The sequence below is a fragment of the Schistocerca nitens genome, chromosome 6 (assembly GCF_023898315.1).
Source record: "Schistocerca nitens isolate TAMUIC-IGC-003100 chromosome 6, iqSchNite1.1, whole genome shotgun sequence".
NCBI lineage: Eukaryota > Metazoa > Arthropoda > Insecta > Orthoptera > Acrididae > Schistocerca > Schistocerca nitens.
Window position 1 is genome coordinate 151,511,113 of NC_064619.1, and position 60,948 is coordinate 151,572,060.

Here is a 60,948-nt window from a genome sequence, read left to right on the forward strand (position 1 = left end):
AAGATAGGTTGGCTGAGCTTCTTGGAGATAATATACGGGGGACCACTGTCAAACATAGCAAGATCACTGTGGTTACTGGTTTCAGGGAGCTTGTATTTTAGGTTAGAATCAGGATTCAGGTACCCTGTTTTGAAAGAACTGAAAATAACACAAGAGCCTCACAAAATTCTTAATAATGCACAGAAAAGTATGGTTAGCTTATTTCATCAAAGTATTAGAGGATTGACTTGTAAGGTAGAAGTGCTTCTTGTCTGTTTGCAAAATTTCGAGAGCTCTGAAAAGATAGCCATATCGTGCCTGCCTGAGCACCACATAACTACAGGGTTAGATAAACTGCATTACACTGTTTCAGCTTACTTACACAGAAATAACATAGGAAAAGGAGGAGTTGTTACATACATTAAGACAGAACACAAGTTCAATAACAATGGGACAAGTGATCAGCACATAGAAGTGTGTGCATGCTGAAAAATAGTTCACTTTTAATGGTTACTGTATATTCATCCCCACTGGGAAATTTTGAGCTATTTATGAGTAATCTGAATGCCTTACTGTGCTATCTGTCAGACAGCACCAAGCATTTCATAGTCTGTGATGACTTCAGTGTGGATTTTCTAAAGAATTCTGATAGCAAATATGATCTGGAAACCTTATTTGGATCCTCCAATTTGGTCTCAGTAAATAACTTTCCAAAACGGGTGGATAAAGACAGTTGGACCGTAATTGATAATGTTTTCTTTGATGAAACTCAAAGTAAGAAAATAACTGTTTATCCAGTAACAAATGGTCTCTCTGATAATGAGGCACAGTTAGTTAGGATAAATAACGTAGCATCCTTACAGTATGAATACTTCTCAGTGGAAATCAGTTAGAATAATTAATGACTCCAGGACAAATGTTTTTAGGAATACTTTACAAGCGATGACATGGGATGTACGAGGGCCGTTCAGAAAGTAACCTCCGGTTGATTTAAAAAAATACACCAAGTTAAATAAAAATATTTTAATATATACATCTTACAACTACATCTTTGCACTATTTTTCTACATAGTCTCCATAGCGATTGAGGCACTTATCGTATCTCTTCACAAGCTTTGAAATTCCTTCTGCATAAAAATCACCCGCTTGTGCCTGGAGCCAGCCTGTGACCGCATCTTTGAGCTCTTCGTCGTCATCAAACCGCTGTGACCCGAGCCATTTCTTCAAATGCATGAAGAGGTGATAATCACTTGGCGCCAGGTCTGGGCTGTAAGGTGGATGGTTGATAACGTCCCACTTGAAGGACTCAAGAAGGGCCGTTGTTCTGCGAGCAGAGTGAGGACGGGCGTTATCGTGCAAAGAACGATACCGGAAGTCAGCATACCACGGCGTTTGTTCTGTATAGCCCGTCGTAACTTTTTTATTGTTTCACAGTACACGTCTTGATTAATGGTCGTACCACGTTCCATGAATTCAACCAACAACACCCCTTTGGCATCCCAAAACACCGTTGCCATCAGTTTTCTGGCAGAAAAATCTTGCGAGGCTTTTCTTGGTTTGGTAGACGAATTTGAATGTGCCCACATCTTTGATTGTTCTTTTGTCTCAGGGTTCACGTACTTAATCCAGGTTTCGTCACCGGTCACGATTCTGTTTAACAATGGTTCTCCTTCGTCCTCATAACGTGACAGAAAGTCTAATGCAGAGGCCATTCTTTGAGTTTTGTGGTGGTCGGTAAGAATTTTGGGCACCCATCGTGCACAGAACTTACGGTAACCCAATCTTGCTGTCACTATCTCGTACAAGAGAGTCTTAGAAATCTGTGGAAAACCAGTAGACAACTCCGACATTGAGAAACGTCGATTTTCACGAACTTTTGCATCAACTGTCTGAACGAGTTCGTCAGTCACCAATGATGGTCTACCACTCCTCTCTTCATCATGAACGTTTTCTCGTCCACTTTTAAATAAACGTACCCACTCACGGACAACTCCTTCACTCATAACTCTTGGTCCGTACACGGCACAAAGCTCACGATGAATAGCTGCTGCAGAATATCCTTTGGCTGTAAAAAACCTTATGACAGCACGCACTTCACATTTGGCGGGGTTTTCTATTGCAGCACACATTTCAAACTGCCACAAAAACTAAACTAGCGCAGGTACGACGTTCACTCGACCACGGCTTGATGCCGACTGACCTGTCGAGTGCGTGAACGCACAGATGGCGTCGCTACTCCCCCCACAACCCGCACTGTGACCAATCGGAGGTTACTTTCTGAACCGCCCTCGTAGTTTATAATGAACCAAATGCTAACAAAAAATTTAATCTACTCCGTGATAAAATCATTTCATTATTTGAAAAAAAAAATTCCGCATAAGCTAGTCAGAAAGGACACTAAACTAACAGGTACAAAACCATGGCTCACTGGAGGGTTTAAAGTGTCTTGTGAAAGGAAAAGGGAAATTTATCTTTTGGCAAGAACAAGCAGGGATCCTGCAGTACTTGCACACTACAAAAGATACTTAAAATTACTAAGAAAGATTATTAAAAAATCATAGAACTTACACATAATGTCAGAAATCAGTACTTCCGACAACAGATTGAAGGCGATATGGATTGTAGTGAAGCGAGAACCGGGAGAACCAGCCACAGAACAAGACAACAACACTATTGAACTGAATGGAAGGGCTATAAATGGTGAGTCACAGGTAGCAAATATATTTAGTAATCATTTCTTAAATATAGTAGAAAGTATAGGGACAATCAGCTCAAGAGCAAAATCACGGCACTATGTTGAAATGTAACAGTCATGAAATTCAATCATATGAGTGTATCACCAAGTTCTGCTTCAGAAATTAAGAAAATTATGCATTCTCTCAAAAATAGCTCATCTGGCTTTGAAGGTGTTTTCAAGAGAGTACTAAAAATTTTGTGCCATGTAATAAGCCTAGTCTTATCTGAAATACGTAATGCATCACTAGCTCAAGGCATTTTTGCACAGTGACTGAAATATGCCGTTGTTAAGCCCCTCTTTAAGAAAGGTGATAAGATGGATGTCAATAATTACTGACCTCTTTCACAGCTGACATCATTCTCCAAAATTTTTGAGAAGGTGATGTGTTATAGAATAGTATCTCACCTTAACAACAATAGTACCCTTAGAATCACAGTTAGGGTTTCAGAAGTGTTACTCGACTGAGAATGCCATTTACATGTTCACTAACCAGATTTTAAAAGCATTAAGTAATAAAATAGCACCGATTGGTATTTTCTGCGACCTCTCTGAGGCATTTGAATATGTGAATCACAGTATGCTCTCAGATAAATTTCACTTTATGGTATTGATGGTATGGCCAACCAGTGGATAATGTCATATTTGACAAAAAGATTACATAAAGTTGTACTTAGTGATTCAAGCAATATACTCCAGGCACATAATTCTGACTGGGGAGAAATCACATATGGGGTACCCCAAGGTTCAATTTTAGGTACACTACTGTTCTTCACATGTGTAATCGATCTTCCATCTAGTATACAACTAGCAGAATTAGTTCTTTTTGCAGATGACACTAGTATTCTAATCAGTTCAAGCATACAAACAGAAACAGAAGAAATTAAACAGAGTTCTTAAAAGTATCATTGACTGCTTCTCTGCATGTGGTCTCACCCCCAATTTTAAAAATAAGGCCTAGCAGTAATCCTTGGATACGACATGAGATAGTAAATTTAATTGATCAAAGAAGAAAATATAAAATTGCAGCAAATGAAGTCGGCGAAAGGGAATGCAAACTTTTAAAAAATGAGAAGTGCAGAATGGCTAAGCAGGGAGAATATAGGACAAATATAAGAATTTAGGAGCATATTTCATAGGGGAAAGATATATGTCGCCTACAGGACAATTAAAGAGGCCCTTGGGGGAAAGAGAAGCAGTTGTGGGATACCAAGAGCTCAGATATAAAACCACCCTTAAGCAAAGAATTTCCAAGCTAAAAGGTGGAAGGAATATGTAGAGGGTTTATAAAAGGGAAATAACATGAGAGCAGTTATTATAGAAAGAGAAGAGGGCGTAGATGAAGATGAGATGAGGGAGATATGACACTGCGAGAACGATTCGACAGAGCATTGAAAGACGTTAAGTCGAAACAAAGGCCCCTGGAGTAGACGACATGCAGCCGAACCACTGATAGATCTGGCGTGTAATATGTGTGAGACAGACGATATACTCTTACGGTTCAAGAAGAAAGTAATAATTCCAATTCTAAAGAAAGCATGTGCTGACCAGTGTGAATATTACCGAGCTATCTACTTTAACAGGTGATGGTTGCAGAATACTAACACGAATTCTTTGCAGGAGAATGGTAAGCCGGCCGTGTGGCCGAGCGGTTCTAGGCGCTACAGTCTGGAACCACGCGACTCGAATCCTGCCTCGGGCATGGATGTGTGTGATGTCCTTAGGGTAGTTAGGTTTAAGTAGTTCTAAGTTCTAGGGGACTGATGACCTTAGAAGTTAAGTCCCATAGTGCTCAGAGTCATTTGAACCAGGAGAATGGTAAGACTAGTAGAAGCCGACATATGGGGAGATCAGTGTGGATTCCGGAGAAATGTGTGAACACGCAAGGTAATACTGACCCTACGATTTCTCTTAGAGTAAAGGAAAGGAAACCACAGTTTATGGGTTTTGTAGATTTGGAGCAAGATCTTGACATTGTTGACTGGAGTACTCTCTTTGAAATTCTAAAGGTAGCGGGGATAAAATACAGCTTGTAAGGAAACCAGACGGCATTTATAAGAGTCGAAGGGCATGAAAGGGAAGCAGTGGTTGAGAGAGTGAGACAGGATCGCAGCCTATTCCCGATGTTATTCAATCTGCACATTGAGCAGACAGTAAAAGAAACTAAAGAAAAATTTCTAGTAGGAATTAAAATTCAAGTACAAAGAATAAAAACTTTGATGTTTGCCGTTGACATTGTAATTCTGCCATAGACAGCGAAGGACTTGGAACAGAACTGACAGCCTCTTGAAAGGAGGATATAAGACGAACATAGGTAAAGCCAAACAAGGATCATGGAACTTGGTCGAATTAAATCAAGTGATGACGAGGAAATTAAATTAAGAAATGAGACACTAAAAGTAGTACATGAGTTTTTTCTGTTTGAGCAACAAAATAACTGATGTTTATCGAAGTAAAGAGGATATAAAATGTATAACGGCAATGGCAAAAAGAGCGTTACTGAAGAAGAGATATTTGTTTAAATGGAATATAGATATAAGTGTTAGGAAGTCTTTTTCTGAAGGTATTTTTTTGGAGTGTAGCCATCTATGGAAGTGAAACATAAACAGGTTAGACAAGAAGAGAATAGAAGCTTTTGAAATGCTGTGCTACAGAAAAATGCTGAAGATTAGATAGGTAGATGGCTTAACCATGAGTAATGAGGATGTAGTGAATAGCATGACTAAAAGAAGGGATTGGTTAGTCGGGCACATTCTGAGACATCAAAGAGTCATCCATCTGGTATTGGAGGTAAATAGGGGTTGGAAGTGGTGGAGGGGGGGGGGGGAGGGAGGGCTAGAAATCGTAGAGGGAGACCAAGAGGCGGCTACAGTAAGCAGGTTCAGAAGGATGTAGATTGCAGCAGTTCAAATGGCTCTGAGCACTATGGGACTTAACATCTGTGGTCATCAGCCCCCTAGAACTTAGAATTACTTAAACCTAACTAACCTAAAGACATCACACACATCCATGCCCGAGGCAGGATTCGAACCTGCGACCGTAGCAGTCTCGCGGTTCCGGACTGAGCGCCTAGAACCGCTAGACCACCGCGGCCGGCTGCAGCAGTTATTCGGAGGCTTGTACGAGATGAGTAGCACGGAGAGCTCCATCAAACCAGTCTTCGGACTGACGACCACAACAGAAACAGCAACAGTAGGCCTACACGGAGAGTCCTGGATTCATACCAGTAATGAAATGGCCTTCCTTGCGTACGTTTTCTGTGCGGCCGTAACTCACAGGGAAGCAAGGTATCTTGGTCTAGAGGTATTCTAAAAGGCGCGTCCCACAGGGTGACAAGCAAGCACGCACTCCACAGAGAGAAGTGGCGCAGGCACACGAAATAAATTTTGACGTATTATCTGACAAACTCACTGCCGATTATTATCCTCGTCCGCATCTGATATCTTGTTGTACCAACTCTGATCGTGCCAATGCGTTAAGCTAAAGAATAATAATGAGAGATGTGAGTAGCACGGATGGCATGAACTGCTCTTTACGGCAAGCAGTGACAGTGGACTGTGCCGGTGGCGAGTCAAGGCCGGTGGCCCAGCTGGGCGCGCCCCTTATTTAGCACAGGCGGCGGGCACCGAAATACCGCCTCAGAAAATACAGGCGGCGCTGGCCGGGCCTAGTATGGCTGCGAGCCAAGTGTGACGAATTTAGTCCCGTCGCCTGCCGCCGGCTGACTAGGGCGCGCAGCATCACGTTACCCTGCGCTCCTGTCGGCCCTTCGCCGCTTCCGGGGTACACTGAGATGTTTCCCCACACATTGTAGACTGTATATCCGCAGTTACAAAGTCTTTCAATAAAAAAAGAAAAAAAAGTACTGCGTTTTCTCTGATTTCACACAAGTGGAAGTTTCCCTTAAATCGCTACGGTCAAAATAAAAATTTGGACAAAGACCTACCCGCACGAAAAAGAGAAACATCACAGTCGCAAGAAACCGAACATTACGTTACTTGTAAATTCATGACAGAACTGACACGTATTACGAAGAACATTACAGAAGCATGTATGTTGGACCACACGCGACGAACAGTCGCAGGAAAAACCATCGAGGGCGCCGACAGCGTTGAGCGCCCATAAAGCGGGAAACGCACGCGCGCGCGCACACACACACACACACACACACACACACACACACACACACACACACACACACACGCCCGCGCGCGCGCGAAAAGTCACTGCCAATAAGATTGATATTATTAAATTCCAGCTCTGCTGTTTGAATCAGTGACATACAGGTAACAGTTCTAATAATTTGCATTACAATTTAGCCGAGATTTAATGTAGGACATTTAGAGATCTATAATTCTGTATGGCACTTGACAATTCACTCTTAATTGAAAATGACAACTCTCTAGTCTTACGAAACTAAAAGCATCTTTCTTTACGTCGGTAGAATTTTTATTTATTTGTTATTATAATTCCACGAGAACCATCGTTGTCTACAATTTTTTTTTAAATAAATGAAATGTTATCAATCCCACGAGAAACTTTGCTTTTAAGGGAGTTACTCTTTCTTCTTTCAAGGTAATCATAAAAAAGATTAACATAAAATTACATGATTGAATACTTGCGCTACTGATTCTCATGTTTACGTTAAGGCTTTTTATTTTGAGATGACTGTACCAAGTTCCTTTGCTGCATTTAGGAAAGAGGTTTATGTTTGTTGTCACCGACCATTTGGTTATAACCAATTACCAGATCGGCTTGATCCATTTTCGATATCACCAACTATCTCTCAGTCCAAAGTGTTGAACGGAAGTTCACATGTATCCTTAATTCTTTGACCACTGCTTTCTCTTGGTTCAAAATGATTTATGGAGCTTCTCTCAAATTCAAACTTAGAATTTATTCATTTACCTTCTCTTATAACAATTCCTGTTTTCCCATTAAAACGAATAAATTTCTTAAAACAAGTGTATTTTAGTTTTTTTTGCTACCATAGTTTAACATTTTGAATAATGTATATATTTATGATGCATAATTTTGATTACAGTATGACGTGTCAAAACTGGTGTCATAAAATTCTGGATAACAGCTATTATGTTAATTAAAAATGCTAAAAAGGCTGTTGTCTCCATAAATATGTATCATGACTGAAGTAAATGAATGATAAAAGAGAAGCTGACCTAACTTTTTTCTAACAGAAAAAGGGCAAGGGCATTCTTATACGTTTTATTAAGATAAATAATTATTATTAAAAACAGTGTTTACCATTTCATTACTCAATTTCTTTTCTTTTGTAACAGTGCAATGCGCATCTTGTTAATGAAACTTCCGAGACCGTGGATAGTGGATGAAAAGAAAGATGATGGATACACAGCACTACATCTCGCAGCTCTCAACAACCATGTGGAAGTTGCAGAACTGTTGGTCCACCAAGGACGTGCTAATATGGACTTACAAAATGTAAATCTCCAGACAGCACTGCATCTTGCTGTCGAACGTCAACATACCCAAATAGTCCGGGTAAGAACATTTCATTTAAGGTGTTGCAGTACTACTAGGAACATGACAGACCGCAATTTTTTAAAGAATCAAACTCCCACATTGGGGAGTGAACAAGAAAAAGTTTTGAAATTATTTGAAATGATGTGTAGAGTTTATTGGAAATTATTATCAGCTCTCATTCTTAAATACTGGATGAACATATTCTGGGTAATTTACATGCTGTGAGTTATGCTGCCTCAAGACGTATACACAGTTTCTAACTTTAAAATATGACCTATGTATAACATAATATTGTACCTCTTAATAAGTAGATTCTGACAGCATTTTAAATTTTGAAATTCAGTCATTAATTACATGAAGTACCGAAAATAAAATTTTCGTTGCCCCTGGAAGCCGTCAGATAGGCAGCCTGAAACTGGGACGGGGTGACTATTTCAGTCATTTAATAAAATAGATGTTTAAATAACATCCATGTTTAATTATCTTATTCATGCTGTAATGGTCGTGAGCATTAGTTTACCTTTGAGATTTTAGTCGGCTTTCTTAAATCAAAGTAATAAATCACTTCCTCCACTGACACTCAACAGTTTGCCTCTCTTTGGCAAACCACTCTGCTTGTCTTTGTTGATGACAGCTTCCTCTGCCTCGACACCCCACTGACCATGACATTGCCATCACTGAACACATTTCTTTCAATAACCAGCTTACTCAAAATTCACTGCTGCCTTTCTTGTACTGATAACTGACTATACCCTTACTCATAACTACTTCTTATTCAAAAAACAGAACTAAAAAAAAAAAATCCACGATAGAGCTACAGTCAGTCTTACTATACCAACAATGTTATGAGTCGTCTAGGGGATACTCTCCGACCACCCAGAAAGAGAGTGAGAACCTTGCAGTTTTCCCTTTGATCTCCAAACCAACCAACCACCCGCCCACACAGGACCTATATTACTAAGTGACTATGACAGTTCATGGTTCCAGCTGCAGGTAGCCTATCTAATGGCTTCCAGGGGCATCAAAAAATTTGATTTTCAATCTTACATACATTTACTGACCAAATTTAAAAGGCTCTCATAATCTTGTGTTAAAAGTTTAATAAAGTAAGACAAGTATTACAGTTAGAAACTGTATGTATATCTTTAGGCAGGATAACTCGAGATGTGTCAGTTAGATTACAGTCATCCAATATTTGAGAATGAGAGCACTTAGTGACTTCCAGCAAACCTTATGCGTAATGTCAAACAGCAAAACTTTACAAAACTTTTGTTCATTCGTGGATATTGAATGTTCATTCTTGCATCGTGCAATACATGCTAAAGATAGTTATTTTAGACCTCTTACTTAGTTGTTTATTTCCTTCTACCCTGTTTTAGGGATGAGGAATATTTTGAACAGTTTGATAGCTATCATAAGTATATCACATTTAATGGGCATATAGAATTCGGTTGAGTAGTTTAAAACATGATTTCTTTCGTATATGCAGTAATCATTACTTAAGCAATGAATATGTTTAAAAATTGGTCTGTTGTTCCTTATTAATATACATTTTGACCAACAGCGAAGCAATGCTACAGTACTTCAGAGCCTTACCTTTCAGTGCTATTAAGAAAGCGAACGTAAATCTTTTAATGAAAGTTGCACGTTAGTGATTCTTAATCTGAGATATTCCCTCTCACTTCATATATTTCTAATATTTATGTAGTAATAAGTTTTTGGCACTTCTGAAAAGACATTGTTAAATTATTCAAGTTGTTTTATGAGACCATGTAACAGGTACTATGGTGGAGAATACTTTTGTGTTGTGATCTGTATTATATTTAGTTTGTGTTATGTACAATATGAACTGAGTCTAAAGATATTTCTCCATTCTGGATCGTGTAACCATATACATAAACCAAAATAGTGTATGGTTTCTGTTTAACTACCCTAATTTAGGTTTTCTTTAAATCACTATAAAGCAAATAGTGGAATAGTTCCTTCAGTAGGCCACATCTGCCACATTCATGTCCAATAGAAGTGATACAGTATTTATAATGGCACTAATCAATTAGATATCATGCTCTAATACTCTAAATTCCTTTCATACACAGTTTTTATGAATTTATTATTATTGTTATTATTACTGTTTTCTTTTGTGACTTGTACCTTAGTGGCCATAAATCTTATGCTGAATTATGGATATAACCAACTTGGTTCTCATCTTCCTGAGAAGCACACATTTATTTATTTATTTATTCATCCATGGAACAATATATATTTTATGGATGTCGTCAGTTTCATTTATTTGGTCCTGTTGATTACATATTATGCAACCAGTGTACAAGCAATATAGGACAAGTCTTATGCAACCAGTGTACAAGCAATATAGGACAAGTAAATTGATACAATACAGTAGTACATAAATATTTATACATCACATTGCACAGACATTTGTTTATTTACCAAGAACAATTACTTGTATGCAGTATTAAAGCCTGCATTATGCCAAAAAAAGTTTAAATGACTGTTTACAATAGTAGAATAAGTGATAGTGCATATTTTTATGCTATTACATGTATAAGCAGGTAAATTTGCTTTATGGTCATGGTTTGGATGGAATACAAATTTTAACTGCATTCCTTAAGAAGAGGTTAAGTGAATGCTCAAGAGTATGGGATACATCGGAGTTCACATTTTCTCTAAATTTACATTTTATCACCACAATTTCAGTTAAACTACAAGTAACAGCATCACACTTCATCTTTAAGGGAGTGCTTTTCTTAGGTAGTATCCCCCACTCTTATACCTTATAACTCTAAGTATTCATTCATTTTATAGAAAGTTTGTTCAATGAGGAATAATTTTAGTTTCCTTTTGAAAACCTGAACATTATTTATTTCCTTTTTTATATTGACAGGGAGCTTATTGAAGACCTTTATACCTGACTTAGTAATTCCCTTATGTTGTTGCAGAGCCTCGGTGAAAATTTTTCACCTGTCTTGTGTTGTGGTTGTCACAATTTTTCTGAAACAATTCATCTACATCTACATCTACATTCATACTCCGCAAGCCACCCAACGGTGTGTGGCGGAGGGCACTTTACGTGCCACTGTCATTACCTCCCTTTCCTGTTCCAGTCGCGTATGGTTCGCGGGAAGAACGACTGTCTGAAAGCCTCCGTGCGCGCTCTAATCTCTCTAATTTTACATTCGTGATCTCCTCGGGAGGTATAAGTAGGGGGAAGCAATATACTCGATACCTCATCCAGAAACGCACCCTCTCGAAACCTGGCGAGCAAGCTACACCGCGATGCAGAGCGCCTCTCTTGCAGAGTCTGCCACTTGAGTTTATTAAACATCTCCGTAACGCTATCACGGTTACCAAATAACCCTGTGACGAAACGCGCCGCTCTTCTTTGGATCTTCTCTATCTCCTCCGTCAACCCGATCTGGTACGGATCCCACACTGATGAGCAATACTCAAGTATAGGTCGAACGAGTGTTTTGTAAGCCACCTCCTTTGTTGCTGGACTACATTTTCTAAGCACTCTCCCAATGAATCTCAACCTGGTACCCGCCTTACCAACAATTAATTTTATATGATCATTCCACTTCAAATCGTTCCGCACGCATACTCCCAGATATTTTACAGAAGTAACTGCTACCAGTGTTTGTTCCGCTATCATATAATCATACAATAAAGGATCCTTCTTTCTATGTATTCGCAATACATTACATTTGTCTATGTTAAGGGACAGTTGCCACTCCCTGCACCAAGTGCCTATCCGCTGCAGATCTTCCTGCATTTCGCTACAATTTTCTAATGCTGCAACTTCTCTGTATACTACAGCATCATCCGCGAAAAGCCGCATGGAACTTCCGACACTATCTACCAGGTCATTTATATATATTGTGAAAAGCAATGGTCCCATAACACTCCCCTGTGGCACGCCAGAGGTTACCTTAACGTCTGTAGACGTCTCTCCATTGATAACAACATGCTGTGTTCCGTTTGCTAAAAAATCTTCAATCCAGCCACACAGCTGGTCTGATATTCCGTAGGCTCTTACTTTGTTTATCAGGCGACAGTGCGGAACTGTATCGAACGCCTTCCGGAAGTCAAGAAAAATAGCATCTACCTGGGAGCCTGTATCTAATATTTTCTGGGTCTCATGAACAAATAACGCGAGTTGGGTCTCACACGATCGCTGTTTCCGGAATCCATGTTGATTCCTACATAGTAGATTCTGGATTTCCAAAAACGACATGATACTCGAGCAAAAAACATGTTCTAAAATTCTACAACAGATCGACGTCAGAGATATAGGTCTATAGTTTTGCGCATCTGCTCGACGACCCTTCTTGAAGACTGGGACTACCTGTGCTCTTTTCCAATCATTTGGAACCCTCTGTTCCTCTAGAGACTTGCGGTACACGGCTGTTAGAAGGGGGGCAAGTTCTTTCGCGTACTCTGTGTAGAATCGAATTGGTATCCCGTCAGGTCCAGTGGACTTTCCTCTGGTGAGTGATTCCAGTTGCTTTTCTATTCCTTGGACACTTATTTCGATGTCAGCCATTTTTTCGTTTGTGCGAGGATTTAGAGAAGGAACTGCAGTGCGGTCTTCCTCTGTGAAACAGCTTTGGAAAAAGGTGTTTAGTATTTCAGCTTTACGCGTGTCATCCTCTGTTTCAATGCCATCGTCATCCCGGAGTGTCTGGATATGCTGTTTCGAGCCACTTACTGATTTAACGTAAGACCAGAACTTCCTAGGATTTTCTGTCAAGTCTGTACATAGAATTTTACTTTCGAATTCACTGAACGCTTCTCGCATAGCCCTCCTTACGCTAACTTTGACATCGCTTAGCTTCTGTTTGTCTGAGAGGTTTTGGCTGCATTTAAACTTGGAGTGAAGCTCTCTTTGCTTTCGCAGTAGTTTCCTAACTTTGTTTTTGTACCACGGTGGGTTTTTCCCGTCCCTCACAGTTTTACTCGGCACGTACCTGTCTAAAACGCATTTTACGATTGCCTTGAACTTTTTCCATAAACACTCAACATTGTCAGTGTCGGAACAGAAATTTTCGTTTTGATCTGTTAGGTGGTCTGAAATCTGCCTTCTATTACTCTTGCTAAACAGATAAACCTTCCTCCCTTTTTTTATATTCCTATTAACTTCCATATTCAGGGATGCTACAACGGCCTTATGATCACTGATTCCCTGTTCTGCACTTACAGAGTCGAAAAGTTCGGGTCTGTTTGTTATCAGTAGGTCCAAGATGTTATCTCCACGAGTCGGTTCTCTGTTTAATTGCTCGAGGTAATTTTCGGATAGTGCACTCAGTATAATGTCACTCGATGCTCTGTCCCTACCACCCGTCCTAAACATCTGAGTGTCCCAGTCTGTATCTGGTAAATTGAAATCTCCACCTAAGACTATAACATGCTGAGGAAATTTATGCGAAATGTATTCCAAATTTTCTCTCAGTTGTTCTGCCACTAACGCTGCTGAGTCAGGAGGTCGGTAAAAGGAGCCAATTATTAACCCAGCTCGGTTGTTGAGTGTAACCTCCACCCATAATAATTCACAGGAACTATCCACTTCTACTTCACTACAGGGTAAACTACTACTAACAGCGACAAACACTCCACCACCGGTTGCATGCAATCTATCCTTCCTGAACACCGTCTGTACCTCTGTAAAAATTTCGGCAGAATTTATCTCTGGCTTAAGCCAGCTCTCTGTACCTATAATGATTTCAGCTTCGGTGCTTTCTATCAGCGCTTGAAGTTCCGGTACTTTACCAACGCAGCTTCGACAGTTTACAATTACAACACCGATTGCTGCTTGGTCCCCGCATGTCCTGACTTTGCTCCGCACCCTTTGAGGCTGTTGCCCTTTCTGTACTTGCCCGAGGCCATCTAACCTAAAAAACCGCCCAGTCCACGCCACACAACCCCTGCTACCCGTGTAGCCGCTTGCTGCGTGTAGTGGACTCCTGACCTATCCAGCGGAACCCGAAACCCCACCACCCTATGGCGCAAGTCGAGGAATCTGCAGCCCACATGGTGGCAGAACCGTCTCAGCCTCTGATTCAGACCCTCCACTCGGCTCTGTACCAAAGGTCCGCAGTCAGTCCTGTCGACGATGCTGCAGATGGTGAGCTCTGCTTTCATCCCGCTAGCGAGACTGGCAGTCTTCACCAAATCAGATAGCCGTCGGAAGCCAGAGAGGATTTCCTCCGATCCATAGCGACACACATCATTGGTGCCGACATGAGCGACCACCTGCAGATGGGTGCACCCTGTACCCTTCATGGCATCCGGAAGGACCCTTTCCACATCTGGAATGACTCCCCCCGGTATGCACACGGAGTGCACATTGGTTTTCTTCCCCTCTCTTGCTGCCATTTCTCTAAGGGGCCCCATTACGCGCCTGACGTTGGAGCTCCCAACTACCAGTAAGCCCACCCTCTGCGACCGCCCGGATCTTGCAGACTGAGGGGCAACCTCTGTAACAGGACAAGCAGCCATGTCAGGCCGAAGATCAGTATCAGCCTGAGACAGAACCTGAAACCGGTTCGTCAGACAAACTGGAGAGGCCTTCCGTTCAGCCCTCCGGAATGTCTTTCGCCCCCTGCCACACCTTGAGACTACCTCCCACTCTACCACAGGTGAGGGATCAGCCTCAATGCGGGCAGTATGCCGGGCAACCACAGTCTTAGTCCGATCAGGGGATGCGTGGGACGAGCTGGCCGTCCCCGACAAACCCCCATCCGGACCCCCACAGTGATGCCCATTGGCAACAGCCTCAAGCTGTGTGACCGAAGCCAACACTGCCTGAAGCTGGCAGCGAAGGGATGCCAACTCAGCCTGCATCCGAACACAGCAGTTGCAGTCCCTATCCATGCTAAAAACTGTTTTGCAAAGAACGTCTGAACTAATCTACAGAGAGTGCAAACAAATCGACAAAATTTAAACGGTTATTAAAATACAAGATTGCCTAGTAAATGCAGTAATGCTGCTACTAACGCACTGCTGACACACTGCTCGTCAGCGGAAGGAGACTACGCGATTTTACCCTATTCAGGTACTAAAACGCGATGCTACAACTCGCAAATACTATAATACGCCCGAAATTTATGTATCAAACAATGCAAGTACCAAAAACACTCAAAGAAATTAAGAATTAAACTATGTAAGAAATGAGTGAGCTAGGAGTATACGACTTGCTGCTGCAGCTGCTTATCCAACGGCGGCGGTTGTTGGCTGCAAATAACATCAGTGAGTATATATAATGACCTGTGATGGATAGTATCCTGAGAGATTTGAAGAGACCTCTGTAAGATGCCCCATTAGGGACCCCACACATAGTCTCACTGCTCGTTTTTATATTCTGAAGACTTTTCCAACACCTGCAGCATTTCCCCCGAAGATTATGCCATAGGAGAGAACAGAATGGAAATATGCAAAATATGACAACAACATTATTTCTCTGTCCACTAACTGATGGAGAGCTCTTAATGCGAAGCACAATGAGCTAAGTTTCTTGACCAGCTGATCAACTTGTTCTTTCCATCTTAGGTGACTGTCTATCTGGATACCTAGGAATTTTGTATGTATGGTTTCATTAATTTTGTGATTGTTAACAGGAACTTTTTTTTTTCAGAAACTGTATCATATTGGTTTTTGAAAGATTTAAGGTTAGGCTATTTGCAGTGAACCATTTGTGTACTTGAGTAGAGACTATCATGGCTGTATCCTGCATTGTGGAGTTAGGTCCTTTTACAAGGATACTTGTATTGTAGGCAAACATTATTGTTTTTGCTCTGTTATTAATGTGATTGGTAGATCATTAATGTAGATCAGGAAAATTAGTGTCCCAAGAATTGAGCCCTGCGGGACTCCATACTTTATTTCCCCAGTCTGATTTTAATGCTGTACTTGTCCTCCTTAAGACAACCCTTTGCTTCCTGTTCTGTAAGTATAATTCTATCCAAGTCAAAGATTTGTCTTTAATGCCATAATGTGGAAGCTTTTTTAAGAGTGTGTTATGAATTTCATCTGTTAGGTTAAATATAGCTCTGTCTGTGGAGGAGCCCTTATGAAAGCCGAAATGCGTAGGAGCCAGTAAGCCATTTTGTGTAGCGTGACTATAAATCCTATCATATGCTGTTCTCTCAAATACCTTTGAGAACACTGGCAGCAGAGAGATGGGATGATAGTTGGATATTTGATCCCTTGCTCCAGTTTTGTGGATTGCCATCACTACTGCATGTTTTAACCTATCTGGGAACACACCAGTTTCCATAGATTGGTTGCACAAATAGCACAATATATAACTGATTAAGTCTGCACATGATTTTAAAATCCTACTTGATATGCCATCGTATCCACAGAAATCTGAGTTTCTGAGTAATTTTATGGTTTTTTCAACTTCTTTAGGAGTTGTACTTCTGAAATGAAGTGCTACTTTAGATGTTGTTTGCATGTGGTTAAGTAGTTTAATAGCTTCTGTGTGAGACTTTTAATTAGGGTGCAATGCTTTTTCAGCTATAGTGAGAAAAAAAAATTGTTGAAATCTGAGGCTGCAACTTTGTGGTTATTATTGTCATGTTTTATGTTCCTGTTAGTCTCACTTTTTATGATGTGTCATATGGTTTTTATTTTATTGTTTGAGTCGCTAATTGTTTTTTCATAGTGCAACTGTTTGGCCTTCTTGATTACACTTGTTAGAATTTTACAGTATTTCTTGTAATGTAACTTTACTGCTGGGTCTGTACTAGTCCTCTGTTGTACTTACAGATACCTCTTTTTGTTACATGATATTTTTATGCCAGTAGTTAGCCACTCTTTCCTTTTACTACAGGCTTGGTTTGATTTTAATCTGTCTTTGGGGGAAAGAAGCTTCAAAATGTTTAAGCAATAAGTTCAGGAAAGAGTTGAACTTCTATTCACTGTGTCAGCCTGGTTTACTTCCTCCCATTGTTCATGGCATAAACTATTTCTGAATAAGCAAGTAGATTCAGCATTTATTGTTCTAACATGTTTAACTTGGCTACAATGGCCATGTGCTGTTTTTCTGCTGGCAAGTTTTAGGGTTGTTATTTGTTACTGCCCTTGTCACCATTTCATTGTAATTTGTGGGATATAGGGACAGATTATCACTCAGGGTCTTGCTGTGCCCATATACTCTTGTTGGGAATGAGATCATGGGGAGCAGATTGAAGGTTAACAGTTGTGATTCTAATAGTTTCTGATTGTTATTTTTTGTGTATAAGTTTATGTTAAAGTCACCACATACGATGGCATTACTATTGTTTCTATAAGTTTAGTAAGAACTGTTTCTAGCTGAGAGAGAACTTTTGGAATGTTTCCCATAGGTGTCCTGTAAGCTGTTACTATGATCAGGAACTGTGTTTCAAGCTCTAAATTTGACTGCACAACATTCAAAGTGCTGTTCAATACAGTATTTAGATACATCTATAACTTGTGATCTAATAGTATTGTGTGTGTAAATTGCCACTCCACCTTGTCTTAGGTTGCTCCAACAGTAGGAAGAACCAATTTCATAACTATTTAAATGTAGCTGATTAATTTCTGTAGCTTCCAAGTGATGTTCATTCAAGCAGAGCACATCAGGAATAATTACGTCTGCAGCAGCTGTTTCTTACAGAGAAAGCAGCAGCTCTTCTTTTTAATTCAAAAGACTTTTTGTATTTTGATGAAATATTTTTAAACAATATAGCTTATCAGTTGTATTTTTAACTGGTTCCTTAATGTTAGTTTTCACATGAGTTAAATTATCAAAAGGTAGATTATATTACTTCCTTCATATTCTGTGGTCCATGAATGCATTCAGGAATGGGTTTTCAGAGATAAGAAACAAATCAGTGTATAAATTTATGGAGTTTAGTGGCTGGAAACTAATTATGTGGAATATATTTACAATTTAGTATGACCTATTTGTACTTCAGAAGGCTATAATGACCATAATATAGTTAGTAAAAAAAAGTTGTACTTTGAAGAATGGTGCTACCTGCCCAGTTATATCAAGTAATTGTTTTTATAATTGTATGCTTGCATGATGTTTCCACGTGGCCACAGCTAAATATCAAAACCTTACAATTACTCCCATGCTGTAAAACTTGAGGCATGTATCCAATAAGCATTTGCTCTGTAGCTAAGTGGTCAGCATGTCTGACTGCCATATGAAGGATCTCAGTCCGATTCCCAGTATTGCCAAGGATTTTTTCTTGGTGGGAGGACTGGAACAGGGTACATACAACATCATGAGGAGTCACTTTATTGAGAAGCAGTGGCTCCAAGGTCTGGAAAGCTGAGATTGGCTGTAAGAGCCCTCCATAGTGCATTCAACTCAGAATGGGACAGCAATTTTGAGAGAGAGAGAGTTGCAGTTTACACAAAAACATTTCAAATTGCATATAACATGTTTTGTTTTTTAGCTGTTGGTGCGTGAAGGTTCAAACCTAAATATACCAGATAAAGATGGGGACACACCTTTACATGAAGCTCTGCGACACCACACGCTGTCACAACTGCGACAGTTGCAGGATGTTCAAGATGTTGGAAAAGTAAGAAATGATTATTTATTACCTGTATTTCCTAAGTCAGCTATCAGTAGAGAATAAATAAATGATAACTCTTTGATAAGTATCTATTGTTCCATACTGATGTGTGAACCATGACATACATAAACTGTCTTTTTCTGCCAATAAAATGTATTTCAACTTTAAGATCTCATAATTTATACGTTTAACAAAGGAAATTTGTTCAAATATATGGTATGCAGGTAAAGTAGCATTTTCAGCAATGTGCACAGAATTTTAAAGAAACGTGTCCCTTACTCATACAGGAGATCGTATTGCTCAAAACTAGAAAGAAAAAAGCTCCTGGTAAACATACATCCAGGAATAAATACTTCGTAAGCAAAAATGCAGCAAGAGTGTGATATTAACACACAACCGTGGATGGGTAAATGCAGATTCTAAAGCAATCATCAAAGCAAAATATCAGTTTGTTTTGTTGGGATGTGATTTGAAAATGAAGGCTTGACACGTAATTAACGAACAACTGTATTTGTATCTAACAGTACGGAGAATAACACAGAACTAAGAAAGACATAAAAAAGCATGATGCATAGTGCTATCTACTGACACCAAGATAGTAAATGGAGGTAAAATTTGTATCTCAACACACCACCTCAATTTTCACTGACAGTTCTAAATTAAGAACTGAATCTTAAGTTTGTCACTCTAGAATTGAAGTTCAAGTCCTTCAAAACATTTCTTGTACTTTTGAGCAGGAAGAGCCAACATCAGTACATCTGCCATCATATTTTCTGTTCGTTGATATTCCAGTTTTAGCAGGTAGTGCCAGAAAAATGCATTTAAAGGTTTGGGTTACATTTTTTGTAGTTAAGTTAAAAATATCTCCAATCAGTGATCCTTGGGCCATACAGCAATCCTTCCATATCCAAAAAGGGGTCCTCCTCCATCTTCTTCATGGCCATGGTGGTTCTGTCACTCTGGCAGCTTTCTGTTATCTTCTGCTCTGCTCCTCTGCTCATTTGATATGCTTTTCATCAGCTTTTGGGCAGAAGCTGTAACAGCTTGGTCCAATCTCAAGTTTGAGCATGTTCACCATTCCCGTAATGCCTGTTAGGCTGTTGTTGAAATTACTTGCTGCCACATCGGCTGCAATGTCAACTATTTTCTTCCTGCTGTGAAAAGCTTGCAGAGACACTTTTTCACAATTCACCATGTTACTCTATAATGGGGTTCCTGGCAAACTTTAGAGGAAGACCACAAAAAAGTAGACATCCTAGAGAACATTTTAATCAAAATAAATAAATATAACAACAAAAATAATCAAATATTGATAATATAATGTAAATGGATAGATTAAAAAATCTACTCACCAAGCGGCAGCAGGGAGACACTCACACAAAAGGATTTAACTTTTACAGGAATCTGGAGCCAGTGGCTCCTTCTTCTGGCAGAAGATTTGAAGGGGGAGCAGGAGGGATGAAGGAAAAGGATGTCCAAATGTGTGTGAAATCTTATGGGACTTAACTGCTAAGGTCATCAGTCCCTAAGCTTACACACTACTTAACCTAAATTATCCTAAGGACAAATACACACACCCATGCCCGAGGGAGGACTCGAACCTTGGCCGGGACCAGCCGCACAGTCCGTGACTGCAGCGCCTTAGATTGCTCGGCTAATCCCGCGAGACAAGGAAAAGGACTGGAGAGGTTTATTGAAAGGGGTATAGTTTAGAAAAGTCATCCAGAACCCCAGGTCAGAGGAGACTCCTTTTTTTTCCCATCAGTCTTCTGACTGGTTTCATGTGGCCTGCCACGAATTCCTCTCCTGCGCTTATCTCTTCACCTCAGAGTCGCACTTGCAACCTACATCCTCAATTATTTGCTGGACGTATTCCAATCTCTGTCTTCCTCTACAATTTTTGCCATCTACAGCTCCCTCAAATACCATGGAAGTCATTCCCTCGTGTTGTAACAGATGTCCTAGCAGCCTGTCCCTTCTACTTATCAGTGATTTCCACATATTCCTCTCCTCTTCGATTCTGCTCAGAACCTCCTCATTCCTTACCTTATCGTTCCTCCGATTTTTCAACATTTGTTTGTCGCACCATAACTAAAATGCTTCGATTCTTTTCTGTTCTGGTTTTCCCACAATCCATGTTTCACTACCATGCAATGCTGTACCCCAGACGTACATTCTCAGAAATTTCAGCCTCAAATTAAGGCCGATATTTGATATTAGTAGCCAGAAATGCTCTTTTTGCCAGTGCTGGTCTGCTTTTGATGTCCTCCTTGCTCCATACGTCATTGGTTATTTTACTGCCTAAGTAGCAGAATTCCTTAACTTCATCTACTTCGTGACCATCAATCCTGATGTTAAGTTTCTTGCTGTTTTCATTTCTACTACTTCTCATTACCTTCGTCTTTCTTCGATTTACTCTCAACCCATACTCTGTACTCATTAGACTGTTCATTCCGTTCTGAAGATCATGTAATTCTTCTTCACTTTCACTCAAGATAGCAATGTCATCAGCGAATCATATCATTGACATCCTTTCACCTCGATTGGCTGTTGTACATATTGTATATGACCCGTCTCTCCCTATATCTTATCCCTATGTTTTTCAGAATTTTGAACATCTTGCATCATTTTACATTGTCAAACGCTTTTTCCAGGTCGACAAAGCCTATGAAGGTGTCTTGATGTTTCTTTAGCCTTGCTTCCATTATTAACCGCAATGTCAGAATTGCCTCTCTTGTGCCTTTACCTCTCCTAAAGCCAAACTGATCGTCATCTAGCACGTCCTCAATTTTCTTTTCCATTCTTCTGTATATTATTCTTGCAAGCAACTTGGATGCATGAGCTGTTATGCTGATTGTGCAATAATTCTTGCACTTGTCAGCTCTTGCCATCTTCGGAATTGTGTGGATTATGCTTTTCCGAAAGTCATATGGTATGTCACCAGACTCATACATTCTACACACCAAATGAATAGTCATTTTTTTGCCATTTCCCCCAATGATTTTAGAAATTCTGATGGAGTGTTATCTATCTATCCCTTCTGCCTTATTTGATCTTAAGTCCTCCAAAGCTCTTTTAAATTCTGATTCTAATACTGGATGATGGGATTTGAACCCAGGACCAAAGACTTTTTGATTGATTATGAGTCAAAGATGCTACCCCAAGACCACGGGTGAATTTACCGGACGGGATGAGAAGGAAAGACCGATTGTTGAGGACTGCACTGGACTAGATTTGAAAACTGAGGGCTTAAAGTTGGAAGGCAGGGTAATAGGCTAGACAGAGATTACTACTAAAACATTGTGCTCGAGTTAATAAGAGTGAAAAACTGAGTGCATTGTTTGTAATAGAGGTGGAAATATTCCTTTCTTCACTACGTTTTAGTTTTCTACATCTTTCATTTTGTAACTTATCTATTTTTCACCATCCCCCCTCCCACCTCTGTTACATGCAATGCGTTTTTCACTCTTATTAACTAGTGCACGATGTTTCAGTACTAATCTCTGTCTTGCATATTACCTTGTCTTCCACCTTTATGCTCTCAGGTTTTCAAATCTCATCCAGTGCAGTCCCTGACAATCAGTCTTTCCTTCTCATCCCATCACAACTGTACCCCTTTCCCTAAACCTCTCCAATCCTTTTCCTTCACCCCTCTTGCTTCCCCTTCAACTCTTCAGCCAGAAGAAGGAGCCACTAGCTCTGAAAGCTTGTAAAAGTTAAATTCTTTTGTGTGTGTATCCCCCTGCCGCCCCTTGGTGAGTGGATTTTTTTGTCTATCCAAAATAAATACATAAATTGCATAATAGACAGGCATAACAAAAAGATTTCTAAAAATGTAAGGTTTCAGCAGCAAAAAGGCCTTCTTCTGACTTAGACAACATACACACACATATTCATGCAAACTAAACTTGTACACACAAGATAACTGCCTCTGGATTCCAGGATATGGACTCGACAGCCAGTGACAGTGGTCTTGTGCATGTGAATTGCGTTTCAGTGAATGTGTGTGTGTATTGTCTAATTCAGAAGGAGGTCTTTTGACTGAGAGCTTACTTGTTTAGCAGTGCTTTTGTTGTGCCTGTCTACAACTCAGTATCTCCACTATATGGTGAGTAGCAATCTATCCTTTTCATAATATTGTTATCATTCCATCGATTTTCCTTTGCTTAAATAAATAAATTGATTGTTTGAAATTTTCAAAGAGGACAACCCCCTTAATTCACTTGTGTCTTTTTGTGTGAATAGGTTTTTCATATTTCATGAGATTCAGTAGCACATATAAAATTGTCATAGCTATCTGGAAGACTGTAGAGCAGCGGTTGAAGAATTCAGTAAGGGATGTGTCACATTACCACTAGGTTGCATTTTGTGAAGCATGAAGCATTTGAGTAGTGTTGCTTTGCGAGCAAGTCCTCTGGATGCATAGATTAAGTCTAGTTCAAGCCATACCTGATATGATGTAGTGCAGTACTTTACTTGCTTCAGCTCAGTGAGAGTAATGGATATAGCCAAATCTGTGTTTTGCTTTTCTGTCAGCTGCTAGCCATTCTTTGTACGCAGCTTCAGCAGCTGCAAGCATTTCACCTTCACCAGTCACTGTAGTCAGTATGTCTTCAGATATGTATCCCTATGTGTTGTTTTTGATGTATAATGCTTTCGCTCATGGCATCTATGTGTCGTAATTATTGTGTGACGAGGAATCCAGATGAACTCTGTGTCCATCAGTCACATGCACCATACTCGTCATATTAACAGTCCGACAGGTGGAATTGGACACTAAAGTTTATATGATTATTTCCACACTTTTCAGCTAACAAATTTAAGTTTTCGAATGATGAAGAAATGTTGCTTTTGCTGCGTAACCTGGGCCAATAATCTGTTGGGGTTGTTGTTGTTGTTGTTGTGGTCTTCAGTCCTGAGACTGGTTTGATGCAGCTCTCCATGCTACTCTATCCTGTGCAAGCTTCTTCATCTCCCAGTACCTACTGCAACCTACATCCTTCTGAATCTGCTTAGTGTATTGATCTCTTGGTCTCCCTCTACGATTTTTACCCTCCACGCTGCCCTCCAATGCTAAATTTATGGTCCCTTGATGCCTCAAAACATGTCCTACCAACCGATCCCTTCTTCTATTCAAGTTGTGCCACAAACTTCTCTTCTCCCCAATCCTATTCAATACCTCCTCATTAGGTACGTGATCTACCCACCTTATCTTCAGCATTCTTCTGTAGCACCACATTTCGAAAGCTTCTATTCTCTTCTTGTCCAAACTGGTTATCGTCCATGTTTCACTTCCATACATGGCTACACTCCATACAAATACTTTCAGAAACGACTTCCTGACACTTAAATCTATACTCGATGTTAACAAATTTCTCTTCTTCAGAAATGATTTCCTTGCCATTGCCAGTCTACATTTTATATCCTCTCTACTTCGACCATCATCAGTTATTTTACTCCATAAATAGCAAAACTCCTTTACTACTTTAAGTGTCTCATTTCCTAATCTAATCCCCTCAGCATCACCCGATTTCATTTGACTACATTCCATTATCCTCGTTTTGCTTTTGTTGATGTTCATCTTATATCCTCCTTTGAAGACACTGTCCATTCCGTTCAACTGCTCTTCCAAGTCCTTTGCTGTCTCTGACAGAATTACAATGTCATCGGCGAACCTCAAAGTTTTTACTTCTTCTCCATGAATTTTAATACCTACTCCGAATTTTCCTTTTGTTTCCTTTACTGCTTGCTCAATATACAGATTGAATAACATCGGGGAGAGGCTACAACCCTGTCTCACTCCTTTCCCAACCACTGCTTCCCTTTCATGCCCCTCGACTCTTATAACTGCCATCTGGTTTCTGTACAAATTGTAAATAGCCTTTCGCTCCCTGTATTTTACCCCTGCCACCTTCAGATTTTGAAAGAGAGTATTCCAGTTAACGTTGTCAAAAGCTTTCTCTAAGTCTACAAATGCTAGAAACGTAGGTTTGCCTTTTCTTAATCTTTCTTCTAAGATAAGTCGTAAGGTTACTATTGCCTCATGTGTTCCAACATTTCTACGGAATCCAAACTGATCTTCCCCGAGGTCCGCTTCTACCAGTTTTTCCATTCGTCTGTAAAGAATTCACGTTAGTATTTTGCAGCTGTGACTTATTAAACTGATAGTTCGGTAATTTTCACATCTGTCAACACCTGCTTTCTTTGGTATTGGAATTATTATATTCTTCTTGAAGTCTGTGGGTATTTCGCCTGTCTCATACATCTTGCTCACCAGATGGTAGAGTTTTGTCATGACTGGCTCTCCCAAGGCCATCAGTAGTTCTAATGGAATGTTGTCTACTCCCGGGGCCTTGTTTCGACTCAAGTCTTTCAGTGCTCTGTCAAACTCTTCACGCAATATCTTATCTCCCATATCATCTTCATCTACATCCTCTTCCATTTCCATAATACTGTCCTCAAGTACATCGCCGTTGTATAAACCCTCTATATACTCCTTCCACCTTTCTGCCTTCCCTTCTTTGCTTAGAACTGGGTTGCCATCTGAGCTCTTGATATTCACACAAGTGGTTCTCTTCTCTCCAAAGGTCTCTTTAATTTTACTGTAGGCAATATCTATCTTACCCCTAGTGAGACAAGCCTCTACATCCTTACATTTGTCCTCTAGCCATCCCTGCTTAGCCATTTTGCACTTTCTATCGATCTCATTTTTGAGACGTTTGTATTCCCTTTTGCCTGCTTCATTTACTGCATTTTTATATTTTCTCCTTTCATCAATTAAATTCAATATTTCTTCTGTTACCCAAGGATTTCTATTAGCCCTCGTCTTTTTACCTACTTGATCCTCTGCTGCCTTCGCTACTTCATCCCTCAGAGCTACCCATTCTTCTTCTACTGTATTTCTTTCCCCCATTCCTGTCAATTGTTCCCTTATGCTCTCCCTGAAACTCTCTACAACCTCTGGTTCTTTCAGTTTATCCAGGTCCCATCTCCTTAAATTCCTACCTTTTTGCAGTTTCTTCAGTTTCAATCTGCAGTTCATAACCAATAGATTGTGGTCAGAATCCACATTTGCCGCTGGTAATGTCTTACAATTTAAAACCTGGTTCCTAAATCTGTGTCTTACCATTATATAATCTATCTGATACCTATTAGTATCTCCAGGATTCTTCCAGGTATACAACCTTCTTTTATGATTCTTGAACCAAGTGTTAGCTATGATTAAGTTATGCTCTGTGCAAAATTCTACAAGGCGGCTTCCTCTTTCATTTCTTCCCCCCAATCCATATTCACCTACTATGTTTCCTTCTCTCCCTTTTCCTACTGACAAATTCCAGTCACCCATGACTATTAAATTTTCGTCTCCCTTCACTACCTGAATAATTTCTTTTATCTCGTCATACATTTCATCAATTTCTTCATCATCTGCAGAGCTAGTTGGCATATAAACTTGTACTACTGTAGTAGGCATGGGCTTTGTGTCTATCTTGGCCACAATAATGCGTTCACTATGCTGTTTGTAGTAGCTAACCCGCACTCCTATTTTTTTTATTCATTATGAAACCTACTCCTGCATTACCCCTATTTGATTTTGTATTTATAACCCTGTAATCACCTGACAAAAAGTCTTGTTCCTCCTGCCACCGAACTTCACTAATTCCCACTATATCTAACTTTAACCTATCCATTTCCCTTTTTAAATTTTCTAACCTACCTGCCCGATTAAGGCATCTGACATTCCACGCTCCGATCCGTAGAATGCCGTCCTTTTGAGTAGTCCCCGCCCGGAGCTCCGAATGGGGGACTATTTTACCTCCGGAATATTTTACCCAAGAGGACGCCATCATCATTTAATCATACAGTAAAGCTGCATGTCCTCGGGAAAAATTACGGCTGTAGTTTCCCCTTGCTTTCAGCTGTTCGCAGTACCAGCACAGCAAGGCCGTTTTGGTTAATGTTACAAGGCCAGATCAGTCAATCATCCAGACTGTTGCCCCTGCAACTACTGAAAAGGCTGCTGCCCCTCTTCAGGAACCACATGTTTGTCTGGCCTCTCAACAGATATCCCTCCGTTTTGGTTGCACCTACGGTACTGCCATCTGTATCGCTGAGGCACGCAAGCCTCCCCACCAACGGCAAGGTCCATGGTTCATGGGGGAAGGCCTGTTGGGGTGTGGTTTGAAAATACAGGCATGATATGTAATTACTGAACAGCTTCGTTAATATTTGGAGAATAAGGTATTCACACAAGGTCTGATTCCACCCTTGTGCTTTGGCCGATGAAGTCATATTTGGAAAAAACAGCATAGGTACTAATACAACTACAGATAACATTTAATAACAGACAACTAGCTGAAATGAAGACATTGATACCAACCTCCGCCCCCCCCCCCCCTCCAGCACCACCACCAGACACAAATAAAATTAATCAAACACTAGTTTCAAAATCATCATTTCAAAGAAATTTCTATTCCATTAAAAAGTACAGTCTCACAATGAATAAAAAAGATAATAAAAATGTACTTAACAACCACTCACAACTCAAATTAGCCATGGATGACCACAAAATATACTGCCCCCCCCCCCCCCCCATACACACAAACCATATTGCAAACAATAAAATATTCAAATACAATGCTAAGGCCAAACTCCATACAAACAGCTGATAAACACACAACATTTAATCTAAAAAACCAACAAACTGAAACTGAAAACTAACAGCTTGAAAACCAAAATCAAACAAATAATCAGTAACTCAATCCCATTAAACTAAACCATTACTACAAACCAAATCATAAACACAATCATCCAGCACAAAAGCCTGCCATCGCCAACAACAACAATCCCCCTACAAAAACAATCCATTTCAAATATGCCGCTCCTCCATGATGTCACATTCTAAAAGAACAGCCAAATATTTGTAAGAACCAAGTTTGTAAATACGATCACTACTCATTTCACTCAAACCAGTTTGAGCTAAGCCTTTAGTTTCCTGCCTAACCTCCACCTTGAAAAATGTGCAATATTCGGAAAACAACCAACATATTTGTGAGAAACGAGATTGTAAATATGATCGTTACTCATTTCTCTGGCAACAGTTAACTGTGGTCTCACGATTCTGTGTAAGCACGCTCTCCTAAATTATGACATATCTGGGATAAATAGCATAGTTTACACCAGTTACTAAGATGACCACAAATTACATCCTTCACATCGTAAATTCATGACATCACACAGGATGTCACAGTCAGAGCTGATGAGCGGATTTGGTGCATGCACTTGACCTGAGAATAGCACGGAACTAAGAACAGCAGATTTGAAAAGCTGTACACATAGCAACATGTATGGACACCAAAAATATTACATGGCAGTAGAATTTGAATCTCAACATGTTTTAGTATCAATGTGTGGGCACGAAGTGACTGACAGACTCATTTGACCATAAACTTTACCAGACAAACTGACGGATGCTGTTTACTGCCAATTTCTGCATGATACATTACCTGCCCTATTAGAGAACATTACCCTTATAGGAAGACAATGTACAGTATGTGGTTTATGCACCAGTAACTTCTGCATTTACCTTAATGTCTACATCAGGACTAATAGTGGCAGGGTCTACAGCAGTTTGCATTCCTCCACACTCTGTGAGGGCCCACAGTGGTGTTAAGAGCCATGAAAGGAAGCCTTTTCTGTTTTACAGTTTTCATGTCTGGTTTTTCCTCCACTCAGTGCAAATTTTGCTATGACATCTGTGTTAGGACCGTTGACAGAAAAGCAATATTATTTACATGGTATTTTGTGTACTCATCTCTTTCTAATGGTATATATATATATATATCTAAAAACAAAGATGATGTGACTTACCAAATGAAAGCGCTGGCAGGTCGATGGACACACAAACAAATACAAACATACACACAAAATTCAAGCTTTCACAACCAACGATTGCTTCGTCAGGAAAGAGGGAAGGAGAGGGAAAGACAAAAGGATGTGGGTTTTAAGGGAGAGGGTAAAGAGTCATTCCAATCCCAGGAGCGGAAAGAATTACCTTAGGGGGATAAAAGGACGGGTATACACTCGCACACACACACACACACATATCCATCCACACGTATACAGACACAAGCAGACATATTCAAAGACAAAGAGTTTGGGCAGAAATGTCAGTCGAGGCGGAAGTGCAGAGGCAAAGATGTTGTTGAATGACAGGTGAGGTATGAGTGGCGGCAACTTGAAATTAGCGGAGATTGAGGCCTGGTGGGTAACGGCAAGAGAGGATATATTGAAGAGCAAGTTCCCATCTCCGGAGTTCGGATAGGTTGGTGTTAGTGGGAAGTATCCAGGTAACCCAGACGGTGTAAAACTGTGCCAAGATGTGCTGGCCGTGCACCAAGGCATGTTTAGCCACAGGGTGATCCTCATTAACCACAAACACTGTCTGCCTGTGTCCATTCGTGCGAATGGACAGTTTGTTGCTGGTCATTCCCACATAGAAAGCTTCACAGTGTAGGCATGTCAGTTGGTAAATCCCGTGGGTGCTTTCACACGTGGCTCTGCCTTTGATCGTGTACACCTTCCGGGTTACAGGACTGGAGTAGGTGGTGGTGGGAGGGTGCATGGGACAGGTTTTACACCGGGGGCGGTTACAAGGGTAGGAGCCAGAGGGTAGGGAAGGTGGTTTGGGGATTTCATAGGGATGAACTAACAGGTTACGAAGGTTAGGTGGACGGCGGAAAGACACTCTTGGCGGAGTGGGGAGGATTTCATGAAGGAAGGATCTCATTTCAGGGCAGGATTTGAAGAAGTCGTATCCCTGCTGGAGAGCCACATTCAGAGTCTGGTCCAGTCCCGGAAAGTATCCTGTCACAAGTGGGGCACTTTTGTGGTTCCTCTGTGGGAGGTTCTGGGTTTGAGGGGATGAGGAAGTGGCTCTGGTTATTTGCTTCTGTACCAGGTCCGGAGGGTAGTTGCCGGAAGCGAAAGCTGTTGTCAGGTTGTTGGTGTAATGGTTCAGGGATTCCGGATTGTAGCAGATTCGTTTGCCATGAAGACCTAGGCTGTAGGGAAGGGACCGTTTGATGTGGAATGGGTGGCAGCTGTCATAATGGAGGTACTGTTGCTTGTTGGTGGGTTTGATGTGGACGGACGTGTGAAGCTGGCCATTGGACAGATGGAGGTCAACATCAAGGAAAGTGGCGTGGGATTTGGAGTAGGACGAGGTGAATCTGATGGAACCAAAGGAGTTGAGGTTGGAGAGGAAATTCTGGAGTTCTTCTTCACTGTGAGTCCAGATCATGAAGATGTTATCAACAAATCTGTACCAAACTTTGGGTTGGCAGGCCTGGGTAACCAAGAAGGCTTCCTCTAAGCAACCCATGAATAGGTTGACATACGAGGGGGCCATCCTGGTACCCATGGCTGTTCCCTTTAATTGTTGGTATGTCTGGCCTTCAAAAGTGAAGAAGTTGTGGGTCAGGATGAAGCTGGCTAAGGTAATGAGGAAAGAGGTTTTAGGTAGGGTGGCAGGTGATCGGCGTGAAAGGAAGTGCTCCATCACAGCGAGGCCCTGGACGTGTGGAATATTTGTGTATAAGGAACTGGCATCAATGGTTACAAGAATGGTTTCCGGGGGTAACAGACTGGGTAAGGATTCCAGGCATTCGAGAAAGTGGTTGGTGTCTTTGATGAAGGATGGGAGACTGCATGTAATGGGTTGAAGGTGTTGATCTACGTAGGCAGAGATACGTTCTGTGGGGGCTTGGTAATCAGCTACAATGGGGCGGCCGGGATGATTGGGTTTGTGAATTTTAGGAAGAAGGTAGAAGGTAGGGGTGCGGGGTGTCGGTGGGGTCAGGAGGTTGATGGAGTCAGGTGAAAGGTTTTGCAGGGGGCCTAAGGTTCTGAGGATTCCTTGAAGCTCCGCCTGGACATCGGGAATGGGATTACCTTGTCAAACTTTGTATGTGGTGTTGTCTGAAAGCTGACGCAGTCCCTCAGCCACATACTCCCGACGATCAAGTACCACGGTCGTGGAACCCTTGTCCGCCGGAAGAATGACGATGGATCGGTCAGCCCCCGGAAACCATTCTTGTAACCATTGATGCCAGTTCCTTATACACAAATATTCCGCATGTCCAGGGCCTCGCTGCGATGGAGCAGTTCCTTTCACGCCGATCACCTGCCACCCTACCTAAAACCTCTTTCCTCATTACCTTAGCCAGCTTCATCCTGACCCACAACTTCTTCACTTTTGAAGGCCAGACATACCAACAATTAAAGGGAACAGCCATGGGTTCCAGGATGGCCCCCTCGTATGCCAACCTATTCAGGTGTCGCTTAGAGGAAGCCTTCTTGGTTACCCAGGCCTGCCAACCCAAAGTTTGGTACAGATTTATTGATGACATCTTCATGATCTGGACTCACAGTGAAGAAGAACTCCAGAATTTCCTCTCCAACCTCAACTCCTTTGGTTCCATCAGATTCACCGGGTCCTACTCCAAATCCCACGCCACTTTCCTTGACGTTGACCTCCATCTGTCCAATGGCCAGCTTCACACGTCCGTCCACATCAAACCCACCAACAAGCAACAGTACCTCCATTATGACAGCTGCCACCCATTCCACATCAAACGGTCCCTTCCCTACAGCCTAGGTCTTCGTGGCAAACGAATCTGCTCCAGTCCGGAATCCCTGAACCATTACACCAACAACCTGACAACAGCTTTCGCTTCCGGCAACTACCCTCCGGACCTGGTACAGAAGCAAATAACCAGAGCCACTTCCTCATCCCCTCAAACCCAGAACCTCCCACAGAAGAACCACAAAAGTGCCCCACTTGTGACAGGATACTTTCCGGGACTGGACCAGACTCTGAATGTGGCTCTCCAGCAGGGATACGACTTCCTCAAATCCTGCCCTGAAATGAGATCCTTCCTTCATGAAATCCTCCCCACTCCACCAAGAGTGTCTTTCCGCCATCCACCTAACCTTCGTAACCTGTTAGTTCATCCCTATGAAATCCCCAAACCACCTTCCCTACCCTCTGGCTCCTACCCTTGTAACCGCCCCACGGTGTAAAACCTGTCCCATGCACCCTCCCACCACCACCTACTCCAGTCCTGTAACCCGGAAGGTGTACACGATCCAAGGCAGAGCCACGTGTGAAAGCACCCACGGGATTTACCAACTGACCTGCCTACACTGTGAAGCTTTCTATGTGGGAATGACCAGCAACAAACTCTCCATTCGCATGAATGGACACAGGCAGACAGTGTTTGTGGGTAATGAGGATCACCCTGTGGCTAAACATGCCTTGGTGCACGGCCAGCACATCTTGGCACAGTTTTACACCGTCTGGGTTATCTGGATACTTCCCACTAACACCAACCTATCCGAACTCCGGAGATGGGAACTTGCTCTTCAATATATCCTCTCTTGCCGTTACCCACCAGGCCTCAATCTCCGCTAATTTCAAGTTGCCGCCACTCATACCTCACCTGTCATTCAACAACATCTTTGCCTCTGCACTTCCGCCTCGACTGACATCTCTGCCCAAACTCTTTGTCTTTGAATATGTCTGCTTGTGTCTGTATATGTGTGGATGGATATGTGTGTGTGTGCGAGTGTATACCCGTCCTTTTTTCCCCCTAAGGTAATTCTTTCCGCTCCTGGGATTGGAATGACTCTTTACCCTCTCCCTTAAAACCCACATCCTTTCATCTTTCCCTCTCCTTCCCTCTTTCCTGACGAAGCAACCGTTGGTTGCGAAAGCTAGAATTTTGTGTGTATGTTTGTGTTTGTTTGTGTGTCTATCGACCTGCCAGCGCTTTCGTTTGGTAAGTCACATCATCTTTGTTTTTGGATATATTTTTCCCACGTGGAATGTTTCCCTCTATTATATTCATATATATATATTTTAAATGTAGTTATTAAGTTCTGACATTTGCAGTTGTTGATGGGGCTTGGCAGTCAAGGAGCTGACAAAAAATCATCTGCGTCAATAGCATGCTTCCTTGCTGGCAATGGAGCTGATTTGACAATCAAGAATAAGAAAGGACAGACCCCACTGGATCTCTGTCCAGACCCAAACCTTTGTAAAGCTCTTGCCAAGTGTCATAAGGATAAGGATACGTAAGTATAAGTAACATGCAAGCATGTATGTTATGTTTTAAGATAAATATAGCAACTCTATGCAGTTTTATCAACTTCAACTTCATCGATTTGATGGTCATGTCCATCACCATTTTTGAAAATTACCTATCCTTTATAGTATTATTATTTCTAGCTTTCTCATAAACAGTATAAATTTTAGGAAGACAAGGTGTATCTGACAGAGCATTAACTCCGAAGAAAGATATTTTGCCCAGTGATTTTTGCCTGTTAAAATCCTGTATGGATCACTGACCTTTTGCTACTTTAATCCCCCACCCATAACAGATTTCTCTTATCATGAGGTACATGCAGCCCCATTAAAGTCATAGTACCCATAATAATTTCTAGAAGCTGTTCAATTTTAATGGAACCAAGGTAATGGCAAAGCACGAGATTGTTGAAATTATTCATTAAATTTTCACACTTTACAGGAAATGTCTGGTGTAGGTCATGCTTCTCTATAAGAAAGTCAAAATAATAGAAGCACAGAATTACACATCAATTATCCTAACATCAGTCAATTGCAAGATAATGAGTATCTTCAACACAACAATTTGTCCACTCGCAGAGAAGAACCATTTCTCAAATAATCAGCCTGGGTTTATAACAATGCCTCATTTTCTACGTGCATGTTGTCTTGTAAGTGGTTAATACAAATGAACATGTAGCTTATTTCATCTTAGATTTCAGAAATCCAGTCATCATTGTTGGCTGATAATAAAGACACCATCATTCCAATGCCTCCTCAAATATGTGATTGCTTCATAGAATTTTTAACTCTTAGTCCAGTATATTATACTGGATAATTAATGTTTAACAGAAATGAATGTAACACAAGGTGTGCCAGTAGGAAGTATAATAGAACCATTAATGTCCTCAGTATCACAAACAGTTAATCAGATAAGTCAGCAGCACTTTCAGATAGTTCCATGATGATGATGTTGTCTACAGTGAAGCATAGTCCTGGAATAATGTAAATAAATGGACAAAATTTCTACTTGGTGTGCTGAATGGTAGCTCTCTTCTACGTAGGAATCTCGGAAAGAAACATTATGTTCACACAAACTTTGCATATTTAGAGAAATTGTTTTTGGGGACACACTACAACAATTTTACTGCCACCATCATAAATCCAGTAAAGGGACCACAAAAAAGAGAAAAGAGTTTAGGGGACACATTGAGATATATAGACAATAATTTTTCCTTCAGTTCTTAAGTGAACGGAGTATTACACCAGATCGAGAATGTAGGTAAGAAGTACCCTCTGCCATGCAGTATATGATAGAAAAGTGCACTTGGTTCTGTTACAAAATGAAGATATTTTGAAAATAATATAATGTTTCATTACAAAATTTGTCTTATAGCTTGTAGTAAGTATGTCATTTTTTTAGCCTTAAACTTAACTTGAAGCACAAATTTTTCCATCATCAACAAGTTATATGCTGTGGAAGCAGTCTAGGAAACTGTAACATTCTCTCATCTTACACGTATTTATGACTCCCCGCCAGAACAATGTATATGATATAGAAAACAGATTGCTAGGTTAGTATACATAGTAATGATAATAATACTTTTCCTTTACAAAGCAATAAATAATTTTGTCATAGTTCATTCTGTTTGTCATATATAGCATTAATTTTTTTTTTTTTTCCTTTAGGGACCAGATTGAACCACGCCCTTCTGATGGAAGCAACGGTGATGACTGCGTAACACTGGATGAATGCTTGGTTTGTTCTGATCTGAAGAGAGATACCCTCTTTAAGCCATGTGGTCATGTTGCATGTTGCTCAGTTTGCTCCCCAAGAGTCAAAAAATGCCTCGTGTGTCGGGAACCTGTCATTGCCCGCATTAAGGTACTGTTAGCATATACAGAATAAAAAGATTTTTGAGCTTTCATTGTACTACTACTACTACTACTACTACTACTACTACTGTAAATTTTCTCACTATAGTGCCTTGTAGCTTCGTAACAAATAAATAACCAATAAAATTTTTGATCCAGCCTCATTAGGCCATGAGAAAGGAATATATGCTGGCCACTATGTAATTCCATATTAATAATTAACATATGGTTTTACCTTACACCCAAACCTCCAGATGTCAGACACTCAAATTGATATCAAATGTTGTAGTTGATAGAGTATCAACCAAAACACCAATTTAGTTCATGCTGTGTGCTATTGTCCAGTAAAACTTGCGTAAACTGTATTTAAAAATAACACCAGACCTACAGAGCACAGGAAAAGCATGTCTTTGAGCAATTGTTTCGAAGATCCAGCCTAGGTGAGTAGGTAAAGCGTGAGTTTGCCGTATCAAAGGTCCTACTTTCAAACCCCACTGCAGTCAATTTTTTAAAACTGTTTATTCATGAAACTGTTATATGAGAGAACATTTTTCCTGCCATGTAAAAGGACTTTTTGGAGTTTGTAGCAATGTTCTTTTGACAGTCTGCTTTCGCATTGTTAGTTGAAAGTAGAAAACCTACAGAGTAACAATATTAGTGAAGGAAAGTTGCTACTCACCATATAGTAGAAATGCTGACTTGCGATAGGCACAACTAAAAGATTCATACAATTATAGCTTTCGGCCATTAAGGCCTTTGTCAACAATAGACACACACACACACACACACACACACACACACACACACACACACACGCAACTCACACACACGTCTGCAGTCTCAGACAACTGAAACCACCCTGTGAGCAGCAGCACCAGTGCATGATGGGAGTGATAAGTGGGTGGGGGGTAAGGAGGAGGGTGGAGCAGGAGGGGGAGGGAAAGTATGGTGGGGGTGGCGAACAGTGAAGTGTGCTGCAGTTAGATGGAGGGCAGGAGAGAATGTGGGGAAGGGGGGGGGGGGGGGAGGGGGTAAGTTGCGGAAAGGAGAGAAATAAAAAGAAATTAAAAGGCTGGGTGTGGCGGTGAAGTGACGAGTGATGACAGTGACCAACGAAGGTTGAGGCCAGAAGAGTTATGGGAACATAGGATATATTGCGGGGAAAGTTCCCACCTGTGGAATTCAGAAAAGCTGGTGTTGGTGGGAAGGATCCATATAGAGTACATTTTTATAGATGTTCTGTGGCATGTGTCCAGCAGAATACCACACTTATCTATACAAATACTCTATAGGTGTGCTACTTTCAACGAACAAAGTGAAAGCCAAACATTGTTAAAAACTCCAAAAAGTCCTTTTAAGTGTCAGAAACTGTTATACGTATAACAGTTATACGGGAGTATAACAGTTTCACATGTAAACAGTTAAAAAAGATTGTCATAAATGGTATCTGAATGCAGGACCTATGGTACACCAACCTCACACTTTACCAACTCACCTATGTGGGATCTTCAGAGCAACTGCTCACAGATACGATTTTCCTGTGCTCTGTAGTTCTAGTGTTATTTTTAATTACCATTTATACACGTTTCACTGGGTTACAACACACAGCATGAACTAAATTGGGGTTTTGGTTGATACTCTATCAACATACAACATTTGGCACCAATCTAAGTGTATGACATCTGGAGGTTTGGGTGTTAAATAAAAAAGGATGATCAATTAATTTCTTGTCTCAATAAAAACTCCAAATCTACAAAGGAATTGGATGAAATGAATTTAGTGTGTTCACCATATGTGCTTTGTAGAACATGGAAAGCTACAGAGTAGTAAAACAATATTATATGTGACTGAGCCACTGAATGTTTCCTGATGTAGTGGTTCCGGTTGAATGTATTTGGCATTTGGGGCTGCAGTGATAACCCATGTCAATGGTGTACAACATCACCCAAGACATTTGATCAGTATACTGCTGGAAATTATATAAAGTGTTTCAAAAATAAACATTTGATATTACAAGAGATATCTTCTGTGTGAATGAAGGTAGAAACAGAGGATAAATCTTACTTAAACACAGGACTATTAGGTTTTAATTTTCAAAAGAACCGTTTTACAAGGGTATGTGTTTTACAAGCATGCTTATGTGACTTTGGGCTACTTTGTCCAGTTACATTTAGAATCAAAGTTTTCATTTAGCTTTCACAAATAATCAGTGTGCCTTCCATCGAAGCCACAACATGTTCAGACAATAGTCAAAATCATCCCATACTTTTGTGAGTATGTCTGGAGATACTGCAGTCACTGCTGTCACTATGTGGCATCCCATTTCACCCATAGTTGTGGGAAGTGAAGGCTTTCACAAACATACACAAAAACAACTCGCAAACTGTGAGATCAAGCAACCTTGGAGGCAAGTGGTGCAAAGCAAAATTCGTATGCTCCATACTGCTGCTCCATCGCAGAGGCAATTCATTGTCAAAAAATGCTCTTACATGCAGTTGCAAGTACAGTAGCACTTCATTCTGTTGAAAAATGACATTTTTGGTTTGTCCTCACAATTGTGGAAAAGCAAGATTTCCAACATATGCAGGTTCACAATACCTGCTTTTGTCTTTTCCACAAAAAAGAATTGACCCTAAATCATTTCTAAAGGAAAGGTGCAATTCACATAACTCTGCAAATCATTCTTTATCAGCATCATGAGGAGCATTTTAGTAATTAAATACTATATGGTTTGAAACACAAAAGTCACTGCAAAACACGCCAGACAGACATGTGAACAATGGCTAACTCTCAGCTGTCACAATAAATAGATTTTTGTGGACCATGTGCAAAACTCAATTGAAAGCACTCTACATCTTGAGCAAGCATATGGAGAAGAACCTGTGGATTTCCCATTGTGTAAACAACCAATATCTTGGCATGTCCATCAAATGCTTTGACCTGCAGAAAAGAGCAGTTCCATACTCTTGGCATAAATCAGTGACACAGAGAAAGTGCATCTGGGTACCCATACCGACAATCATGTGAATCAGAAAGGCCGGCCGAAGTGGCCGTGCGGTTAAAGGCGCTGCAGTCTGGAACCGCAAGACCGCTACGGTCGCAGGTTCGAATCCTGCCTCGGGCATGGATGTTTGTGATGTCCTTAGGTTAGTTAGGTTTAACTAGTTCTAAGTTCTAGGGGACTAATGACCTCAGCAGTTGAGTCCCATAGTGCTCAGAGCCATTTGAACCATTTTTTTTGAATCAGAAAGTTACAACTGGTGCCGAGCTAAACTTTTAATTTCAATATACGGGTTCGTCTTCACTTATGTAGAAGATATAGTCTTATGAAATCAGATGAGTTGCACTGAAATTCCGTGTACTATGGAAGGTGGCATTCATCTCTGTAGCTTCTGACAAATACTTGTTCTTTATTTTGTTTATACCCAGACAAATCTCATAGGAACAGTAATTTGTTGTTAATTTGTACTCAGTTATCAGACTGATATGCAAGCAGAGATACCAGACAAATGGCTGTATGTCATATCAAATTTGGTGGCCCACTGACTTGAGTTCACTACTTATTAGGATTTGCTTGGTTCTTATTTTGCGTTCACACATTATCACCCTGGCATCATATCCTATGAGGAGTGTGATTGTATGATTCAAGGAAACACATTCTTGGATGCCAACCATAATATAGTACCTTTCAGCATGACTGACCCACCGTAGTGAGCTCTCAGGCCACACTTAATGGTATCAGGCAAAACAATGTACAAATATCCCCTACAATACTTGATGTTGAGATTGTACTACTCATCACCATTTATTCCACATGTCCAAACTAATTTGTATTTCTCACTCTTCAAACATAATCATCTCTTTCTACTGACAGTTGTGCACTTTTGTCATTCTGTAGTGTCACAGTTCTCCACCAACAAAAAAATTTCTTTTTTTTCTTTTTTTTTCTTTTTTTAAGCAGTCTTCATTTGGGGAAACAAGAGCAAGTCTTGAGGAGTAAATTTAGGGTTGGAGGTACTCTTAAAAACTTTATGGCCTGTTGCAGATTTTTAATTATGAACTGGAGCCATATTGTGATAAAAGATCCAGTTCTTTGGTTTTGGATAGCTAATGTAAATTTAGGCTGTCAGTGTTAATGTAACGAACTTTTATAATAGGCACCGAAATGATCAAGAAGTATCTTTGTATTGAAACTAACACCTGAAGAAAGATCTACAGTGCTTGAAATGCATTGTGCATTGGTAATTAAAGCATTGATGATATAGCGAAGCAAACTCACATCTGTTTAATTTGTCTGACTAAAAGTATGTATATGATATGACGATTTGTTGTCAGAAAGACTAATCTGGTTTTTGTTATTGTTGTTATCAGTTAACATGTGTCCCTTAGATTTAGAATGGATATTGAACAGTTGGTTCATAATTCTTTAGCTCCACCATCTTTAATGTTCTGGTGTTTAATTTAGTTTTATACAGAATACACAAAATTTCTCACAAATTCATGATTGATACAGAAAAAAATTAAGTAACAGATTATCAATATCACCTAGATACTGTAGGTTCAGCAAAAAACACGAAGAGAATAAAAATATTTAGTAGTAATAATAATGATAAATATTAGTAGCCTGCATTAATTTACACAATAATTTTGTAGATATAAGGAAAGCAGACAAAGTTGTACAGGGTGATTCAAAATTCCTCTAATAGGCTTCTAGGGGCTGCAGAGGGGAGTTAGTAGACATTTTGATGAGGATCTCATGTCTGGAAATATACCTTTAGAGTGTAAATTTCCCACTTCACTGTATGCAGGCAAGCTGAGAAGAGGAAGCCATCTTCAGTCCTCGTTGTAATTATGACATTACGGAACATGTTCATCTGACAACAACAGTGGCACTGTAGTGGACCACGGTCATGCGGCACACTTGACTGTGAGGAGGAATCCTTTGTCATGTAGAAGAGAACTCAAGGATGAGTACTCGAAATGTCACCCCTGCCATGTGCTCGTACAGCACACAGGTCACAGGTCATTGTCTTTGATGTCTGCATACCATGAAGTGGGAGATTTGAAAGTGATCTGATCCTCAAACTGATTTTACATCCAAATGGTACATTCCTGGACATAGGTGTCTTATCAAAACTTCATGTACTAATTCTCCTGTATGAACCTTAGAAGCTTGTAATACGAATTTTGAATCACCCGCTATATGTATGCCATGCTGCAGAACAATACTAAGATGTTTATATAAACTGAAAAAGTATTTTTTAAATAATATGTGTATACCATAATTCAGAAAATATTAAGACATCTATACAAACTGAAAACTGTTGTTTACATCATATTTGCACTAATACACAGAATCATGAACCAATTTTCCACTTAGTCTATCTGTTCTTTTCTTCTTTACTTTCAGCATTTCACTTAGTCTTCATCTTTTTCCCTCCTCAGGAAGTTGATTTACACATGGAGAATTTTAAATTTACCTTTTGTTCTATGAATCTGTCTGCAAGTGTTGCTTCATCTTATACCAACATCCTGAGATGAGATGTTACTTCAGTTTTCTCTTGAAAGTTCCTTTATGCCCTTTACACTAAGTAGCAGTGATGAAATAATGTCGCTTCATTTCTAGGATGCCAATATGTCATTTTCATCATTTTGCTGCAGATACATTATTGACATGTACCACATCATAACATTTATCATGAATTTGATCTACAAATGAATGAATGAATGACTGAAGGAAGGAAGGAAGGAAGGAAGGAAGGAAGGAAGGAAGGAAGATAGATGGATAGATGAGGGATTAATGTCTTACTGATATCAAGGTGTTAGAGATGGAGCACTAGATCGTAATAGTTCAAGGATGTGCAAGGAAATCAGCCTTCCTCTTTCAGAGGAAACATCCTGTCATTTGTGTGGAGCGATTTAGGGAAATCACAGAAAACCTAAATCTCGATGCCCAGATGTGGATTTGAACCATCATCCTCCAGACTGCAAGTTCAGTGTGCTAATCACTGTCACACCACAATTGGTAATTTAATCTACGGAACAAGTAACAAACTAATTATTGTAATTTTCTCTAGTTCTTATGTTATGATCATGAAAAACTGTTTAAAAGTGCTGTACAATTTAGTATTAAAAGAAGTCTTGTCTGATAAAAGTACAAACTTGGTACAGTTAATATTTTAAATTTATTTTTGCCAGATTCCTGTGGTATTAGTTTCCATATGCATCAGATGGCTTTCTCTTAAAGTTTTATAATTATCTGAATGTGTAAATCTGCTGCTCCTCAGCCTTCTGGTATACAGCACACAATATGCGTGGGAAGATAAGCCCATGGTTTCTGTGTCCATCATATAGGTTTCCCCATGTCATAAATTTGTCCATATTTTCCCAGAAACCTAGTACAGTCCACTTCCACTATGTCTGCTTCCCCAATGCTCAGGATAAAATCCCCTGAGGCATCAGTTCTGTTTGATTATTTTCTTTAAAATATCTTTCTGCCATTTGCATGTTCTCATTGGCTCTCCCTTCCATAACCTTTACTGAGTCGCCACATACTAGTTAAGTTGTATCATCAGTATACTTAATCACTTTTTTATATATTGCAGTGCACGTGCCAATTATATGCAAGATAAGAGCAGAGGTCTTAATACTGAACTCCAAGTTACTGTACTCCATACCATACAGAAATTCGTAGTAGACTTTTTCTCTGTATGTATGTTTTATTTCGACACAGTTGCCTGTTTTCAATATAGTTTTTTGTAAAATATGCAGCTATTCCTGTTACGCCATAGCAGTGGAGTTTCTCTAGAAGAATTCTTTGACAGACATAATCAGAAGCTTCAGAAAGGTCTGACTGTATAGCAGACACTTTCCTTTGGTCATCCAGGGCCTCACACTGCAGTCTTTATGGATCTTTCATTTCTGAACCAATGTTGCGCTTCATTTAAGATATTTTGTTTCTCTAAGAAGTTTACAAGTCTATCTTTAATCACTATTTTGGACAGAACAGTTATGGGTCTACAGTTTCCTGAATCTCTTTTAAGTATTGGCACTACCTTGCTCTTTTTTAAACATTTTAGAAATAATCCTTTCTTCATGTCTAAAGTTATCAAGAGAGGCTTTGCAAGATATCTAGCACAGTGTTTTACCAGTTTTTTGACATGCCATCCAAGCCCACTGTATTATTATTTTAGCACTCCAGTAATTTTTTAAAATAAACTTCCCATTCCTCTGTAGGAGTAGTTACAGTAAAGAACAATATTCACTACACACACACATACACACACACACACACACACACACACAAATAATAATGTAATAAATAAATATTAGATTTGAAAAATAATTGAATTAAGTGTCTTACTTGTTACTCTTTCATTATATGAGTATGGTTTCTTATTGGTTTTGTTCTAGATTGAAGAGTGTGTAGTTTGTTCAGACAAGAAGGCATCTGTGCTCTTCAAACCTTGTTGCCACATGTGTGCTTGTGAAGGTTGTGCAGCACTTATGAAGAAATGTGTTCAATGTCGAGCACAGATAGATCACATTGTGCCTTTTGTCATATGCTGTGGAGGTATTGGTAAGAAGCATTGCAGTGATATTAATTCAGCTATACACTGTAGCATTCTTTTCTTCTCTTATGATTTGTTTACACATTTTTTGCATTTACGTGCAATGAGTTTGAGCAATTTTATATAAGCTTCTGTTTCTACGATTATTTATGTTGAAGCCCTAATTTTATGACAACAGTAATAAGTAAGGACATCTTTTCATTTTCAAGGCATTGTTTACTTGCAGGTATGAGTTTTCAAAGTAAAAAAAAACCAAAGGTTTTTGAGAAACAACGGGTGTAATATTATATGCAAAGTCAAAAGACTCTCAGCAAGATAGCTGAATCAAAAGAAGTCAAATGACTCTGGCCTCTATTGACTCTTTCTGATCTCTGCCAACTTCAGCTAACAGATGATACTTTGTGTAATGCATATACATCCATGAAAACAGAAGGGAGACATTGAATTAACGATTATGCAAATATCATGTGTAACTGAGTTTCTAATCATCTAATTTATTGGCATGTTACACACAGTTTTGGCCACTAGTATGAATTCTGTCAGTTTAACTACTATCTGCTACCTTGTCAAATGTTTTCTTGGAGTGTGTAGAGGAGTAGGTAAAGGTAGTTTCATCTGCTGAAATCCATGTTTCATGATGTATGTGCAAAAATAACTCTTGAAAAGAGTATTGAAGCATAAGATTGCGGCTTCAGTTCATGAGCTGACATGATCGACATATGATTTCTGTATCCTTAAAATTCCTCCGTACTGTTACTCAACTGGAACACTATTAAAAAAACCATGACAAATTAATTTTTTATCCCCACTTATTTCTTATGTTCTTATTTCCCCACTGTAAGTGCATAAACAAAATACTAATTTAATGAAATGTAATTAATTGTTTTTTTTACACAGTGTTGTGAAAGATCACACAGTTTGTATTATACTTGCAAATTTTTTAAAACAAAAAAGGGTATCATATTTCATAATTTCCTTGTATATACATTCTACCTGTATATCTAATCACATAATTTAACAGAAAATATGCAATAATTATGAAATATGAAATGAAAAAATGAAATATTTTTTCTGGCTGCAACAGGGAAGCCATCAGAATTAAATTAAACAAGCAGTTACAGATGTACTGGATTTATCAAGTAAGCACTGCAGACACCACTTCTGGATTCCAGAATTCAACAATACATTAAAAAAGTCCTGTTTGTGTGTGTAACAAAACACATAAATCCTTGCTGATTTGATAGCACCTGTCTCTTGTCCACAGCTCATGGTCTGGTGGCTAGCATTGTTGCCTCTGGATCAAGGGGTCCTGGGTTAGATTCCCGGCCCGGTTGTGGATTTTCTCTGCCCAGGGACTGGGTGTTTTTGTTGTCCTCATCATTTCATCATCATCATCGTCATCATCATCATCATCATCATCATTTTTGACGGTGGCTAGATTGGATTGTGTGAACATTGGACTGTGTCAAAATTGAGACTTTGTACAGGCACTGATGACTGCGCAGTTGAGTGCCCAACCCAAATATCATCATCATCATCATCATCATAGCACCTGCCTCAAGCTATAGTTTATAATGGACTGAAGAGTGCATTAGTAATACTGATTTTGACAAGCAATTAATTTCTAACTGCAGATCAATCTCACACCTACCTGTTTTCTCAAAGGTATGTTATGACAGAGTGCTTACTGACCTTGCAATAAGTTGTTACAGACCTCTCAGTTTGTCTTCATTAAAGATTTCTTCACACAGATTTATTTTTTTGCTCTCAGAAATGAAGGTGTGACATAGTTAAGCTACAAAAATTGTCCCATAGTTATTTTCTTACAAAAAACAATAATTTGCAGGCCCTAGGAATAGAAACATCTAGATGAAACTGTGGTGTCAATATGGACAAAACTTTAGGAAGCTTACCGTAAAAAGAAAAAAAAATTTTCAGTCTAGTTTGTACGTGCAAGTATATCTCAGTGTCTAGACATTCATGGCAAGGTGTTACTATAATTTGCGCACTTCACCTATCAGCGAGCATCAGCAGATATTTATGTAGACAACAAAAACTGACAACATACAACTGAATATCTTTCCTCTTGTTACAACTTAGTGTTTTTCATTCATTAACTAACAACTAACTGCTTAAAACAGAAATGAAGCTATCTTCTTTAAATTTTAGTAAAAGAGTGCTTGTTTTCTTCATATGTTTCAGGAACCATATCTGATGTGCAACCTGAATGTGAGGAGACTCAAAATGCCACTTTAGGTATCATATCATCTAAAATATTTTGTCTTTGTAAATATGTATCTCACACACATCCTAGTTTTACAGTTTATAAAAATACATAAAATTATATATTTAATGTTTCAGCTACAGTTATAGAGCCAGTTTCGCTGACAGGAGCACTCATGAACAATGGTATCCGTGATACATCCAACTCAGACATACAGAAACTTCAACAGCAGCTTCAGGATATCAAGGAACAGGTAACCTGACATCTATTGATCTATTGTACTTCCAACCATGTTATGTTGAACATTACTTTGAATGCAATAAGGTTTTGGAGGTGAAAGTGTAGGGGGATTACATTCATAATTCTTATTAGATCACAAAATGACAGCTATACCTAGTCACCTACATCAATCAGAATGATGAATATGGTGATATGTGAAAATATTTTAACCATAAAATTTTTTACCCATTACATATTCTACTGCCTGCAAAAGGAATTCACAATAGTCATTCACATCTTTTTAAGAAAATCTGATCTAATCCAGCATCATTTCAAACTTTGTACTGTTGCCATAAATACTGCACTGATGCTTTGTTTTTGCATTGCTGACAACTGCCACTTCTCAATCCTCTGACTGCTGTAGACATGTTAAGGCACACCACCTTGACCGTCCCCTATGTGTTCCCAATTTGTTGACAAGGGCTGCGGTGTGCTCTGGAAGTGTTAACATGCTAAGCTGTATTATTTTCCTGAATGATTCCTAGCTTTTCTGTTTGGCCTTCTCAGTTAGTCCAAGGTCCACTCCACTGTGAACTTACAGAGGAAGATACAGGGAGTGGACAAAAATATGGAAGCACAGTTAGAAATGCATACTTGAACATTAATGCAGATGGTAGTCAAGCCTGCAGGTTGTGCCATTGTATCTGATCACACATGACACTTTTATAATGTTCTCAATTCGTTGCAAGTGTCAGTCATGGTAAGAACAGTGTTCTGTGTAATTGTGACTGCATTATGGATGCTTTCATAACCAGGTAGCGAAACTGTTCAGTGTTTCAAGAGGCATCCTATCGAAGATTTATGTCGCATTCAGAGAAAGTGGGAAAAACATCATCCATTAAGTCACGACATGAATGAAAGTGTGTATTGAGTGGCTGTGATGGACAATCATTGAAGAGGATTGTGATGAAAAATAAGAGAACAACAGCTACAAAAATCACTGTAAAACTGAATGTCACACTTGCAAACCACGTCAGCACCAAAACAACACAAAGGGAGCCACATAAGCAGGGAAATGCAGGGTGAGCTGGAATTCCAAAACCACTCATCAGTGATGCAAATGCCCATAACAGGAAAACATGATGCTGAAGCCATAAAACCTGGACTCTGGAGCATTTGTTGGATGAGTCCCGTTTCACAGTGTTTCCAACTTCTGGCCAAGTTTATTTTCCAAGAGTGAAACACGATGGGGGCTCGGTGATGATTGGCCAGCCATATCAGTGTATTCTATAGGCCCCATGGTTACTCAGTAAGTTCACAATACTGCCAAGGATTATGTGACCATTGTGGCTGTCAGGTCAATTCCGTGGTGCAATGCTTGTTTCCCAATAGTTATGCTGTGTTCAAAGATGACAGTGCACCTGTTCACACAGCTTGCATTGTGAAAGACTGGTTTCGTGGGCGCGGAGGTGAATTGTCACATTTTTCCTGACCACCACATTAACCACATCTGAATATTTCCGGTCTACTTTGGAGAGAAGGATGCATGATCACTATCCACTTCCATCATCATTACCTGAACTTGCCACTATTTTGCCGAAAGAATGATGTAAAGAATGATGTAAGATTCGCTTGAAAACCATACAGGACCTGTATTTATCCATTTTGAAACTTCGAAATAACTGGAAGCTGTTTTGGATGCAAATACTTTTCCTATACTGTATTAGGCAGGATAAAGTGTTGTGTTTTTGGTGTTCCCATATTTTTGCCTACCAGTGTTTGTATATTTTTGCCTACTCCTTGTATAACGGAGATTCTCATTAGAAGTGCCAGTGGAAATGGACTATTCAACAGAACCACAGCGCAGCAGTCCAGATCCATGTCTGTATCTACAGGAGATGAAAATTCTTCAGAATCTTGATTGTAAGAAAATGAGAATAACACACTTCAGTAACTCATTAGATGAAAGAAAGTAATTTTCATCTTGTAGTGCATGAATTGATGATTCAGCTATGAAGTGTGTATTAGGACAAGATACCAGTCCTCTGTCATTTTTCCTGGTATTTGTAATTTTTTCTGGTATTTGTAATCGAAGGTCTGATGTCACCTATAGCAGATTAGACCAATAGATTTTATTTATAGACATAAGACAGAATCAGTGCAGTCTCAATTGTCAAGATGGAAAGAATTGGGATATGTGGAACTGTAGTCATTTGTTGTCTGCTTATGGCTTGTGTGAAAAAGCAGAAAATTAGCACTATTGGTCCACAGACATAAACTTGAACATTCCAGTTCTCATAGAAATTCTGTTATTTTTGAGGAAGCATAATTTTAATGACAACTCTGCTTATATGAATAAAGGTTATCAAATATTAGAAAGATTGTTCAGAAAGTTTCTGCAACATTCCACATTCACAATTCACTTGAAGTTTGTACAGTAGTCCACATAGCACTTCACCCATATCAAAAGGTTTAAATTGATGAATTCTGTGTTGTTCAAATGATAATTATCTTTCAAACAGTATACCTCATCCAAAATAAGTAAATCTGTAATAAAAGCGTTTGTACTGGGCAGCTGTAAGACTCATTTTATGTCATGGATTTATTGTGCATATGGGTGGAACGAAGGAATTTGGTTTCCAATTTGGGGAAAAGGGGCAAAACTCATAAAGTCATATTTGAACATCTTTATGATACAAATTGGTATTCAAGACCGGCCTTTTCTCTACTTTCACAACCCTGCAGTGCTGGAAAACTAGGAGCAAGGGGCAACATGCCAAAACTACAGGACAAACTAAAACAGTGCAAAATCAAATTTATTTACACTGGTATACCACTTGTCATGAAATTGTGCAATGAAAGAGAAGTGTCGACAACCTGTGACACCACAGAACTGTTTGGGGCGAAAAAAAACTGACAAAGACTGAGGAAACCACAATGTCTTGCAGGTTACAAGTTAAGTACTGGGGCAGTCAACCATACTGATGTGCTATTGAGATTAGTGAAATCAATGTGGAATACAGTGAAGTCTGTAAATTCACCTTCAATGATCCCATAATCTGTTGTTTTAAATTACTCTCATGTAATTAATGGGTTTGACTGACATTTGACAAAGTACATACACTACACTGTAGCACATACTTTTCAATTCCCTCATATTTATAGGAACACAGTTTTATTTTTATGGTGATCTGCTTTTCAACAGTCAAGGGTCTTAATACTTAAACCAGGTAGGCAAATTACACTTGTTAACAAAGTCTTACATTTTACTGGTGGAGATTAGAGTACTGACATAAAAGTATGATACACAAATATATTTCTCCCAAATGATGTTAATGTAATGTTTGATACCCATAGACCAAGTACATGTTGTAAATTTGCAACAGATTCACAAGAAAGCTAACCATGGACTGACAGAGGTGTAAATGTTTTAATAATTAAACAGGGATTGTAACATGAGATGTATTTATGGATAACTAACCCAGGACTGACGTTGATAGTAAAACAAAGATGTAGACATTGCAGATGACTATTACCAACTGCCTGAAGCATTGTGCTACACAGTTACTTATAGATGAGCAAAAAAATCAAAATCAGAATTTGGTTTTACTTATATTAAGAACATGAAAAAGAGCAAAAGATAACACAGTATCATAACAAGCAAGAGAAAATTGGTTTGACTTAAACCATAACTTTTATTGCCAGAAACAAGACAAATTTTTACTGTTTCATATAAATAATTTCTATTTCTGTAGGTATTCCAAGGCCCTGCCATAAATTATTAAACCATGAAATTTTCCAAACCAAATACTTAGCAAACTTACAAGATGTTCTAGTAGAAGTGGGCATTTTTGAAAATCAGAGCTAGAGAACTATGAGACTGAATTGTGGATATAGTCACAAGTTAAGATTGGAACATTCTAGAACACTAGAACTTTGGTTATGAGTAATTTTTTAAACAGAAAGTGTTTTGAGCATGGGAGGGGGAGGGAGCAAATACTTGTGGGGGAGAATGAGGGCATTGAAATGAACTGTACCAGTTTAGCCAGAAACATGTATTAGCTCACTGTGCATCTAAATGTGTTTCTAATGAACCTTAAATTATGACTATTTTTATATGAAAAATAAAATTTACATTGATGTTAGGATTGTTCCAAGAACATCAATTTTTTTTCTTGGGCCTGTACATTTAATATGCTCTTGCTCTCCACATAGTAGTAACAGCACAAAAAATGTTGAGTTACATCTGTCTCTGGTAAGTGAACTGGTTGAAGCTTATTTCACACAATGGTGAAGGCAGAGAAATATGCTGTGATGACAGTGATCCTCTACAACTTACTGGGAGAAATTTTCCGGACTCAAAGAAAGGTATGCCACTAGGGGATAGATGCACAGTCCACTACAAAACAAAGTGGGCTGAGAAAGCAGTTACAAATACAGAACACGCACATATTACTACAGAACGTGCACTGTATCACTACATTGTGCTATGTTTCGAAGCTTGTGATACAAATAAAAATATAGATAGTTTTAGCTTTGCCAGTCCAAAGCCTGGGGGAAAAAAGGATGGAAAAATATACATAGTAGGTATAAAATGTATTCACTTAAAGAGTTCCCGACTTTTAAAACTCTCTCCAGGTGAATTCCTGCATTGACATACACAAAAACTTCACAGATTTCAGGTGCTGGAATATCTATTTTGTGTGTGGAGTACAAAAATTAAAAACACAACTTACAGTGTTTCAGTGAAACGAGGATATACTTAAATGTCTATTTACAAACCACAAATATTACTGGGAGACCAACAAAAAGTAACAGAACTCTTGATGATTTGGTATTGAAGATTGCCTGGAGACATTTTTTGGGTTTGTGCTCAAGAAATAATGGTAAGCTTGCAAAGAGTTTTGTGGCATACAGATGTTGTCCCTTCCCAACTGTTTGTAGTGGAGTTTTTTTTTTTTTTGTACAGATGGTTAAACACTTCAGAAGTTACAGTCAAAAAAACAAAAAAAAGTGTTTACACCAAAGGAAGCTTAACTGGAGAAAACCAACCATTTCAGTGTCGCAGAAAGTGATCTAAAATTAAAGCAACCTTTTGGTTATCTACTAGACAAGACAGTGTCTGTGCCTTACTAACACTCTTTACACAGTGTACTTATAACAGGTAGCCCATCTATCTGTCTGTCTGCGATGGAGCACTCGTTTTTCTCTACAGAGTTTCCACAAGTTTCCCCAAGTGAGATTCTCTGATATTTCCCTGATTTTCAGACAAGTTTTAGCATTTTTCCCTGACAAATAATGATATCTCAAGAGTAAGTAAAGACATAAGTTGAGAAAAAAATGTAAGGACTTCTGTATTTCTCCCCTGTGCGAGCAAACATCTTAAGTACTAACATCAACATCTCTCTCTCTCTCTCTCTCTTTTTATGGAGAAAGCAAGCCAAAATGGTATATGTGTTTTATTAAGACCACCGTTGATATTTTATTTCAATAAAACGAAACACATCTTGTGACAAAAATACGCATTTCCTTGGAGTCACAAGGTAGATTTGAAATACCTTTGCACTTATTTCAGAAATAACCTCAGAAAAAGTAGTTCTCTTGAAAGAAGTGTATAAGAAAGGTAAGAGTTGTGTAAGCCAACAGTATAGGTCACTGCCAAAAAAATGTTGGTTGTACTACGTTTGTAATTGTCGGTTATTACCCACTGTTTTATGCCCATTATTTTACAGGTATTGTGTTGTTGATGCCCCCCCCCTCCTCATGGTTTGTCATAGGCTAATAAATTGTGTCAAAAACTACCGGAACAATAGTTGAGACAACACTTAATGACCTTGAAAGTATGTTGAGTAATTCAGCAGAAGAGAAGCTGTGAAGCTTTAAGTGTCAAATAACTTATTTGTTCATTGTATTTACATTTAACCACTACTGCACAGACTCAAGAGTGACAAATAGAATCGCCATTGTGCCCTCCAAAAAATATTCGGCACATGGCGATAAAGGCCAGGTGGGTAACTCAGCTGCAGGTACCAGCCCAAAGCAAGGCACATCTGCAAAGAGTTACACATAAGATTGATGTTTTTTGTGGCAGTAGTTGATAACTTTTTAAGTGATCCCTTCATGAGAAGAAGAGGGCAGACAACAAATCCAACAGGATCATTGGAAACAAAGAGAGACAGTGCAAAAGTACATTGTTGGCAGAGTGAGAGGGAGTTCCAGAAGAACAATACCAGAGACCTGTACCAAGCTATCAGATTGCAGATAACTCCCTATTTAGCCAAGACACTTCACTTCCAAGAAATGAAGACAAAATCTCTTGGCAACATAAGCAGAATATTTCATCGAACTCGCCAACTTGGAGGAACCAGAAGAGAAACTGCACATTGAATCTAGGCCTGTTACTAAGGCAAATAGTCTCACTCCAATTAAAGACAAGATGTAGATGATCATTTTTAACTTGAATCCAACAGAGAAGCAAGGGATAATGGTACCATCAGGAACTGTGGAAATACACAGATGAGGATTGAGCCCTGATTATTCATTTCATAGCCAATACCTGTGCAACAGGAAGACTTCCATAGGACTGGATCTCTGCTGTCAACTGTCCACTACACAAGCAGGGACACTTGTCAGACCCTAACATCTATAAAGAGATGTGCCTCTTTATATCGCCGTACAGAATCTTCTGCAAGGCATTACTTCCTAGAATGGAGGGTCAAGTAGACTCCTGCGTAGGAGACCATTAAGCCAGATGCAGGAAGTCAAGATAATGTGCAGAAAAGATCCTGAACTTCAAAACCATTTTCACTTACAGTAACTTAAGAAGACTCATCTTAAGTAACAATGTTTGCCAACCTCCTAAAGCTCTGACTTAGGAGACAAAAGTTTCTCTTCCAGATGCTAACTGAACTGAGCCTAGACAACAAGATATAAAATAAAGTTTACAGAGGAACTGTGTACAAGGGAAGAATTGGTGTTAGACAAGAAGATGGCCTGTTACTCTTCAACTGTTTACTGCACAAACTTATTCGTGAATAGATGAAACACTTACAGAGCACCCTGTATTGAGAATCTATCGCAAATAGGGTCAATTGGTAGCCCACTGCCTAACCTCGACAGATGACCTCACTTTCAGCATCCAGCATAGAACAAGCTGCTTACCAACTCTTTTCACTCAACCACATAGCAGCTAAGTAGAATTGAAAATTTCCATCAACAAGACAGTGTTCATTACCAACATCAGAGATGTACCCTATGTGATCCCATTGGCCAACACATTGATATACCAGAGAATGGATAATCCTGAAAATAAATAAGGATTTGTGTATTGACTGTAGGCACACCAAACTGGAGAGATTAACAGATCTAAATCCCTTTTCCTCAACCTCAAACTCCAACACTATAACACCATAATGAGTCCTTCAGCATGCATGCCTCAGAATGACTGAACCTAGTAAGAAAGAGATAATGCAGGAAATGAGAACTAAAGGATAGAAAGATTCTGACAAAAGTAATGACCCCCCCATCAATGAAGGGCAGTTGGTTGGTTTGGAGAATAAAGGGTCTGAACTACAGGGTCATCAGTCCCTCATCAGTGAAGATGATGGTACATTTATCAAGCACTATAAGGAATTCTACCAACATCTAGAGTGCATTAAAACAACAATGAGAAAGAGGTTAATACAGACATACTGTGATGCAGGACAAATGGAGAATCATGTCATAGGTGTCTTTGTATACAGAGAAAGTGACAAATGCCATGTGGACAAGATTAGTAAGCAAATACCTTGGGCACCTAGAAATTAACCACAATGACATTCACAACAGAGAAGTACAGATGCTCATCAGAACATCAGAGTCTCTCCATTCACTCACAGCAATAACAGTGTGTCTGGGATCTGAAGTGAAATTTACTCAAGAAAAGAAAAACACCCACAGCTCCAGGAGCAGAGAGTAATGGGCTAAGAGGAAAGCTCACCACGATTGAGAACTACATGGCCCACCATAGTCCTAAACGAAATATAATAACAAAGGAAAGATGTACAGATACAGCAAAAGTCAATTCTTATCATGCCCTAGAGATGAACTAAAACTTAAAAGTGATAATTCAAGATAAGGCTGGATATAGGCAGTGAAGGTAAGGCAAACAGGAAAGGAAGAAGGAAAAAAGGTAATATAAGTGAAAGTTATGTGAATAATAAAAATTTCTTCGCCCCCACCCCCGTGTCACCTCCTAGAATACATTTAGTTACACGATGTTGAGAACTGTAAAGTATAGAAAAATCTTTTGTAAATTTTGTCAAATTGCAAGTATATCCTATATTGACAAAATATACAGCTTGGTTAAAAGCACACATGACTTATTAAAGACCATTCTTTTCCAGGACATATTTAACTGTTATGCAATAGGCATGAGTATGGCTTTATTGAGGACAGTTAGGGTTTAACATCCAACTACTGACACTGCCATTATAGACAGAGAACAAGCTCAGACTGGAAGGGAAGGAAATGGCCATATTTATGGTAAAGAAACTGTCCCAGATTTTACTATAACAGAAATACAGAGCACCTAAATCTGACTTGTGTAATTTGGATTTGAACTACTCTCCTCCCCAATATTATATCAGTGTATTAACTGTTTTGCTACTCCCTCATTATTATTTTTTAGTTGGTCTATTCAGTTTGACCAAATTAGTGCCTGTCATTCATCAGTGGTTCCAAGTACCGTGAGCTTCCTGAGAATGGCTTTGGAGAATAAACTCACTGTAGTCGAATATTTTTAAGTTTATTTTTCAGGTTCAAAGGGTTTTTGTTTTTAAAAAAATATGTTGCACTTGGAGGAATGTCTTTCAGGTTCAGGTAGTGTTTTCAGTCCACTTCAAGTTTTCATGTAACATTATTCTAACACTCTTTTTACAGTAGAGAAATTTATGTTTGCCCCATTTAGAACTGAAGATGGGAGGGATTTTGAAAATTTTGTTTCACGTGGTAAGATTAATGCTCTCTCGTGTAGAACTACTGCTACTGCTACTGCTCCTGCTACTACCACCACCAATACTACTACCACTAGTAGCAGTCATGGTAGTAGTAGTAGCAGCAGCAGCAGTAGAAATGAATAAATGGAATTTCAGTGTACAGCAGTAGAAGCTGATTAGTCCAGAGAAGAGCAAGAAATAGCAGGATAAGGCTAGCAGATAAGATGTAAGGAAATAGAAACAGATAGGATGAAGAAAGCATGTATTTTAGACTAAGCATGTAGATCAGACTAAAATGAGGAACCAGAACCTTTTCAGATTTAAATGGTTTAATCATTTGAGTAGTTCAATAGATGCAGAGGCTGTCAGCATACAAGCATATTTTTAGTGGGATAATGTTGATGGCACATCATTACCAGCAATAAGAATAGTGTCAAACCTGATACCAAACCTCGAGTGGAGGCCGAGTACTACCTGTTGCCGTTTCATTTCAACTTTGTTTTTTCCTGCTTTACATTGCTGACAGGTCATCAGGTACGGGTAAACCTATTTGTCTGCAAGTGGAGATAAATTTGAAGCAAAATAACCAAGTCAGTGGTTTTCCTGGGCTCTGAGTAACATCTACACTTGCCTCTTATCATTGTATGATTAGATTCTTGTTACTGCACAGAAGGTTTTGTCATAGTGAATTAAGACACTACATTAACATTTTGGAGGAACAAGTTTAAATACATATCCTGCCATTCAATTTAGGTTTTCCATGATCTACTCTTAAATTACTCAGTTCAAAGGACACAGCTGATTTAATTTCCACGACACTGTCATCTATGAAAATTTTGTTAGAGCAGGTATTATGGTACAATGTTTACAAAAGCCTGATTGGCATTCATCTTGTTGTAGGTTATTTGTAATTAAATAGCTATTAACAAGATCAATAATTATTCATGACTTCCTTAATAAATTAAATTGCAGTGTAAGGTTTTACTATGCAATATGAGTATTGCTATTCTCATATTTTTGGGTTGAGATGTTACAAATACTATAATTGAGCTATTAGTGGAATTCCTTGTTTCGATGCATATTGTATGGGAGTAAACTTTAAGTTAATGTCACATCAATATATAACTTCCACATATGGCATCTATTAAACATCATTCATAATTTTTAAAATTTTACTATTGGTAAAGTAATAATACATTAACGTTGCCTACATTTCACATCAGAAACTTTCATTCTTCTTTATTTACATTCTACAAATAATGTGGAAACTGAACTTGACTGCCTTGTCTGCTGCTGACCGCTACACAGTAACTGTCCAAAAAGTGAAAACATTTGCACTTATACACTACAAATGAGATTTACACCTCCAGAAATAATCTAGGCCTGATAAAAACAATGACACTGTCCAAAGTTTTACGCTACGAAACCAATCGTAGAACGAAGCAGGTATTGCATTTTAGACCTCTGAATCGCCAATAAATTTCGATGTAAGTAGGGAAGGTGGGGGAATTTCAGTTTTTTAAATATCATCAGTAAAATGTAGGGTCTGCAAAAATGGGAACACATTCTAATTTAGTACTTTTTGATATGCCCCGCCCTCTCTCTCTCTCTCTCTCTCTCTCTCTCTCTCTCTCTCTCTCTCTCCCTCCCCTCCCCTAGTGGAGAAGGATCAATTAATACAGAAATGTCTTGAAACAAATAACAGACTTTCTTGACAGTTCACATAAACTATTTGCATGCTAGTCCTGTAATTTTATATACTGAAATCGGTTTTGTACTCCATGCTTTCTGATACTGTGTTAGCTGACGTAAGTACCTGCAAAGGATATTTATGACTAATTCTGGATAAACTTTTGTTTCAAATTTCAGACCATGTGCCCAGTATGCTTGGATCGTTTAAAAAACATGATATTCCTCTGTGGTCATGGTACATGTCAAATGTGTGGTGATCGCATGTCAGAATGTCCAATTTGCCGTAAACAGGTTGAGAAACGGATTCTGCTGTATTGAAAATCACATCACAATTCAAGCCAGTAACTGCAGTATATGGTAATTTAGTTATTAAACTACATCTAACAGGAAAGAGAAGACCATCACTTTCACAGTATGTAGATCCTTGCATTTATTTACTTCTCGGCATGCAGCAAGATATGTTTGTGGTGTATGTTCCAACCAACATATGAGTCTCAACTTAGGGAAAAAAAGAAAAGAAAAGATAAAAAAAGTGAATCTGTCGAAGGGTCCCCAGACAATAACAGCTAAATGCTTAATGTGGGTTGATTTTAAAAAGAATCAACCTACATTAATTGTACACAGCCACAGCCTCACTATGTTAGTTTTAGACAAAATAGCATAGAGCTAAATGATTGCTCACATACATACAGGTAATTAGTGTGTCTTGTCTCTCCTGTTACGTAATATTTAAAAAGTGTGATGTGATAATTGATTTCAAATTGAGTATGCAAAATGATCTAATTATGAAGCATGTAATTTGTCCCAACACTTGGACTTTTAGTAAAATGATGCCATTAATATGAAGGATTTTCTGGCCTTCAGGCAGTATTCTTCTTCATTTGTTGTGTGTCCAGTTAAATTAAGGTCTTTCAAAAGATGTTTGATGTTACAAGAAACCCAGCTTAATTACTCACTTTTCACTTAAAGGTCGAAAAGGTTTCCACTAACTAGAGAGAAATAGCTGTTCACATTTGTTTCCAGTTATGGGTCCTGTCTATTCAGGATAAACTAAAATGATTATTCTTGCAGCTAAGTGATATTTATGGTTTACCATGGGCATAAACATAGCAATAACAACAATAGGATGTGTAATTCAATCAAACAAAATGTGATTATCTACAGAATTTTGCAATAATGTGGCTTAAGTGAAAGAATAATATCACAACCACAACCAAAATAGCTACAGTCTAGAAGCAGAATCAAAAGCTACTCATCCTTAGTTCCTCATGAGAACTGTTAAATTATATATATATATTCTTCATTGTGGTAACTCGTATCTCATTGTTGTACTGAAGTGATTATTCCATTACTTTGTTCTAAAAAATATCCAATTTTTCTGTGGAATGTATTATTCCAGTTAGAAAGAGATGTTTTTGCATTTCAGGCAATGCAAAAAAAATTTGCTACCTGCAACAGGCACTTTAAAAGTTTATGGCTGTAAAATTACTTATTTTAATTCTGTGACAGCTGAATCTTGTTTCACTTAAGTTAGCAGTGATATGTCACAAGCTTTGAAATGATCTTTTCCATAGTCAAGAAACTAAGAATTACAGAATGATTGATAAAATAATCATTAGAGTTGATTATTATTGCAATGTCTAAAGTTGTGTGAATGAATTCTGTAATTTATATTGTTCATTTGCTGCAAACAGTTCAGACAGAAGTTCTTCTGTCACTTAATAGTGTCTTAATAATAAAATTTTTCTTTATAAGAGTAAGTAGCAAAATTAAAAAAAGAAAAAAAAATCATCACTCTAATTTGTCATGTATGACTATCAGATCTGAAGACTAACTTTTTTTAACTCACTGTAAGCATTTTGTGTTAATTTAACAAATATATTTGAATTTCATCTGGTAACTACATTGGTTTTTATCTGTCCTTTCATAATACTGTCCCAGTCAAAATGTTCTCACTCACTTTTGTTTTTATATCTCCTTTCCTAACACTGTCCATTCAGAATGTTCCCACCCATTTTAAATGACTTGTACGGCAACTGTGCACTTATTCTATTAAGGCTCTCACAGATGTAACTCCTGCAACATACTGTTAACAAATACGACACAGCTTAGTCATTAGGTTGGGGGAACAACTGTCCATATCAGTCTTGAGCAACCATTTTTTAGTTGTATTTTACTTCTATATTCATTATCACTCTCTCTTCAGTTTTAATTACTAATCACATGAAAACACGAGTATTCACAATACATTCAAATTTGCTAATAAAAAAGTGTAAAACATTTCTATTTATAATGATTGAACAATAATTTTTCATTTAACAGTCAGGTATTCTGCACTTCTGTATCACATTTTAACATATTTTTTATTTTCAATAGTCATTGCATGAAAGTATGTTATTTAAAAAAATATGATTTAATATTTAAAAATAAACACCAAATTCAAGTCACCATTACAGGACTCCGATGCTATGCCCTTAGTTAATGGATTTAAAATTTCTGAATATTCAATAACAAGTTATGTTTACTTGAGAATTGCGTTGCACTGCTTTGGGAAACTGATATCCTATAAAGTATAAAGGAAATTGAAGAGGACCAATCCGTAAGGTCCCTTCATAATAATAAATGACTCAGATATTTTGTACAGATAACGTTTTTAAGGTAACTGATGTTACATTCCAGGTATTGTATAATCGTAAAATGAATGCTTGGCTAAGTGATCTGTGATTTACACTCCTGGAAATTGAAATAAGAACACCGTGAATTCATTGTCCCAGGAAGGGGAAACTTTATTGACACATTCCTGGGGTCAGATACATCACATGATCACACTGACAGAACCACAGGCACATAGACACAGGCAACAGAGCATGCACAATGTCGGCACTAGTACAGTGTATATCCACCTTTCGCAGCAATGCAGGCTGCTATTCTCCCATGGAGACGATCGTAGAGATGCTGGATGTAGTCCTGTGGAACGGCTTGCCATGCCATTTCCACCTGGCGCCTCAGTTGGACCAGCGTTCGTGCTGGACGTGCAGACCGCGTGAGACGACGCTTCATCCAGTCCCAAACATGCTCAATGGGGGACAGATCCGGAGATCTTGCTGGCCAGGGTAATTGACTTACACCTTCTAGAGCACGTTGGGTGGCACGGGATACATGCGGACGTGCATTGTCCTGTTGGAACAGCAAGTTCCCTTGCCGGTCTAGGAATGGTAGAACGATGGGTTCGATGACGGTTTGGATGTACCGTGCACTATTCAGTGTCCCCTCGACGATCACCAGTGGTGTACGGCCAGTGTAGGAGATCGCTCCCCACACCATGATGCTGGGTGTTGGCCCTGTGTGCCTCGGTCGTATGCAGTCCTGATTGTGGCGCTCACCTGCACGGCGCCAAACACGCATACGACCATCATTGGCACCAAGGCAGAAGCGACTCTCATCGCTGAAGACGACACGTCTCCATTCGTCCCTCCATTCACGCCTGTCGCGACACCACTGGAGGCGGGCTGCACGATGTTGGGGCGTGAGCGGAAGACGGCCTAACGGTGTGCGGGACCGTAGCCCAGCTTCATGGAGACGGTTGCGAATGGTCCTCGCCGATACCCCAGGAGCAACAGTGTCCCTAATTTGCTGGGAAGTGGCGGTGCGGTCCCCTACGGCACTGCGTAGGATCCTACGGTCTTGGCGTGCATCCGTGCATCGCTGCGGTCCGGTCCCAGGTCAACGGGCACGTGCACCTTCCGCCGACCACTGGCGACAACATTGATGTACTGTGGAGACCTCACGCCCCACGTGTTGAGCAATTCGGCGGTACGTCCACCCGGCCTCCCGCATGCCCACTATACGCCCTCGCTCAAAGTCCGTCAACTGCACGTACGGTTCACGTCCATGCTGTCGCGGCATGCTACCAGTGTTAAAGACTGCGATGGAGCTCCGTATGTCACGGCAAACTGGCTGACACTGACGGCAGCGGTGCACAAATGCTGCGCAGCTAGCGTCATTCGACGGCCAACACCGCGGTTCCTGGTGTGTCCGCTGTGCCGTGCGTGTGATCATTGCTTGTACAGCCCTCTCGCAGTGTCCGGAGCAAGTATGGTGGGTCTGACACACCGGTGTCAATGTGTTCTTTTTTCCATTTCCAGGAGTGTATATAAAATATGAGACTGGTGCAAATACTTTCAACAAATCAAATCTGTCCTACAACCACAAAGAAATGAAATGGAATATACATTTTCAAAAAGCTTTTCACTCAGTACCACACTGATGCTTATCAACTAAAATTAGATCACAGAGGATACAATCCAAGCTTGTGACTGGATTGTTACAGAGGATAAAAAATGTCATCTTAGATGGAGAGACACAATGGAAGTAGAAGTATCTTCAGGTGTGCCTCAGAGAAGTCTTTTGGGACCCTTGCTGTTAATGTCCTTTATTTATGACCTGGCAGACAATATTAACAGTGACCTCACTTTGTCACATATGATGCAGTTGTGTATAACAAAGTACAGGACATAACGACGTTAAAAACCTGATATGATACTGCATCTCCTCACTGCCTCAATGATGGATTGGCCATAAACAGTTTGTACAGATCCTACATTGCACAGTTGGCCGTGAGAGTTTCTGAAAGACTCTGTCCATGTGCCTCCCCTTCTAACAACTTTAGATGAACTTTTAAGCTGTATAGCAACACAACAAATGCAGAACTCCATACATTCTTACAAAATTATGGGATGAGTGTGACTATTGTCTAGATGTATGTTATGTGGCCAGTGGAGGGAATATTGAATATTTTTGAAAGATAAACAAAAACTTTCACTCTAAATGTAATTGTAAAATGTACCCCAAGGCCATATACACATGCATGTAAAAGATATACCCTTATAAAATAAAAACTATTAGTCCCAAGCAAACTTAAAATTTATCAACAGTTTCTGGCCTCATTTGTATGGAAGACATAGTGTAGTGAACTTCTACAAATCTTTTTTTAAACACCCCTCACTATATGAAAGGATATGCACAAATATCAAGGAGATCTTGGATGCAATTTCATAGTGGTATAAGGAATGGAAATTTTACTTGAATGTTCAGAAATGCAAAATTGTCTATCTCACAAAATGCAGAAACATAGTATCCTATGACTACAATAACAATGAATCACAACTGCAACCAGTGAACTCATTCAAATGCATGGGTGTAAGAATTTTTGGGGATATCAAATGGAATGGTCACATAGCTTCAATAATAGGTAAAACAGGTGGCGTACCCCTTGGCTCAGTGGCATAGTAATAATAATAATAATAATAATAATACAAAGGAGACTGTTTACAAAACATTTGTGCAGCCCATCCTAAAACACAAATAAAGTGTGGTATCCATACCAACTCAGACTCACAGGGAATAGTGAAAATGTACAAAGAAGGTTAGCATGAATGGTCACAAGTTGGTTTGACTTACAGAACAGTATCAAGAAAATGTTGATAAATC

General features: G+C 39.3%; 1 protein-coding gene across 2 annotated transcripts; it reads left to right on the plus strand.

Annotated features, from left to right (window-relative positions):
* Positions 1 to 6,879: 6,879 nt before the first annotated feature.
* On the plus strand, positions 6,880 to 57,262 carry LOC126262719 (E3 ubiquitin-protein ligase MIB1-like). Of its 2 annotated transcripts, none has more exons than XM_049959509.1 (9): positions 6,880 to 6,999; positions 8,011 to 8,230; positions 18,658 to 18,786; positions 32,732 to 32,913; positions 34,592 to 34,787; positions 42,191 to 42,356; positions 44,551 to 44,604; positions 44,710 to 44,825; positions 55,636 to 57,260. In XM_049959509.1, exons 2-9 carry the CDS (start codon positions 8,015 to 8,017, stop codon positions 55,774 to 55,776), a joined length of 1,200 nt encoding a protein of 399 aa, XP_049815466.1. In that variant the 5' UTR covers positions 6,880 to 6,999; positions 8,011 to 8,014; the 3' UTR covers positions 55,777 to 57,260. The 2 variants fall into 2 exon arrangements, with proteins under 2 accessions (XP_049815466.1, XP_049815465.1); XM_049959508.1 differs by lacking the exon at positions 6,880 to 6,999 and adding an exon at positions 7,215 to 7,288 and having other exon boundaries at positions 55,636 to 57,262.
* The last annotated feature ends 3,686 nt before the right edge of the window (positions 57,263 to 60,948 follow it).

Excerpts from the sequence above, each read along its gene's own strand:
- LOC126262719 (XM_049959508.1), top strand. The coding sequence starts at position 7,230 with ATGTTATCAATCCCACGAGAAACTTTGCTTTTAAGGGAGTTACTCTTT. Across the intron at positions 7,289-8,010 it reads TTACTCTTTCTTCTTTCAAG|TGCAATGCGCATCTTGTTAA; the intron begins GTAATCATAAAA and ends CTTTTGTAACAG. Across the intron at positions 18,787-32,731 it reads ATGTTCAAGATGTTGGAAAA|TTGTTGATGGGGCTTGGCAG; the intron begins GTAAGAAATGAT and ends TGACATTTGCAG.